This window comes from Ambystoma mexicanum, chromosome 1p, assembly GCF_040938575.1.
Source record: "Ambystoma mexicanum isolate Mex_15411 chromosome 1p, UKY_AmexF1_1, whole genome shotgun sequence".
Classification (NCBI taxonomy): domain Eukaryota; kingdom Metazoa; phylum Chordata; class Amphibia; order Caudata; family Ambystomatidae; genus Ambystoma; species Ambystoma mexicanum.
The window spans coordinates 98,228,324-98,300,412 of NC_090921.1; the positions used below are offsets into that span (position 1 = coordinate 98,228,324).

The following is a 72,089-nucleotide window of genomic DNA, read 5'->3' on the forward strand; positions in this document are numbered from 1 at the left end:
TGTTTTTGCTGTTTAATTGGTAACCAGTGTAGCATTCAGCACGGGGGTAATGTTTTCTTTGTGGTAGTTTGAGCAGGGGTCTGGCTGCAGCATTCTGGATGCGCTGATGTTTTTTAGTCGTTCTGGCATGGAGTGCAATAATGGTGAATGATTTGTGGGTGAAAGAAAGGAATGGTAGGATCCTTTTTACTGCCTGTAGGATGAAGAAATATTTCTTGATTATGATGTTTACTTGTGGCTCAAGTGGAAGTTCATTGTCCATCAAGACACCCAGGATTTGTACTATCATTGATGAAGTCTGTGCTGTTCCAAGTTCTGTTGGCCATGGAATGTAGAGTTTGTTTTCCCTGCTTTTGGATATGATCATTATTTCTGTTTCGCCCAGGTTGAGTTTGAGACTGTTAGTGTTCATCCAGCCGTAGAGTACTTGTAGACAGCCTCCCAATGTTGCTTACCTTCCTGTGTATCTTGTATTTTTGTAGACTGTCATCAGCGTAGTTGTAGCATGTGAGGTAGTGTTTTTTAATGAGCTTGATTAGTGCTGCCAGGTATGTTGAAAAGCAATGGGGATAAGGAGTATCCTTGTGGTAATCAGCAGGTGGATACTCTTGGGGTTGATTTGAAAGGTGTGATCCATGCTGTTTGTTAGGAAGGATTTTACCCATAGTAGGGCTCGGTCAGCAATTCCCATGTCTTCCAAGTATCCAGATTAGGATGTCATGGTTGACTGTCAAATGCTGCAGAGGGATCCAAATGTATTAGAGCTGTGCTAGTGTTTAGATTATCCTAGAGTGAGAGCAGTGCTGTGACCGTTCCTCATTGGTGTGAAGCCTACTTGTGCTTGATCCAGCAAGTGTTCTATGAATTGTGTTATTCTAAAGACGTATCGAGCAATCGCTGGGAAAGTGATGTTTGCGATGGGTCTGTAGTGGAGATCCTCGTTTCCTGCGGTGTCGTTGAGGAGCAGCTTGATGTATGCTGACTTCAATGATAATCTGTACTTTCCCTGTGGAAAGGGATTGGTTGAAAAGGTTTCTGTAGTATTCCATCGGTGTGCCTTATGTGAGGATGGACTTGTGTATATCTGGGGGGCAAGGATTCAGCGGGGAGCAGCTTTGTTGCTACTGTTTACCAGCTTGAGAAAGTCTCCGCCGATATTTGGGTGACGCTTCAGAGTTTGTTCTGGCAATCCTCAGATTGCTGGGTAGGTTGCATGCTGTAGTCTGTTCTGCTTTGTATGATGGTGCTGATTTTGATGTGGTCTGACAGGTTGTGGCATAATCTCATTGATGGTATTGGTGTGTTGCTGTAGCCAGAGGGTTTATCATTTTATGATTTTAAACAGTTTTTGGGTGTTGGCGGCTTTGGTAATTTTCTTTAGTCTTATGGATTTCCTTTTTGTATGAGTGGATGTCGTTGGAATGGTTAGTCAGTCACCAGGTCGTTTTTTCCTCCATTCTAGTTCAAGTTACCCGTTTTCCTTTTCATGGTGCAGAGTAGCAAGGTAAATCATGCGGTTTACCCCATTGCGCAAAACAGCATGCAGAGGTAAAGGGTTTTCCATGGAGATCTAGTCTATTGTTTTGGTGGTCCATTTGTGCAGTAATTTTTCCTGTCGATGTCAGCTTCATCCAGAGACGCTGCTGGTGGTTTGTTAGTTCCCAGCAGTTCTACTAGGTTATTTTTTTAAATGGGCCTCCACAGTTTGTTTTCATGATAGTCAGCAGTTTGTCGCCTTGTTTGTTGATGTGGCAAACACTATCATGAATGGGGCGATTAGTCGCTCCAGAGGATCTGAATTGGTGACGCCAAAGTAATGAGGTTTTTGTTGGCGAATATTGCTTCTAGTGTATGTCCCGCCACGTTAGTTACTCCTTGACTAGCTGATGTAGTTCGTGTTCGCAGTTGTTTGGCTAGTGATTTTTGGGTTTTAGCGGTTTCTTCATCAAACCAGATGTTGAAGTCTCCAAAGATTATCCGGTGTCCCTGCTCTATGGCTAGGTGATGGCTTCAGTGAAGGCATCCACAAAGGTTGCCTTGTATGCCGGTGGTCTGTATCTCACAGTGAATTTGAGGTTGGTCTTCTGGTTTGCGCTTAATCTAAGGATTAGGGAATCACAGTTTGATGGTTAGTGGTTCTACAGTTTCAATTTTTAGTTGCATGCCATTGCCAGTTCTCCTCTCTTGGTTTTTCTGTTTACTTAAGAGCAGTGGAAGTTGTCAGGAAGGCAGTTATGGAGTGTAAAGTCATCTAGAAGATGTGGATATGCCCCGTCACACAGGTCGTAAATCTCTGGCATGCTTGGACATTGATCTGGTGTCGATTAGGTTGCAATGGATCTGGTTGATGTTCGTAGGTGTGTTTTTTAATTCTTGCTTTGTTTTACGGTTGTTTAGTAGGGATGCTTCTGTGTTGTCCTAGATCAGTTGGCGATCCACAGAGTAAAAGCATGTTAAGGAGCGATTTTCAAGGAAACAACTTCTGGTATAGTTAAACAATGTTGTAGTAGGAGGGGTTTGTCATCCTTTGAAACAATTGGAGGGTGGTGTGATCGGTGGCGCAGGGAAGAAGTAGTGAACAAAAAAACAAACAAAATGTGATAGCAGAATACAAGTCTGGCCATTTGGCTGTGCAAGATTTAATGACGGAGCAAGCATGGTGTAGGATACTGCGAAAAACAAATGCGAGTATTAAATGGGAAAATAAAAGAGGCAATCAGGCTCATACAATATGGCAAAGGTCCCAACTAACACTAATGTAGCAGGTTTCCAAGAATTAAAAACTAACAGCATTGTTACTGCAAGAAAGTGCAAGTGATCCTTCAACAGATGGTTGTGTCAAATGTATTTATTTCAGTAAACCTAAGTAACAAAACAGGGAATTGGAAAGGTGGATGCAGATGGTCCTGCTGCGCCAGAAGAGCCATGAATAATAAGTAGAGGAGACCAGCTCTCAATCAACATTAAAGCGTGGCAGCTCATTGCCAAGGATGACCTTCCGCTCGACTCCTGCTTCCGTAATTGCAGCCAATCGGATCACACCACCACTGGAGCCATCACGTTCCATAGCCAAAGCAACAGCTGAAAGAAAGTTTAAATACTGGAAATTAAAGTCTTTATTTCTATTCCCATCTTTCGTCAATGTCCAAAGAAGCCATTACAATAGATATTTTTTTTGTTGACCAACCGATCGTCTAGAAGCCATTACAATTTATTTTTTTGATGACCAAAGAGAAGGTCTAAGATTATCTTAACATGACTAGGTTGAAAATTACCAGTGGGGCTGCTAGGAGGTCAATTGCTCAAGTTGGGCTTCCTAGGAACTCTATACACAAGTAAGCTCTTTGCATTTCTGCTCAGGAGTGACCAGTGTTAAACCACTAATGTCATACGTGCTTCCATCTGTGTACCCTCACTAATCCAGATGTAAAGGCCAAGGGGAAAGCTTGCTCTTAGTCTGTATTCTTCAGGTGCCCAACAGCACAAGCAGAACGGACGCAAGTGTAGGGTACCAGTTTTTGCTCCTGGCAGTCCTGCACAAGTCTTCCAAGGCTGTCTGTCTCCTATAGCAAGAAACCAATTCTTCCCCCCAATTAATGAACAGAACAGTACTGTGGTACTCTAGTCTTGCCTTACTAGTTCAACCTAAAAATGTTAAGGCCACTCACCCTGGTTTTACTGTACATGCTTTACAACTTGATCGGATATAACATGCAGTTTGGAAAGGTTAGGGAACATGCGGATGTCAAGAACATGGTCAGAATGGCACAGCTTTGAGGTGAAGCATGAACATCTACTCACCGTTCCCAGTAAATGTCAAACACTCTTCTTTGGTCATTCCCTTCTTGTAAAAGGAATCCACAAATCCATATATGTAGGAGCTTCCGGAACCCCCAATGGAGAAAGGCTGACGAACCATCATCCCGCCCATGGGAACACTGTACACCTGTGATCAGACAAGACAACAGCCATTAGCATTGCACACCAATGTATGGCCTAACTGCAGTGGCTCGTTAGGAGACAAGAGTTCAAAAGTAGGATTAGCTTATCACTTTTCTAAGCTGTGTAAACTACTTAAGAATTGCAGACTTTTACCAGCTAGGCTACAAACGGAAAGGTCAGGATTGTTTTTCTTCCCCCTACCATTATCCAATGTTTTCAGCAATCTTATTTTAGCACAGCTGCAAGCATTTCTTGGATAAGCTTCTGTCAATTGCTGACCAGGAAGTGCCCGCTGAGATGGGCGTAAAGTTTGAGATCCATTGTATTGGCATATATGTAAAGAATTCAATATGTAAAGAAACTGTTGCATTCTATAACTTTTTGGTGTAAACATAGCTAATATACCTGCACAGCTAATCACAGTAGTAATCGCATCTACAACGCCATCATTATTGTAAAGCACAGTGCCGTTTTAAAATGGTAGTACTATAAAACTAGGACGTATGATATTGCAATGGTATTTGTAATAGTGTTTGTAATCCACACAATCATAACTGTTAGTAATGTGCATGCTACTACCCAGCTGTAACAAAAAGTCACTTGCCACCTCTTTATATGCACTAGTTGGACTACCACGACTAAGTGGTGCTTTTACTACTAGTATTACTAATACTATTCTTGGGACAGGAAAACCAGAGGAGCAAACCTGGTGAAAAGTAAAAGAAACTGCAACCATCTACTTTGCTACTATATTTAATTTGCAAATGATCACTCAGCTGGTGTCAATTCCTCGTCAGGGATGGACACGCGATTCAGACATATGCTTACAAGCATGCAAAAGACTTCATTTTGAGGCTGAATTAACGCGGACTTAAGAAATCCGATATGTATCAATACCACCTTAACAAGCATGGCCAGCATAAATAAGTATGTTTCAACCATACAGTCCTTTTATTAATGGTTATGGTGTAAAGAAAGATGCAATGGGGAGCAAGAATAGGCAATAAGGATTACAACATAAATATCCACGCTTATAAAACCAGAAGTGGTGCTGAGATGTGTGCAAACCGCTATACTGCGGACTCAAACCTGGAGATTAGAGATCTAACCGGGCTCTCTCCCTCAACTACAAATCATTCCGTTGTTTTTGTAGCATTTGGCAACAATGAAACATACTACATAAAGATAAGTGTGGACACTAGGTAGAATCAGCGAAATGGACAATGTAGAACTGCCGAGCCAGTTTACAAAGGCATTTCAGTGCATTTCCCCAACCACAGGCACAAGGGTCTAGACCTCAAGTCACAGCTTGAGGCAAGGGAGAAACAGTCTGTGGTGCAATCTTCTGGCACATTTAGCAGGACTGCGGAAAGGGGGCAGGAAGGAGCTAAACACATTAAGGTAAAATACACAAACAATTGTGTAAAGACAAAGGTTACAGCTGAACTCCACAGACTACGAGGCTTAAAATACAGAAATTAATATCTTCCTTCAGGGGCCCCAGTGAACATGGTTCTTCCCATCGAGGATCCAAATCATAGTTGCCATTGTAATCTATAACCCTAAAAACAGATCGTACATGACATTCGTTCAGCATTGAGGAGTGCCTGCTGCTCTTACCTGGCCGCCTTTCCTGGAGTCCCAGCCTGCTACGATAATGCCGGCCATAAGATCTTCACGGTACTTGTAGCACATCTCCTTGAAAAGGTTGGCAGCCGTCTTCACCAGTGGAGGCTCGTCCAGCTCAATGCTAACCAGTAAAAGAACAGGACATAGATCACACCACTAAACATTAGAGAAACATCCTCTGCAGCTCATTAAAGCAACAGGTTATCTTCGCAATGACCAACACTCAGCGAAAGGACTGGATAATTTAGGGCATATAGGTGAACATGTTAGTGGCAAGTGCATAGAAGATCCATTTTTATTTGTAAGTGTGCTCGGTACCTGGCGTCTTAATGACATTAATATGATGTTGCATTTTGACTGCTCCCTTACACCGTAACAATAATGTAATCTTTCATTATGGGGGAGAAAAGAAAAAAACCCAGTGAATGCTCATGTTTCCTTTGCCTTCTTTACGTTACAATTTCAACATTTGTCCAAGAATCATTAATCACTTTCACCGGACTCCACAGTTGCACATGTACGTTAGGATAGTGTGGAGAAGCCAATTAAAAACATCATTTTACACATATCACACTGATGGTTAATATATTTTCTACCGAGGTCAAGAGGATTACCCGTGGTAAGTGTAGGATGGAGGGGGTTGCTGCAAATGGAGCACATTATAATCGGATTGTGGGGCTCTTCAGAAGGCATGAGCAATGTTGTTGGGGCCTTATACTGTATATTAAGATCTCAGAATTTATTTCATAGGCTTCAAGTGGCGAAGTGACTTCCTTAATTGCTATTCTCAAATTATTAAATCATGCGGGAATTGGGAGACTCAGATATTAGGTTTTTTGTACAATGGGTACCGTTTATTTTAGCAAAATGCTTTCATTTTATATTAGGGTATTTTGATGATGAAATGGAACCAAATGTTAAATAATTAGATGTATACCGTTTTTGTATGTGCATATCTTGTGTAAAGATGTCTTGTACATCCAAAATCACTATTGGAGAAAAATAAAACGAATACAAAAAATACACCACCAGATTGTCTGGAATCATGTTTCGTGCTCCAGATGAAGTTTAAACTCTCTGGAGAGATGGGCGAGGGAGAATCCCCATTTCAAAGGACATATCAAAGATAAATTGTCTCACTGTCCGAATTGAAGGTGACTCCTAGTATTCCTTGCTCAAGTGAGGCATTGCACACAGCACCAGAAATGTAGGTTTCCTCATTGTGGGCTGGGCTTCATCTAGGGTGAAAGCTGCGCCCAGTGTTCAATCTATAACCATTCTTCTTTTAGTTCCATTGGCCATTTCGTCTGGTCTAGGTCACTTTGCAAGGAGTTGCTTTTTACTGTAGTCCCTGTGACCAAAGCATGTGTATCATAACAGACACAAAGTTCGTAATGACTCCCTCAAGCAGCAGGGTTTAAACAAATTGTAAATCCCGATGATGCCAAGAAGTATGGACGGGCAGAAATATAACCTTTTAAGTCTGAATGAGATCTTACTCCATCTATTCACTCCAGCAATCCAAGCACCCATTGGAAGAGAACATTTAGGGTATTGCGGCGAAGAACAAACTTTATCTGCGATAAAAATATTACACGCACAACATGGAGGTATTCCTGTAGGTCCTCTATAGTGTCCACAATAAGCCTGCCACCAATTACCATTATTTTTCTTCCACACTTGCTTTATATACTACTGATCATATAAAATACAGGCATGTTTAGGTCACCTTTGTAGCAAAGATTATAGCCTTGAATAAAAAAGGGACAATGCATTCTAGAAATGCAAATGAGTTTCATGTACTATATACAGCAATTCATAACATTGCAACAAAACGTGGTGCCAAGTTTCAATCTAACCCCAAACCCCCTTCGTCTTACTTTGTTGATGTGGACCAAAGGCAGGCTACTTTCTCTCCCAACAATATGGTAATTGGTAAGAAAATAATTTCCAAACAAGATGTTGGGAAGGAGGGGGAGGCGGTTGTACTCTTTTATGCAACCCGAGGTCCCCTGCTTCCGTTTCAATACCCGACTGGTCTTGTGGTGCGAGGAACTCCTACTACCAACACAACCATGTTTTAGTACATGGTCCTATGGTAGCCCATATGGCTCCTAGGACAGGAGAGCCTTTTAGCAGGCACCCCAAATTTCTCAAGAGGGTGATTTTATAATCCTACATAGGTTTTTTTACTAGGATGGCGGCTACTGTAATTTAGATTATGTCACGCGCTATGTGCAGCCAATTGTACTGCATTAGTAGCCTAATGTGCCTTTTTGCAGTTATTTTGGCCCCAATGTATTTTTGAAGCCCTGCTCTGTCATTTTGCTTTTGTGCCAGTCATTCCCTGCCTGGGGAAAGCCACGGGACGCAGACTTTCCAGATAAATAGGTATGAGCTGCAGGGTGCTCTGCTGCAGTTCACCTGTGGAATCCAAGTTGGTAAGTAACTGCATCAGCAATGGCTTGAGTGTCTGCGGCAGATCCAGAGCGACAGCAGTAGATCCGATCATGAATTGGTGTCAGTTTGTCCGTTACTCGGTTTGCAATGTAGGCTCTGTTTAAAATAAAAAAATCATGACATTACAATAATGAAGAGGTTTACACAAATTGGTTAAAAAGACAGATTGCAACAAACATTCTTGTGCAGGAATACAGCAGGGAATGTTAAACTGGGATCCAACTAGCTCTGGATTTGTAGCCTAGGGGGCAAATTATTCGGACACCAAAAGCTACAAGGAGCTACTTTTGAGTCTGCCCAGGCAAACCAGTGCCATACAAACCTGGGTCATTAACGATGCATGTTTGGGAGCGTATACAGGGGACCTTTAGGAGACATCTAGAAGACACTTAAAGCATACTAGGTTGCACTTCACCGGGAGGCTGGATATGCAGAACACTATGTAGTACACCCTCACCACCCCCAAAGGCAGCTGGTGACAGACATTCCCAAGTGCAAATGGGCCAATTTTTCCTCCTCTAACCTCGCACTTCCTGTGGCGTCCCCCAGGTCTCTATCCTACCGCCTTGGCTCTTCAACATCTACATGGCCCCTCATTTCCAGTGTTACACAGCAGACGACTCGCTTTCAAGATGCCCTCCACCTCCTTCTCCCTCGTACCCGACTGCTATTCAATCGTGATGCTCTACCAATGATCTCCTCTCCTCTCCCCTCCCCTCCCCTCCCCTCCCCTCCTCCCCCTCATCCCCCAATCGCAGACCTTGCCAAGAAGTCCAATTTTCAGTTGCACCTCCGCAGGGGCATGCTCCCTTTTCTCACCTTGCCCCAGAAGACCAGTGTGACCAGGGCCCTGGTCCTCTCTAGGCTGGACTACTGCAACAGCCTCTTACTCAACCTGCCCCTTTCCACCGTTCTCGGCCTTCAATTAATCCAGAATAGCACTGCAAGATTTATCCTTGGCCTCAAGCCCAGGTACTGCATCTCCCCCAGCCCTAAAATCTCTCCACTATCTCCCGGTGAATGCAAGGATCAAATTCAAGACCCGTTGCATCATCCACAAGGCTGTCTGGGGCTGGGACATCTTTACATCCAGCTCTCCCTCCCCAAATGCCCCCGCCACAGTCCTTCAGGCTTCTGGAACTCTGAAAGTGAAATGCTTCTCCAAGCGGAGAATAGGAGGTAGAACCCTTTTTTCGGCTGCCTCCTCCCTCTGGAACAGCCCCTCCTCAACTCGAGCCTCCTCTTCCTATTAGACTGGGGCCTGGTCCCTTCACAGTCATACAAGGACTAGGCCACCCCCCTACAAGTCCCCCCCCCCAACCATCCTTTGCCAGCACTTGCCCTCAGGCACCCTTCCCCAGATTAGCCCAACTGGTCCCCCCACCCGCACCCCTCCACTCCACTCATCTAGCATTTTTCTCATTGCTACACCAAACATCATGGGTAAAAGTTAAAGCTCCCAACTAGCCCAGCACATCCATTTCTTACACCCCAGGAATGGATTCACACAAATTTTGTTGGGCAGCCCAAAATGTGCAATCAAGATAAAGTACAACTTAATTAAAACAATGTCCCCAATAATCACCAGAGACCAAAAACGCACAACTTCTCCTGCAAATGCATTTACAGTCCATTTAACAAGTGACCAACAGCTTCCTTCAATATTGCACTGCTGAACTCTGCACAATGCAGAACGACTGGACTATGGATGGACCAAAGAATTCACAATGCACTGCTGAACTCCTCACAATGCAGAATGCAACCTATACAAGTACCAGCTTTACAAGAATGTGGAATAGCAGTACACAGTCACAATGATACAGTCACAGACAATTCTGAGCTCCTTACCCGGTTGTGGTCCGAGAGTCTGCACCGATGACAACTCCTCCATCAAATTCTACAGCCATAATTGTGGTCTAAAAGGGAAGACAGAGTAATGTCATGTTTTCAAGGTGTATATATAAATACGCAAATACATTCCTTACAATAGTCCTTAAAGAAATGAAACGTAGGGGAAGGGGTAATATCTACCGAGATCTATGGCGCACCATGAAATTACAGGTCATTAAAACAGGGGTCACCATGTTTTAAGCTACTAGACAGCCATACGGAGAGAGATGTGTTTTTTTTTTTTTTTTTTTTAACCTATCACTTGCCACCTTAATTCTACACCTTGAGACAGCACACCATGTTGTACTCCAAGTCAATCATTAGCCAATGACTAGTGGTGAATTCCAATTTTGCGCCCCAATTAAATTCCAAATCAGAGTCTCCAATATCTAAGCTCATTCGTCAAGTACAACAAGAAATATAGAACTTTGCTATTGTAACACCTAGTCTACTTTCGCCCCTCTACAGATAAGATTTCCCTCTTCCTCCTCCCCGCTCTTCTCACTAGACAAACAGTTCTGCTGCAGGTTACTCCATCTTCTGAACTCCGCTTGTTGCAACAAACGTTCATCTCTTTAGATTCTTTTGGGCTCGTTGCAAGCTGTAACACTATACTTAAGAAAACAGTCCAAATAATCAGCTCTTTTTCTGACATACATAATAGTCTCCAATGGTTTAGGTTTTCACTTATACATTTTCCAGCTCCTTTCTTTCTGGTGTCATCTTCATGCTACCGACAGCCATTCCGCTCATAAACGTTGGATGCGTTCCCACACATTACTTAAGTCGTATTTTCCCCTCTGTGCTTCTACATATTCCTGTCCTCGCCTCTTCCCACAAGAGCCAAGTCCACTTAATCTTTCGTTACACCTCTACTCGCAATCTTGTTGTTACATTTTTGAGGCCTCAAAGGTCGCACTTGCGCGGCGACGACAACGATGATACTAGCTAGTAGTAGCTTGCAAACTATTTCTACCATTGTTAACATCCGTCCTTACTTTTCATACTCCTATGATGTTTATTCTAACTTTTATTCTAATCAGGACTACTGCTCCTCTTTGCTTCCTCCCCCTGCTACCATTTGCCTCTCCAGCCGATTTTTACTCTGCTATTAGTTCATTCGTATGTCTCACTAAGTTCCCACATATACACATTTCTATGCAGGCTCCTTCTTCTGCTTTGCTTTGCTCCTGCTTTCTTCCCCCCCACTCTGGCCATCTTCTATGGGCTCTCCCACTCCTTCATCTGAAGCCAGAAACCTTGGAGTCATATTGTACTCCTCTTTCCTTCCTCCCCCTACATCAAGGACTTCAACTCCACCTCCTCAAACTGAATTTTTCCCTTTCCTCAATTTCCCCCAGAAGCTCAATGTCTCTAGGCTAGACTACTCCAATAGCGGTTTCCTTATTCTACCCTCTTCTTCTCTACCAATCCTCCAGAATAGAGCTGCAAAATTCATCCTTGGCCTCAAGTCCAGGGACTGCATCTCTGCAGCCTTATAATCTCCCCACTGGCTCCCAGTTGCTGCAAGGATCAAATTCAAATCCCTCTGCATCAGCCATCAAGCTGTCTGGGGCCGGGGACCACGCTATCTAGAACTTTATCTCAATAAAAACTCTCCCTTCAGATCTTTACATTCCTCCGGTGCCAACTCTAGCGCTTCATTGAACAGCTCGGTTGTGGACAATCTCTTTCCTCAGCAGCCTCCCATCGATGAACAGCTTCCCCCTTCCTGTTGAGCCGGATCTCTTTAAATTCCAGAAGCTCCTCAAGATCTTCCTTTTTTACCTCCCCCTTCCTCTGCTAAACTCCACAGTTGCTGAGATTTGTGACCAGGCCCCTTATGTTTCCTCCCGGGTCCTGGCCTGCCACACCCAATCGCCGTCAGCCTCCGTCCACTCCCAGAACTTGCCTTGGCATCCACTGGTCTATGCCACCACAGGTCTGCACTTATTTATTGGCAGCTGACCACTCTCACCTAGTCGGCTGCTTACTACCTAGAACTTCCCCTTGGTACAGCTAGCACGTACCCACCCACACCCTCATCAGGCCTAGTAGGTTCAACTCCATCGTTCATTGTTATATTTGCTTCTCATTCCCATGTTCCCTCTCTGTAGCCCTGTGTGCGCTTTGAAACACAGTATGTATAAGCGCCTTACAAACGCACAATAAATAAAATAAATGTATTCAGTCTTGCACGTCGATGTGATAATGTATGAATCTGTCTTATGTCCTGTTCAGGACAAGAATTGACAAAGTGAACAGTTTTGGCTTGTAGATAGCCATTTGTCAGGCACTGCCATCATATGCCCAGATAATAGTACCATTTTCCAACTGTTGCCATTGTATTGACAGCGAAGAATGTGGTAAGCCATGTATTACTATCACACCTTAAGAAAACACAGCGGGGGTGTGAAACACATTTTATAATATTGTCACAAGCTTCTTACTAAAACAATAAAAGATGGCCATGCTTATGGCAAAGTTATCCATTTCAGATACATCCTTTTGCGCACAAAAAAGCCACGGTATAGCAGGAGGCCATGTGTGGCTTTACCTTAAGAGCGGAGGTTTATTTCAATTAGACCAGGTCTGGGAAGCTTCTCCCTCAGCATTGGGTGCACTCATCTCTACATTTGCTACAAGAGGGGGGATTTATGAGGACCATAGTTGGAGGTAGCATTAGTGTCAAGAGGAATTAAGTGATGCAAAGACTTGAGGAATGTTAAGGGTTCATGGTGGTTCTGTATAATTAAATACCCAGCAGGGCGCGGGGGAGGCATGGTTGGCAACCTCCCACCCAATGAGGAGGCTCAGAACGGGGTCTTTACCACACGTTCCTTTCAGCGTCTCCGCAGTGGGAGGCCGCCATGTTCCCTCGCCGGCAATCAGGTAAGTGTGCTCCCATGCATCTCCATCCGCCCAGCACCCCACTTACCTTATGTTTCCTTCTTATTCGCCAGCACCGGGAACAGCAGTGTTCCTGGCACATCTCCCTACTGCCGAATGACCGCAATGGACAGAGAAGGGACCACCTGTAGTTCCCTTCTCAACGATCCATGGCAGCCTTTTTTTGAAGTTTGAGTTGAGAAACCATTAACACGCCGTTTCTCAACTCAGAAAAAATACACCATTAGTAACCCAGACGCAATATAACAGCATACTAATAGCAATATAACCCCCTGAGGGGCGGCCTTACCAGTGAGTTAATGCCTTGGGAAACACATTAAAGCTCTTGCTTCGCTCGGACTTCTAACTGCTGTACTGGGGCATTACCTCAACGATAATGCCTCCCTTCTTTAGGCCATATTGCTTATTTATGCATCTGGTTCACTCCAAATCATTTCATTATGCACAGCTAGGAGAGCCAGAGTAAAGAACCTCGAATATATGAGCATAGCTGACCCAGGCCCACAATGAATGTAACAAAGGTTTGAGCATTTTATCAATGCAGATGCATTGCCAAATGATGATTGGTTAAAGAGTAGTGCAGCATATTATACTCTAATTGCAGTTCTGATGCCAAAGCGGTCTTGGCATTTGTTCGAGTGCAAATGAGAAATATTGTCATTCGGTCTGACCAGAAAGTTGAACTTTTGTTCATTTGTCTATTACGTATGTGTAAGTTCACTGTCCTAAGCATATGTTTGATGGCAATACTTTTGTGCATTTTTATGAGAGTCCTTGCTGTCCAATCGAATGTAAGAAACCTAGATTGTGGAGATGCAAACGAGAAGTAGAATTTATGAGACAGACAACATTTTCCCCAATCGAAACTCATTTAGATTTATTTGTAAGCCACCACAGCGAGGGGGGGAGGCATAATGATGCCAACAAAGACATACAATACAAAAGAGCCAATATCACAAATCAGAAGCAAACACCGAAATGCAGATAATCTAATTTAGCTCCGATAATTGCCCTTGCGATTGTTGCTCGATTGCCTTCAGTTGCACCAACAGTTTGGGGTAGTAGGAAGTTGACAACACCAGAAAGCTAACATGACCCTTTATGCTAAGTTCTTGGTCAATCACCATGCCTAAGGTCTTCACCTTCTGCAGGGTGGGAACACCACATCTGGCTATGCAGATGTCACGGAAATCCCTAGCTTCTTCAGGTGTGCCACTGTGCCCACCATCATAATCTTCGGTTTTCCCGTCATTCAAGGCCAACCCATTCTCCATCATCCATGTCTGGATTATGGAATACACTTGTTGATCGCCTCAACAGTCCCCAGAATGATTACCTGACAGGAGGGATTAGGCACCGAGTGTCATCAGCATAGTTCATAAAAAGAATCCCCCTGTAACTCACTAACTTAAAGAGTGGAGCTGTAAACAAAATTAAATAATGCAGGGCACAGGCATGATATTTTGTGGACGGTTTATGCAAATTATTCTTAACTCAATAGTTCATACATTTTCATGGGCACGTGACCACTGTTGCATAATCTTAGGCAGGCGCAAAAGCCTACATCGGCCAAACACTGAAAAATAAAGATGGGTTGCATGGCAAAGATCTTCGGCACAGTAGATTAAAGTCCATCTACCCGTCTGGACAGTCAATTGTGTCTAAGTTTCATTATTTCCCCATAATATGGCATGGATGTTTTGTTCCCATTTTTTGTTTTTAAATTGGGGGCTGGTGGCGTTTCAGCGATTAAAAGGTTTTACCTGGTTTCTAGACTAAAGCTTCCTTGATGACTTTTCCAAGTGTTAGAAATTAGGACAATAAGGGGAGACTTCTTATATTTAAGCCTGTTTTGGAGCGGTCTTCGATATCACAACAATTAGGTCCGTAGAGTCCAAATCAGTCTGATAGTTATAGACGTTAGATAGAATAATTCACTGTGTGCACATTAGTGAGTTACACTTTCCACAAAGTTAATATGATTTTTTTCTCAACTCATAGTAAGCTGCAAACATTTGTCTTTATTTTTATTTATAATATAAGGTGGCGGGAATTCTCGTGGGGAGCATAGCCAGTATGGCGTAATAAACAATCTTACGGCTCCTGTGCCACCTTCAGAGAAATATCAACTGTAAAGGGCTGGCAAGAATAGGAAAGTGGGCATTCTAGACGCACGCCTTGCTCATAGACCACCACTGGCTCAAGGTGACTTTGAAGACCTGTAGCACATTGCTGGGACAAGGGCCCATGGGCATAGCAGCCCGGACAGACGTACACCAACTAAAGATAAAAATCAGACTTGTTTTCAGGCAGAGCATCAGAAAAATGGAAAGGGCAAAATTCAAACAAGATTTTTTAGTCAAAGTTTAAACAACCTCAGGGAAGCTCAAGACCTTCCGGGGCAAACCGCTGCAATCGGGAAACACCCTTTCAGAACTAAGGAGAGCTTAGCTTTAGGGTTTAGCAAGAGACAGTCATTGGATCATCACCCACTTGGTTGGAAGCCACACCTAGTGATGAAGAATGATAAATCAGACTTTTTCCAAAGAGACGTTAATGCCCCACGCACACGGTGTGAAATATAATTATTTTCCCTATGGGCAGCTAGTGCATGGATTTTCTGGCAAAGGAGATGGTCAGTTTTATGCATGTGACAGACAATGTGAACTGCATTATTCTGGACCACCTGAAGCAGATTCCCTTGAAGGAGGCTGGAGCAATAGTCCAAGCGACAGCCAATAACGGAACGAGCCGCAAGAGCCAATAATGGAACAAGCCATAGTAGCACATCTGTTCTTGCTGAGGAAGGGACGAATCAAGGCTAGGCACCTCAGGTAGTAGGAGGAACAAAAAAAGTGTCCAACAGGAGCCTTCATACTCAATTCCGGATCCAAGATGACACCCAGGATCTTAACCTCGGTAGAGATTTCAGAGAACAGTCTGCTACCTTAAAAGACTGGAATGCAAGATCTAACCCAAGTTTTGATTAGTGCCTAGCACCATGATCTCCATTTTAGAGTTGTTCAAAGACATCCCGTTGTATAGCATCCATCTGTGAATGAGGTCATAGGCAGTATTGATGGTTAAAGTATCAGCTGCATGGTCACCAGCGAAGAAAGAAACACCAAGTGTCCCCTGTGGCATCCCACAGGGGAGCACAAAACCCTCTGCAGTCGCCTTCTCACTGTGCACCCTAGCCATCCGATCAGAAAGGGAAAAAACCCAGACAGGGGCTTCCTGACAAATTGGGTAGATCTTCCTGAGTTTCGGTGTTGCTTCCACTGGTCGAGGCGTCTGATGCAGAGAGTTCAGAAGTTCCTAACTTTTTTTTTTAAATATATTTTATTGAGTTCTTCAACAAACAGTTCACAAGCCAAGAGACAAGATCATAAAAATAAACAAAAGACAAAACTTGCGCATTTGAAAGTTAAATCAATAATTAAGTATGGTCAGAATCCGACGAGTCCCCTTTTTAGCCGGCTTCATGTGTTCCCAGTGCACGTTTCCGCCTACTGGTAGAAGCTACCTGGAGTCGCGCTCCTCCCACTTGCCCCAGATTTTGGAAGCTTTGGTGTGTCATCCCGTGCCTTGTAGAGTCTATGTTCCAACATTGCACAAGTGTCCATGTTGTCTGCCCACTGATCCAATGTCGGGAGTCTGGAGCTCCCCATTTCTGTGCGATGTTGCGTTTCATCAGTCCTGCAGCTGTTGCCGGGAGCAGTCCCTCCCATTTATTTGCAATATTTTCATCAGGCGTACCCAACAACAACATTTTGGGGTCTAGTGCGATGCTTCAACCTAGTGCTTTGGAAAGCTCCCCACAGAATTCACCCCAGAAAGTCTGGATTCGGGGGCATTCCCAAAGGATGTGTACGAATGTTCCAGATTCTGTCCCACATCGGAGGCGGTTTTGGGCCTGACCCATCTGTATATTATGGTTCTAGGGTAATATATTCTATGTAAGATTTTCATCTGCACCAGGTGGAGCCTGGTAGAGATTGCAATTTGCCTGGGGTGCATTAGGACTTGGATCCAGACCTCCGGGTCTATGCCTCCCACGTCTGCCTCCCATTTGGACTTAAGGTGAGGGAGTTCCGGGGTGGCAAATGAGGCCATGGCGTTATATAGTATAGAGGTGCATTTGGTGGGGATGTATGCCGGGAGTATGTTGCGTTCTATGGGTGTGCTTTCGGGAATGGCAGAGTTCGACTGAATATGTGTTCGTAGAGCGTGGGCCAACTGAGTATAGTGATATTGTTCAGTCGCTGGGATCTGGAACTTTAGTTGCAGAGTGTCGAATGAGGCAATTTCCCCCGCCCTCTAGGACGTCCCCGATCGTGGCGATACCGGCCTTCTCCCATTTGGACCATGGTTTAAGTTTACCCAGCTCTTTCAGGTTGCTGTTGTACCACAGAGTTTGTGCAGTAGTGATCTTGTCTTTCCAACCTACAAAAGCATGTGCCCGTCTCCAAACCATGGCAACATGCGCCGCCATGGTTTGTGGGGAGGGTCGTCCCAGGGGCTGATGGAGCAAGTGAAGTGGGTCTGTATCGTGCAGGGCTGCTATTTCGGCCTCTATATGTGGTAGCTTCCGGTCCCCGTGCAGTAGGTCATTGACCACAGCTAGCTGCGAGGCCCAGTAGTATACTCGGGGGCGGGGCACGCCGATTCCTCCCTCCCAAATTGATCTCTGCAGTGTGGCTAATGCAATGCGGGGTTGACCTCCTCCCCATATGAGTTCTCTAAGGAGATTGTCGAGGCGGTTGAATTCGGAGTCTTGGATTTCAAGCGGGGCATTCTGTTAACACAAAAAAATCTGGGCAGGGTAATCATGCTCTTCCCATAAGTGTCAACGGGAGGAGTTTCCAGTGGCGAACATAGTCTCTAAAAGGGTCCACGATTGGTTGGAGATTATGGGATGTGTAACGAGTCAAGTCCTCCGATACCCAAATCCCCGGATACCGGAATCCGGCTGATTCTACTTTGTACGGGCAGTCCTGGGGAATGGCTTGTGTACCGCCTTTCAACGGGAAGAGGACTGACTTGCTCCAGTTAATTTTCAACCCGCTAAATTCGCTGAAGCGAACAAGCATCTGCGTCACTATGGGGCAGGTTTGTATCGGGTCTCCCAGGTAGATCAAAAGGTCGTCAGCATAAAGAGACGCCTATCCTCATGTCCCTCCGGCCATCTAAATCCAGTCCACTCCTCGCTTTGGCGGAGCCATAAAGAAACTGTCTCTATTGACTGATTGTAGCCGGTTAGCTAGGGCAAGGATTTTGGTTTCAGTGTTAAGTAGTGAGATGGGCCTATAAGAGGCGCACTGCTCTGGTGGTTTGCCCGGCTTGGGAATGACGACGATCGTGGCTTTGCGCAGGTCTGGCGGGAGGGTACCTTCCTCCCGAGGAACATCCCGTGGAGGTATGGTGCTAGTTTCTCCCCGCCCAGTTTCTTCCAAGTTTCAACCGGGAATCCGTTGGGGCCCGGTGTTTTCCCAGACTGTAACTGGGCCATGAACTCAGCCATCTCTGTTTCGGTCAGAGCCGCGTCTAATTGCTCCTTTTGCTGTTCCGACAGCTGGGGCAGTGCAATGTCCTCAAGGAGAGAGGAATTCAATGGAGATACCGGGGAGCCGTACAGCGCGGCATAGAAGTCTAAACGCCTTCGCTATTTCGCGGTCTGCATGGCATCTCACCTTGCGGAGTTATAATTTCTCTGACCTTCAGCTCTCCTTTCAAGCCAAGCCAACATTTTCCCCGCCTTGTCACCATGTTCATAGACCCTCGCTCTGGACTCCCGATGGGCCGGTTTAGCGTTGTCTAGTTCGATGTTCCGAAGCCTTTCTCTAGCGCCCTTGAAGGATCCAAGGGTCTCAGAGCATGGGTCGAGAACATACTTGGTCTCCCAGTCACTCATTTCGCTTCTGCTAGTTCCGGAGCCGTTCCCTCTTCTTGTTTGCCGTCCAGGAGATTATCTCCCCCCTTAGCACGGTTTTGTATGCCTCCCAGATGATAACGGGATCATCCACTGTGGTGGTATTGTATTCATTCGTTGTTTCGGTGGCCCGGTCAACAAAGTCGGGGAAGCCCAGATAGTAACTGTTCAATCTCCATGACTTGGGAGGAGCACTGCCTAGCATCCCCAACACCATTGTCAGGGGTGAGTGATCTGAGATGCCACGGGGGGGAGCATGGCCGCGGCAGTCGCCCTGCATATGTCGGTGTGCAGGAGGAGAAAGTAATCCAATCTAGACATGGAGCCATGTGCACCCGAGTGGAACGAGTATGCCTTGGTGTCAGGGTGAAGGTGTCACCACAAATCTCGGAGGCCCAGAGCTGAGAGAAATTTGGCCAGATTAGTGGAGGCGGTCAGGTTGCGGTCTCTAATGTGAGTGCGGTCCCTACTATTGCATACAACATCATTAAAATCGTCAGGATGGTGTTTTGCCAAAGGGATAACGAGGTCTTTTAATAACTCCTCTCCGAGCCCTGGCGGAGAGTACACTGATGCTATGGCCAAGGTTTCTCCCCCTAATGTTCCAATTGCTACCACATAACGACCTCTCTAACTTCTTCTTGAAGAGGTAGGGTCTGTTTATTTATTTGATATAGCGCGCAAAATAACAGGGCGCAACAGAGAACAGAGGAGTAAGTATAAATAAAGACTTGGTTACAGGGTAGGAAACAGTTGAATGGTGAGCAGAGCATTACATTACTTACAGGGTCTGTTAAGGAGGCATATATACAAATATACATACAGTATTGTACATTTAGCAGGTCAGTTTATATACAGTGAGGTAGGCTAGGTGCAGGGGCATTGCAGTCATGGGATCGTTGGAGCGTAACCAGGTGAGTGTGTTTCGCCTAAAACTAATAGGATTGGTCAGTTCTGATGTTGAGAGGGAGGGCATTCCAGTGTTGGGCTGCCATGACAGGGAAGCTGCTACTACCTGTTTTTTTTCTGTCTGAATGTGGGTACCTGTAGGCAGTAAGCGTTGGTCATCCTTGTGGGTCTGGTGGAGGTTCTTTTTACTATTCTGGTTGCCAGGTTGGGGGGTGGGGGGGGGTAAACCGTTGTTTAAGCATTTGAAGGTGAGTGATGCTGTTTTGAGTGAGATGCGGTCGCAGATTTTGAGCCATTTGTGTGCTCTTCTTTTGTTGGATATGTGTTCCTTGTGTGGTAGGTTAAGGGCTGTCCTGAGTGCGTTATTTTGCAGAGTTTGGCGCTTGTCTGTTATGTATTTGTTGGCTCCTAGATACATGGCATTGCAGTAGTCGAGTCTGGATAGTATTAAGGCATTGGCGATGGTAATGCAGCTAGCTTGGGAGAGGAATGCTCTACTTGCACGTGTAAGCAGTAGAGGATGTTAAAGAGTTCACTTGTTTTTTTAGTGACATGGCTGAGTCAAGGTGAAAGTCTAGAGTTTATTGTTTTGGCGACTGATAGTGTTGCCGTCTATGTTGAAGCCCTTGTAGTCAGTCAGGACTGACTTTTTTTAGGTTGATGTTGGATCCGAGGAGCAGTATTTTGGTTTTCTCATCATTCAGGCATAGGCCGTGTGTGGCCATCCATGCCTGAATGATAAGGTATATTTTGTTTACCAAGGCCGTATCTGAGTCGAAGTTGCCCGAAGTTCACCACTGTCTGATGAACCACCACCAAGACAAGAAAGGCGTCTCCCCAGCGCAGCCCAGGTATGGGGAAAAAGCCAATGGCTGAAAACCCCAAGAGCATGAATGTTCACAAAACTGGTCAGATCGGAAGGTTTTCCTTGGAAGAGATGCCGAAGTCCTTTGATGGGATGACTTGAGGCGATGAAGGCTCAGTCCACTGAAGGTAGTTAAAAGGACTAAGTAAAGCCAGAATGAAAAGACCAGAGGGAGAACATTCGTGGGAGGGGAAAGTAAAGAAACCAATATCAGTAAAAACCCCAAAATGAAAAGCCAGAAAAGGAAGAGTCCAGCATCTATAAGGTAAGCAGCTCAGATGGTGGTTGCTGCGCCAGAAAAACTTGGAAGGATGCCAAAAGGGAGAAAATACAAGCACCTGGCTCCTGAACACACAAGAAGAGCACTAAGGGACGCAACTCTCAGAAGTGAAGGTGTGGGAAAGTAAACAGAAGGCGTGACTGCCAATGGAGAAAGTTGGCAGGCAAAGTAAAAGCAGGCAGTAGGATCTGCCAAGTCCAATGTAGAACACCGAAGCCGGCAGAAAAAAAATAAGTTGGGCAGAGGGAACAGATGCCAGAGAGGCAGAAAGGAGAAGGGAGCAAGGGGAAATAAAAAAGGCAAAAGCAGCGAAGAACGCTGAAAAATGAAATTAAAGTCAAACACTGAAAAGGACAAAACGTAAGGTAGAATACAAACTGAAACCATAAATAGAAGTGCAGAGGATCAATGGCTGAAGCTGGAAGGCTACAGTGGAAAAAGACCGCAAGGATGCAGCGCGAACTAGACAGGAGCGTTTAGTATAGGAATAATTATAGTTGCAATGCGCAGGGGGGGGGCGTAGCCAGGGGGAAGATAAGGAAGCAGGTCACAAAAGACTAGGCCGCACTGGAATAACGTGGTGGCACATGAAATGGTGGCTCTTCCACAATTTCCATGCTTGGCCTCTCATGACACTTCCTTAGAGAAGGAAGCAGATAACTGAAGCTTGGCGACCAGAGTGGCATGCCATAGACTAAATCACAAAAGTGATGTGTGGAAGGTTTTGAATGAATCAGCACCACTGGCATTGCTCTGGGTAACCTTCCAAACCACTGTTTATTAGCCCATCTGCGCCATTGCAAAAGTGGTCCAGCCATATGCAAATCAGTCAGGCACTGCCACCAATGGTAGCAGCCCAACAGGAACTGCTAGTCCAGGTCCTCTGTGCACAGAAACACAAGCAACCACAGACATGGTCAGCCTTGTTGGGCTTCCTCAGCGGGGTGCAGCTGGTTCCCTATGGCGCAGATAAGTTATACCTTATCCATAGACCTCATGAAGTCTATCACGGTAGACTTGGTGCTATGGTGGCTTCCAAAACCTGACAGTTGGGACCCAAGATGTTATACTGGCTCAAGTGATCCTGGATTTGTTAGTGTGCAACTGTATCTAGAATTTTAAGCAGAAAAGGCGCGTTTGTTATGGGGTGTTACAAGCCGCTGAGGGATCTAGGGACTTGTTAATAAGTAAATGACCACACTTCACTGCAATCCTGGTCTTTAGTGAGGATTTATTTAGTTAGTTCATCCAAGAGAAAGGCCCCCAGCTGTGGGCTGTCCTCCTGCTCTCAATCCTCTCTCTGCTGCTCGAATCTGGAACCCTTGCTTAATCAGAACAACAAAGATTCTTTGGTAACTAGGTTACATGGCAGCAGCTGTAATGATGCAAGTATAAACACAATGATGTAAGTCTAAACACCTCCTAACACCTCCCTTCCTTTTACCAAAATATAAAAGTGTTTGCCTAAAGTAGATAAACAATTTCATTGAAGATCAAACAGTTCATTATTTACATAGTATCTGATACAACGCTATGTGGAGGAATAAGTAAAATGCAGTAAATACCGTGCAGTGCAGTTACAAGGTGTTGTTTACCTTTTGCAAATTGCTATCCTCTCCTTGTTCCAGACCCCACCTCCTTTAACAAGAACCGAAGATCCCAAATCTTTAACAACTTGTTTGGGCTGGGAAAATATGGATGCGCCTTTGCGCACCTTGGTGGGAAGTTTGATCTTGATCCAATCACCTTCCTCAAGACTGAATTCTCTACAAGCATTTTTCCTGTCATATTGCTCCTTGGATCTTACCCCTGATTCAAATATCTTCTCTCTCACTCCCTCCAGATCTATTCCTACAAATTTTGACCTTCCCATCCAGCCTGGACACATGTGTGAGTTAGGTTTCCTCCCTCTTAATAATTCAAATGGAGATACACCCGTAACACTGTGCGGTGCTAGTCTATATTGGAATGTTCTCTCCATTATGGTCCTGACCCAGTCACCTCCTGTGACTACCGCAATTCTAATGGCATCCATGAGTGTACGGTTGAAGCGTTCTACGCACCCATTGGTCTGGGGATGATATAATGAGGTAGTTACTTGTTCTATGCCATGGTTACTCAAAAACTCTAAATTCCTTGGAAACCAATTGGGTGCCATTATCTGATAAACACTTCCTGGGGAATCCCTCTCTCCAAAATAATTGCTCCAAACATTTAATGATGCTACTGCTGGATATATCTCTTAGTGTAAATATTTCAGGCCACTTGGATAATAAATCTATGACGACCAATACATAGGTGTCTCTCCCACCACTGATATTGAAAGGACCTAGTAAGTCTAAAGCAACCTCATCCCAGGGAACCGTGGATGGCTTCCTAACAGTCATGGGTACTTTCTGAATTCTGAGACCCTTATTACATTCAATGCAATCGCAGCAATTGTTGACCACTTCTTCAGTGTCTTTGTCAAGATTGGGCCACCAAAATTCTGCTCTAACTAAGCCTTTGGTTCTGGGCAGTCCCAAATGCCCAACATGAGCTAGCTCAATTATTAATTTTCTCATTTTGATAGGTACAACCATCTGATGTCCCCTATGTAAATATCCTTTATCAATCCAGAGTTCTTCCTTAACTTTGGCAAACCCACCTAAATCACCAAGATAATTTCTTATTCTGTTCTGCGTCACCAATGTTAAAACTCTCTGGTACAATTCATCCTCAGAACATGCATTGTCCCACTCCTCTTTCTTTACTGACTCATGAACTTGAAATATTTCAACACCTTTCTCACGAGTCAGAGAAGACTCCTCGGACACAATTTCTCTCACTACTGATCTAGATAGGGCATCAGCAACTACGTTGGTTTCACCACTAACGTGAAGCATGTCATATTGCAGGCCTTGTAGGGACGTCACCCACTTCATGATGCGTCTGGAGACTCCCTCCAGACCACCTTTGGTAAATATTCCTATAAGGGGTTTATGGTCAGTACATACTGTGAATTCTCTGCCCCACAGATATCTCTTGAATTTTTCCACTCCCCAGACACAAGCCAATGCTTCCTTTTCTACCACTGAGTATCTGTTCTCAGGTCCTTTGAGAGATCTAGATGCAAATGCTATGGTGTGTAATCCCTCCTGATCTTCCTGCATTAGGACTGCCCCAATACCATAGTCACTAGCATCCACAAATAGTAATGAATGTCTACTTTCTTCAAACGTTTTCAAAATGGGTGCATTAACTATGGCATCTTTAATCTTACCAAACTCTTCCTCACATGATTCATTCCACTTGAACGTAACACCTTTACGAGTCAACATCCTCATATTCCTTGACAAATTTGACAACCCTCTAACGAACTTGCCATAAAATTCAACCAAACCTAGAAAAGACAGTATGTCTGCTTTGGATTTTGGTGCTTCCATCTTGCGAATGGCTTCTATGGCCTTTTCTTTGGGTTTGATCCCTTCACCTGTAATTTCATGACCTAGATATTCAACTTTGTCAGTTTTAAATATGCATTTCTCTAACGATACTGTAAGGCCAGCCTCTTTGAATATGTTCAACACTCTAACCTTTTATCATGTTCTGCTTCATTTTTCCCACATACTAGCACATCATCCTGGTAGCACATGACACCTCTCTCTCCTCCCAGTAATCTGTACATGACGTTCTGAAATACACTAGCTGCTGAAATCAATCCAAATGGCATTCTTATACATCTGAAAAGGCCAATAGGGGTAATGAACGCTGTGAGATCTCTAGAATCAGGGTGTAATTCTACTTGGTGATATGCAGATTTGAGGTCAATAAGAGAAAATACTTTGGAACCAGACACCTGCCAATAAATCATCTATTCTGGGTAAAGGAAATTTGTCAGCCACTACATTTTTATTCAGGTGTCTAAGGTCTATGCATATCCGCAGAGATCCATTGCCCTTTCTCACTATTACAATAGGACTAACCCACTCTGAGGAATCAATTCTCTCTATCACTCCTTCACTTTCCATTTTTTTCAATTCACTCTACATCTTTTCTCAGGGCCAAGGGAATGGTCCGCAATTTGGCAACTTTGGGAATAGCATCTCTTTTCAAACGAATTTTGTGCACAAATCCCTTCAAGCACCCCAACTTAGTGACACTCATTTGCCCTCTGGCCCCTTCCATAACAGTGCTCGAGACCGATTTTCCACCAGATTTTTCACCTTCCACAGCCAACACCTGTTCTGGGTGGCTTGCTTCAAGTCTTATATTGAGCTCTGCCTGATCACTCCAGGACAACAGCTCTCCACCTCTGTTGGCCACATGGACAGTCCCTATCGCCTTCCTGTCTTTGAATTGGAGCTCGGCTTTAAAGCACCCTAAAATTTCTATGGGCACATCTCCATAAGCATTTGCTCTGACTACATTCTCCCACAATGTACAACATCCAAATTTCTCCTTCCACACTTATCAAAGTATAATCTGCTCCACTGTCCATGAGCATTGATACTGGCACCCCTCCAACTAACACAGTTGCATATGGTTTCTTTTTCCTGACCTTCCCATCGATGGCATTGACAGAAAAAATAACTTCCCTACCAGCATCATCAATTGATATAAATTCTTGATCTGCATTAACTTCATGTATTTGACCTGAGGCAGTATAAAAATTCCTACAGCATCTAGCCATGTGTCCCCTGACCCCACATTCATTACATACAATGTGTGTTGCATAACATTCTTTGTCAGATGCTTTGTGAGATAGACTCCCACATCTGAAACACCTCCTAGTTGATGCACCTCTAGGATAACCAGAGTCCCTGCCACCCCTGAATGTAACATTCTCACTGGGCGACCCTCTGGTAGATGATCCTTGTCCCCATGCTCTGGTAGAGGGACCTTGGAGACCCTCAGGTCTCCTACCCATTTGCCAAGGGCGGCGCGATGTTGCCGCACCTCTCTGCATCACTCTCGAAACCTTGTGTATGGCAGCTTCATTGTCATCTGTTTTGGGCTTATCTTGAGATGTATTATCCAACTGAAGCATTTGTATACATTTTTCTGTGTGTTCTATCATTTTCGCTATCTCAATTGCTCTATCAAGAGAAGGATTTCTTTCCTTCCATAACTCCTTCCTGATGTTATCGTTAGAACACTTAATCATGAGTTGATCCCTGACATGCTCATCTCGACAATGGTCAAATCTACATTTGATGGCTAAACCTCTGAGAGCAGTTACAAATTCCTCAATACTCTCTCCAGTTTTCTGAGCTCTCGTAGCAAATTTGTACCTTTCAAGAATTATATTCTCTTCAACACAGTAGTGTTTGTCTAATTTTGCTAATGTTTTCTCATATGGCCCCCCATCAGGAATGTCTGGAGGTTCTGGTAGTTTTTTGACCACTTCCTGCACTGCGGCGCCTAAACAGTGAAATAGGAGCGCCTCTTTGCGCTCATTGGAGAAGTTGGGTCCAAATGCTGCCAGTGCATATTTTTGAAATCCCTCCTTCCAGTCTATCCAACGCACTCTAGGCTCACCTGGTGTAGGAAGGAAGAAAACTGGGGCTGGGACATTAGCCATGCTGTGAATTAAAGAATGTCACCCCCAGACAACAAACCCTGCACAACCACAATGTCACTCAACTGTACAATTTTACAAGGTGTGCACCCACCAGGTAGATTCCTGTGTGATCCACCGTTCCAGGTCTGGCGTCGAACTGCACAACCAGTTGCTGTGTGTCAAAGTGAGTAATCAAGGCAATGGCAATCCAAATTGTGAGTGACCTCAGGTGGGACCTCTGCTGGTGTTGTCAGCGCAGTCTCTCGTAGTTGCAAATCACAAACCACAAATCAACCTCCTCAGTATTCGTGCTCTGCTCCAGGATTCCTTCGTGGTTCACTTCACTCCCAGGCACTGACTTCTTCCTCAGAATTCGTACTCCGCCCCAGGATACACCTTACTGGTTTACTCCGCTCCAGGAGAATGGCCGTGTTTCTCGCCTGCTATTACACATGTAGTGTGCCGCTCTGTCCGGTTGCATCCAAACTGTAATCAATATTGCTGCTGCTGGGGGCCTTTTCTCCTTGGCCCAGTCCTCGTCGCCAATGTTAATAAGTAAATGACCACACTTCACTGCAATCCTTGTCTTTAGTGAGGATTTATTTAGTTAGTTCATCCAAGAGAAAGGCCCCCAGCTGTGGGCTGTCCTCCTGCTCTCAATCCTCTCTCTGCTGCTCGAATCTGGAACCCTTGCTTAATCATAACAAAGATTCTTTGGTAACTAGGTTACATGGCAGCAGCTGAAATGATGTAAGTATAAACACAATGATGTAAGTCTAAACACCTCCTAACAGGACTTTTGTCAACAGAGGGGCAATCCAGGCTTGTTTAATGGATGCAGGAACTATGCTTTCTTTAAAGAGCAGTTTAGTGATCAATGAAGCAAGTGTACAGGCTGGCGCATGATTTGACAATTTTATTTTTGCATTTGTAAAGCGCACTGCAGTCCTTCGGCATTGAAGCGCTATGAGAAGGCTTGATTCAGGGTTACATGAATGCGGCCCCAGCAGAAAACTTGATAGAAACTAGTTACGGTTAACAATGCACATTTTCATGAGTTTCAAAACAGTTGGGCAAAAAAGCAGTACATTGTCAAAATCATGTTACGGTATACATAACATGGGTTGTTAGACAAAGAGTATAGTTTTGATGGCCTTCCTGAAGGGAGTTCCACAGTGTGGCCGCCATGTTAGGGACACTTGTACCGCCCGCTTTCACTCTGTGGGTAGAAGGTACAAGGATTCTGTTGGAATAGGCTGCTCTGGTGGGCCCAATGGGAGTGTGTAGGCTGATCCTTTGAGATAGGTAAGGTGGAGCAAGACCGTGCAGGCACTTGTGCGAGTGTTTTGAAGGTAATTCTCTCCTTGACGGGGAGCCAGTGGACCTTCCTCCTGACCTCGGACATGTGGTCACGTAAAGAGATGCCTGGTGCGGCCCCAAGGGCATTATTCTGATCTAGTTATAATTTGGCCAGGTTTTTTTGGGAGGTGCCTACCAAGAGGGCATTGAAGTAGTCCAGCCTCGACCCAATATTTGCCCTAGCTATGGTGAGGCAGTTTAGTTGGGAAAGAAGGTCTGGCTGCATTGAGGAGTTTAGAGTGGTACGCTGCAGAGGAGGCAATTGCGTTGACCCGCCTATTCATGGATAGGTCAGGTTCAATGTATACGCCCAGCGTCTTGATGACTTTGGAAACAGCGATAGGCATGTTATCTACAATGGCAGCAGGGCAGGGATCGCCCTTGCAGCTGGTTGATTTCAGTGTGCCTTGTGTGTTCAGTATCACGGTTTCAGTTACTTTAGCAAAGCCAAAAAGGTGGATTACACACGAGGCGCATTTTTAGGTTGCCACTAGGCTGAGTTTTGACATAAGGGACAGCCCTCAGTCTTGACGTCTTAGATTTTACAGCTTATGGCATTCTGAATGTGCAGACACCATTGTTCATTTTTTTAATGAGCGAGGATGGTGGACACGGATCCTCCAATACCCTTAAGATTTTAAAATAACTATGGAACTAGAAGCTTCATTCATAATTTTCTTGTGGGACTGTTTTTTAGCCTCAGAAATGGCCTTTGTGAGTCCTTAGACCTCCCAATAGCAAATCTAGTTATCCACTGTGGGAGAATTTTGCCATTGCTTAAAAGCTTTGTCTTTTATATAACTGTAGATCTGCAGAATACCATGGTTTCGTGGGCTTGATTTTTAACCATTCTTTGTTTGAGAGTTGCCATGGAATTCACTGCCAAAAGCATCACGTTATCATAGGCTGTTGCTAATTTGGCTGCCGAGATTACTTACTCCCGGTGTAAAACAAGGATGTAGAGCCTGCAGAGTTGGTTTATGCAAATTACGACATAGGGTCTTTTCTGGTATACTTTTCTTTAATACATGCACTATATTAGTTAGCTGAAAGAAGACAAGCGAATGGTCAGACCATGGACAGATCAACACAAATGTTGTCCACTCATAACCCAAAGGAGGCCACTCAATCCAGAGTCCTGCCTGCACTTTCTGTAGGATGCATGGGATGTTTTAGATTTTGGTTTGGGAATATCCGCAACAGATGCATCTGTTACTGAACCTTATATCTGCCCTAATTTGCCAAAAGACACAGAATTGGGGAACTACACCTTGAAGATGGAACAGGATTCCTGGCTCCCTTTCTTTACTGCTTTTCAGGAATTTAAGAGCCTTGGTGATCTTGGATTGTATAATTGGGAAGCCCAATAAATTACGATCCACTTCAGTAACATTTTATAGAGCTTTTATACTGTGCCAATTCACCACTGCTGTGCTTTCATGGCAACTAGGCTTTTCCGATTATTGATGTATTGTGTCCCCACCAGGGATTCCACCTTCAAGTCGATTAAAAGTAGAGGGACGAGAAGGCTTAACGATTTGCAAGGATAGTGGTATGTCATCCGGTGAGGATCTAGAAAGTCGTGTTGGTACAGTTAAATACAGGCTATAGACATTGTAGGAGTAATGGGTTTTAAGTGTTATTAATGAGCATGGGCAGATTATAGTAATTACTAGCTGTTCCCAGCATAAAACGCACCATTCTAGCATATCCTAAAGGTCAATAATTCATAGGGTCACTACTGTCCACCTTCTTAAATATCAGAATTGTCACCGATCGCTTACAGTAAGGGGGCATAGGTGCATGCGACTTATTAATGGTCACTGAAAAAGCTAAACATATAGCCAACTGTCTTCTTTATTTGTATCTGAGGGAGAGTTATGCATGGTATAATAATATCTAAGTTCCATCGATTACACAGGCCTCTATGTGTCGTCTTTGTAGACGCATAATTGTCAACCTTGTTCCATTAGAGTCCCTTTAATGGCATAAGATTGAGTAGTAGCACAATTACAGCACCTACCATTTCAGTTTTAGCTTGGGAGGATTCATCCAGCAGCGTTTCACTCTTCAGACACACATATATATATATATATATATATATATATATATATATATATATATATATATATATATATATATATATATATATATATATATATATATATATATATATATATATATATATAAAATAATGGTGCATTTGTTGTGTGCACAATTCTAGATATGCATTCAAGGAGACCATGCACAAAGGATCAATTCCCTCATGTCTCTTGAAAGTGAATTTTATTTTTGGAACTGGCCAAGCCTGAGGAATAAAGACACTGAACCAGTTACGTGTAGAGCTAGGATGCCAGGTGAAGGGTAGAGGGTACAACATTTTTTTCATAACTGCCAACATAGGGAGTCCAGTGAAAGACCAAAATAAGCTTCTGTAAGCCTCAAAGTACTAGGATCTAGTCTCACTTCTTTAGGGAGTCCCTATAAAAGAACAGAAGGTCAGTTCCACTCTTTGGACTAACTAATCATTTGGGCATGCATTGGTATTCACCCGGACAGGAAATCAACTCAGAATTCAATCTAGCCTAGATAAGATGAAAATGAAGTGTCCCCATCCAGTAGTTATTGCCAAATAGTCAAGGTGATCCTGCTTCTAGAGGCTTGTGGGTTTAGTGCATCCTCTATGAGAGCTTGTTTCTGAGACTTCTAATCTATATGCCCTACCCAAATTGTAGCATTGCAGAGTGGTCAGAACGTGTACGCTATACACTTCTCAGATCTAGAACAGTCCACGTGGCAAATGTTCATTTATCCATACAGTGTACGTAGGGATTTCTTTGAAAATACCCACTGGGTCATATCGTTGTAAAGATGGAGCTTTTCTTTCATTACAAGCCAACACATAACCATCCAAAGTGGTGTACAAGATATTGTATTGTAGTTATTTATATAGCGTCTTTAACCATTATTATAGTCTCAATGCGCTGGAGGTGGGAACACCCTCAGAGACTAAATTCCTGAGTTTTGGAGGTCACATAGTAGGATTAAAGTGCATGTGTACATTTGGCCAAATAAGGCTTAGCGGGGCTGGCCAGGTGTGGAATCGACTTCCGGTGCAGTAGTGGTCCAGGGATGAGATGAATATCGGTTTCTAAAACATCAACGCCACACCTCTAGTACACAGAAGGGATCTATACAGGTTGGAATACAAGTTATCCAATTAACGTGGATGGCATGGCAGGCTTATCTACGCAACACCAAAGGGGCAAAGGGTCTTCACTCTTTCTCGGACCAGGGTGGGGGGGGGGGCGGGAGGAGGTTAGAACCACAATGCACCTGGTGCTGAAGACCTTCTTGGTGCTCGACAGCAGCAAGAAGGTTCCAGGGCACTTGCAGTCCGAGAGACAGTTTGTGGCAGGAGACAGCTGCAGGTACCAGGCGGCAGGCAGTTTGGCACACAAGGCTGGACGGACGTCTGCAGGCCAGAACGGCGGCTCGGGACAAGAATCGCTGCCTCTGTGCTAAATGGCAGATCTGGAATGCTGGCCAAGGTGTCCAACGGCTCTGGTGACTGCAGTGTGACAACAGTCTGTGGTGCCGCAGAATGCAGTTAGAGGACTCGACTGTCTCAAAATTGGCCATAAAAAGATTGACGCTAGACAATGCTTGTGTGGCACTACTCCTAGCTTCTTCACAGGGATTGGGTCCATTCAAGGCGGATGGCCCAAAGGTCAGGAGGGTGTTAGCAGGCAATGGCCTTGTCCTTTGTCCAGAGAGACTCTCCTGCACTTCCCACCTAGGAAGCTTGCTGTCAAAAACTAGCAGGACACACTGTGCTGGCTGGGTACTGGTTCTGTAGCTGCTGGACATGTCCTCTTAGTCCAGCATCTCCTTCTGTTCCCTGGGAGATGTGTAAGGGAGGGATCTTGTTTCGCTCCTGGAACTCCTGGCCTTCCTTCACTGCAGAAGATGCAAGGTAACTGTACCTTCAGCTCAGGTCCAAATGAGTCCTCCTTAATCCTTGAAGTCTTCAGATGATCTGATCAGTGAGGGGGTGGGAGGTTGAGCCCAAATGGGCCCCAGCAATTGGGGTAGGCTAAGCTCACCTTAATGGTCCAATCCTGGGTCCCCACCAATCTTCAGTGATGCTTCACCAGGGCACTTTGCAACCGACAGGGGAAAGGATGAACATATACTTCAAAGTCCCACCCATCTGCTGTACACCCTAATTAACTGAGCCCTATGCAGTGCTTGGTCACAACATGGGTCTCCTTTGAAGTAGGGGGTTGCAGGCGGACATTTGTCGCCTGCAATTCACATACTTCCCTGCTCTGAAAGGAGTGGTTCTAGACAGGACATTCACTGCCCTTTCATACCAAGGAGGGGAGGGTTAGTATCAAGTTGACAGATTGCATTACAAAGAGGCATTGGTCTCTGGTCTCCATTGTCACATCCTGCACCTAGGCCTTCCCTGAGGTGCTAATTAACATTCTTCAGTATTTGCCACCACCAGCAAGATGTAACAATGGAGATGCAAATCCATGGGGCCTTGAAATGCTAATCAGGTGCCAATGGCCAGAGGCTTTTGATATACCCACAGCTGTGGTGTCAGCTACACATGACAGGGGAGGTAGGCGCTAGTAAGCGGTGTCCTCCCAGAATACTGGACTATTTTTCTGCTGTGCGGTAAGCACGTAAAATATATGCAGGAATGGCCCCACATATTTTCCGGAGGTTGATCGCCCATCATTCATTCTTTTAAATAAACCAAAAAAAATATTACATATACATATACACACACACACTCTCCCTGTGCGGATGCTCAAATTCCTGACACCGGGCTCATGTAGAAAACAACCCATGAAGTCAGGCGTGTGGATGGGTGCTGAGGAGTCAGGAGATCGCCATGTCCAGCTAGCCAGAATTTTGTTGCAGGTCATAGCAGCAATGTACTGCGAGTGGATGGATAGCCGTGCATGCAATGCGGCAGATGCCCACCAAAGTGGTGCCTTTATATGCACCAAGAGCTCCGATTGAGCTGATCTTTAATGTTGCTGTGTCGTCAAAAAGTCTGTGAAAAGTGGCCAGCTACCCACAGATTCTTCTAGGCATTATCCGGGGCTGAGGGAGTAGTTACCCTCAAGTCTAAGCGCAATAGACCATCTGCCTTACCATATCTACTGGGCGGTTATAGGAGAAGGACAATAAGAGAATGGTAGAGCAAGACTTTAAAAAGAAAATAAGTGAGAATTCTTAAAATTCCAGGTGTTAATGTAGAGCTCACTTAAACCCTTGTGAGTTAAATGAAAAATGCACAGGGACAGGCAAGTATCCCCCATAGTAATTTTAGGATATTTCTGGGAAAATTAGAACGTTCTACAGAAATCAATGGAACAAGTCAACGTGCTAGCCACTTGTATGGAGGAGTGCTTTACCCCACAATCCTATGACAAACAATCCATGGGAGGACCAGAGGGGACACCAACTGAGGGATGCAGAAGTTGGTTGCAGAAACAGAAGCCCCCAGAGAAGATGCAGCAAAGCAGGACCAACTGGTTAGTAAGTTAATGGGACATGCAGAAGACTCTAAAGAACCTCGACCATGGACCAGTGGGGCCCCTTAAGATCAGTATCAGAATTAATCACCCACGTCAAGTCTGAAAGGTAAGTGCTTCCATTGGAAGTTAAGAGAATCCTGCTCCAGCATAGCAAAATAACCTGGGTTTACAGACTATTCCCCAAGTGCATTTTACAGGATCTGGTGACCAATGGCTTGAACGCCAAGTCAACGACAAACCCTGCAACCAAGGAAAAGACCAAATGCGTTTTCACAACAGCAGCCTTCAAGCCAAGAGCAAAGAATCCAGCGAGGAAGATCTATATGGGGTGTATGGTGAGCCCGGAAAACTGATCCAGTATGAAAGGCTCAATACAGTGCACAAGGGGATGCAGAAGAATAACTCTGGAAGCCTGCAATGAAAATCCAGAAGTTCCGGACAAGGAAATGCTCGATCACTCCACCCAGTATGGCTAGGTAAGAAGAAAACTAAAGCAGGAAAACTCCTTCAGCCGGTCATATCCCGGCTTCTTTCAAGGAATCTTGTTAGGACCATCTCGTGGGGTGGGGTCGGGTGGAGGGTGGGGCAGGGGTAGGGGTAGGGTAGAGAGACCAAAAAATCCACACCTCTAATAATATTCTCCAGACAGATCCACCAGGTGATGTCCAGCCATAGATCTTAAAGATGCAAGCGGACATTTGACTGGTTCCAGGGCTCGGCTAGATAGAACAGTCATTTTCAATCTGGCTCCAAGCGCTGCAAGAACTCACAAAGCAATCAGTCGCAGAATATGCTGTTCCCACCAAGCTGCGTTAGGACCTGGTCAGGAACAGGTGAAATATCCCTGAAGTCATTCACTCTACTCTGTAGGAAACACTGTGGCCTTGCCGCAGCCTATCTGGCACCGGCATTGGCCGATCTCAATTTTAGTGCCTATACCTTACTGACAAAGGTGTCCACGAATCCTGTCATCCCTCCACCACTGAAAGCCAATAAGAAGGAAGTTGGGAGTAGGGACCATCTTGGATTTCTTCTGATTGTTAACCCCAGGTCAAACATTTGAAGAGCCACTGAGGCTTTGCCCGCAGAGAATTCAAAGAAGCACGCCGTCCAGGCAGGTTTCTCCTCCTCGGGAGAATTCATAGGAACACTCAAGTAAGGGCCCTTGAAGTCCACAGCACATAAGTCTCACTGCCTTAAATACAAGATAAGAGCCTGCATAGTCATCTTAACATTTCTCTAGGCAAAGGGCATAATTGAGGGGAGCCAGTCTAGCACGTTTAGGTGTGCCTGTGGGAGAAATGGTTCCAGGGCCTTCGTGGCCAGGAGCTTCTGTACTATGTTTAACATAGCAAACACCTGCCAAAGGAGGGAAGGACAGCATGCTTGTAGCCCCACTTAAGTCTACCGATCGGACACCAGAAATATCTGAAACTAGGAACCACCCTACTACAAACTCCACTATCACCCAACAGGGAGATGTGTGATCTAGGACAACACCCTAATTTCGGTTCTTCCACCTGGCAAGTCGCTACGATGGACTTTCTCGAAGCCCATCATATTAGAACTCTGACCATCTGACCACTCCTTCAGCATCTGCAAGAGGAATCATTCTCCTCCCAAGGAACGCTTTGAAATCTACTGTGATCCTTGATAGAGTCCCATCATGAGGCTGGTGATGGATTCAGAGTGTTAGTGTGAACAGCCAAAGATTTAGCTGCAAGTTGGAGTTTTGTTTCTTTTTTTCATTAGCTCCTCAGTTGGATGGTCTAAAAATTGTGCGAGCCCTGTACCAAACTAGCCAGTCAAAACCACACTGCATGTCAGCATCAATGTACATTCCCAATACCACCGAGCAGATCACTCAAAAATAGCCCGAGCAATAAATGATTATCTTGAGTAAGGTCCCCCTGCTGAAAATCTGCAAGCTCTTCAGAAAGTTGGCTGCAGCCTATATGCCACTGGTATTGGCACGTCTCAACTTATACAACCCCCCCACCCCCCGTTCCTCCTCAAAGCCTCAGAAGAGGCGGTCTAAACATGTAAAAGGTGACACAGCAGCTACCAGAGGATGAACGCAAGGGCTGCGCCCCAGATTCACCATATCACAAGGAGGCTGCATATTTGCTTCCAAGCACCATCGTATGAGGCCTACTTCAGGTTTTGCAGGCCGCTGCAAGTATATCTAACTGGTTTTGGCCAGGGCTCGAAAACCTAGAATGCTCCCACCAACAACACAGCCTAGGTGGGAGCTGTGAGAACAGAATTCCACCATCCCCAAAAGCAGGGCCCACCAGCATACACCCACAGCCCCCCCCCCAATTCCAACTGGGTCAGGAGCACCCGAGCAAAAATAATTCAGACGAGGAGCAGTTGAATGGGGGCTCCAAATGGTTTGGCCACCAGCCTTGTTGAAAATGGTTCAGTACCACTGCAAGAGAAAGTAGGGTAGTGGAGTAACCTGCTGCAAGGGTGGAGGCCTTGGATGCGGCCCTTAAGCAGTAATTGCCAGAGTCTTCACAAGTGTTTGAAATCACTCCAAATAATGGTCCTTGCATGCAGCATGTGATGTACTGGAAGACCACAGGGTACAAAGAGCTTAAGGAGGTCCAAGCCGCTGGCCAAAATGAGCACCAATATGGCTTCATGGGTTGCACCAATCAGGTCTAAATAGCTCACAATCCGGGCGCTTGTAGGTATTGAGTGGACAAGGTTGGGGGTGATAAATCCACATTGGGCGTAAAGGAACCCCTTGACAGTCAGGAGCAGCTGCAATGGCCTTATCTAAGCACCCACTTCCAGAGACTTGTTCTCGAATTGCGAGACGGACACTAACCCTGTAGTAGTCAAAATACCTGAGAAGCCACCATTTTGTGCATGAAGCAGAAAACGGTTGAGAGATTTCTTCGATTTGGTGCCTCTCACCAAAGGTCCTGCCCCCTAGAACCCGTCCCCCAAGAAGAAGTTCCCAGGTTACAGTCTTGGAGAGAGAAAAAAATAAAACATTTTAATAAGTCGACAGGGGCTAACGCACCCGACAAGAATAGGAATACAAACCACTCAACGTGGGTAGCACGGGCAGAGCAACAAAGCTTAACTCTGGTTGAGTGTCAACAGTTACAATTGGTCCACGCAAATCTAGAAAATACACCACATTGATTGTCTGAAAAATATAGTGACAAATATGAAGCTGTTAAAGTACGTATTTAGATATTAATACATTATAAAAACAGTAATGCCTATCCTAACCCATATCGGGAGTTATATTGTGGGTGCTTCGACACATCAAATGGATAAGTAAAATGCATTACCTGTAAGCGACTTCAATTCAACACTACAGCTAAGTCAATGCCTAGTCTGGGATGCTGATGTCCAGTTTGTTTACTCTGGATGACAACCCTTATATAACACCCCTCTCTCAGAATCCCCCTGAGCCAAGAAGTAGGTTTGTTTTGCAAATTTAAAAGGTTTATTTGAAAATTAAACAATATATATCTATCACACGTTTATAGTAAATTAATATTTGATAGCACACTTGTGAGGATGATAGTGATCAACAATGGATAATGCTACAGTGGTACACTCTTTTTGATGGCTTAGAAGTGATAGAGAGGATAAAGTAGCTGAGAATGCTTTTATGGCTTCAATGACAATGCAATGATGAATGAAAATGCAGTACAGAAAATAAACTTGATATGACTTCAACAAAAGACAATGTAATCACTTTTCTTTGACAATTCACCCGCCCCCCCTTTATGCAAGGTAAAGAGATGAAAGGAAAGCACACAGTTCTCAGGAATGCAATCAAATATAATTCAGTTCCCCCCTAGCAAGCTTAGAGGAAAACAGGTAGGAGTTTTAAACACAGGCAATATACTTTGATGTGGTATGCAAAGAAGTGAAAAATATGCCAAAATGATTTTTATTCCCTATAGGAGGTTCAGGGTAGGTGATAGATACTTTGAATCAGTTCAGGCCAGCCCTATCAATGATTCAGGGATGGTTATTAGGTTGAAAACAGATTTCAGGGATGGAAGCTAAGACAAATATTTTTACACGTGGCTGAAATTAAGCAAAATGTCAAATCGCGGCAATTACGGAGGCACTATGAGCTTGTTGGAAAGCTTAGAATCTCAGCTTCAAAATAAAAGTAAAATCTCGCTTCTATCACAAACGGTTCCGGAGATACGGCCGATTTAGTAAAGGTAGTTTTTAGGATTTTAAATTTTAAAGCTCAGAATGACAGATGACAGTTTTCAGGGTTAAAGATGACAGAATGACATGATTCTAGGAGGCAGTTCTAATATGGATTAGTTTATTTTAAACTAAGATATTGGTTTTGGCACAGTGAGTACTCACACTATATTTTTGAAATAAGCCATCAAGGTCTGGTCAGGTTGGACGGGATTTCCGGCGGGTGGTTCTGAAGTCCCGACTATCTGGGTCAGCTCTGCTCTCTGGGTCTGTCAGGTACCGGTTCTGCTCACAACGCGAGCGAGGCGAGTGGCGCAGCTGCGCTTATTTTAAACTTAATTTCTTGCAGGCATTTATTGTATTTTGTGTCCAGGGTTCCCCCCCCCCCGTGCCCCTAGTATTCCCTATTCCTCTTCCGGCTACACCAACCTTCCCGCCCTCCCTCCCTCCCTCCACCCCGCCCACCCCGATCGGTCGAGACGAAAGATTCTCCTCCATTACCAGCTCTCCCAGGGCAGCCCTCTGCCCCGGCAGCCCATCGGCTAAGGACCTGAGGCAAAGGACGACTCCCTCAGTGACGACTCCAGATCGTATCTGCAGGCATCCGCAGGAGAAGCAAGAAGCCAACAATAAGTATGTGTGGACTGGGCAATCACCGCCCCACTCAACTAAGAAAGCCTGAGTGGAGCGTTGCATTTAGAAGGGTGCCCAATTGCATTTAGAAGTTGTGCTCAATAGCCTCTCTGAGAAAAGTTGCATTTAGAAGTTGTGACCAGTTGTGAGCAGACGAGTATGTGGACTGGATGAGTGTGTAGAGCGGATGAGCGTACAGAACGGATGAGCATACAGTGCAGAACGGATGAGCATACAGTGCAGAACGGACGAGCATACAGAGCGGACGAGTATACAGAGCGGACGAGTATACAGAGCGGACGAGTATACAGAGCGGACGAGTGCGTAGGCAGACAGGAGTGCATGCGCGGGGTAGACTGGAGTGCATGCGTATGGAATACATGAGAGCATGCGTGGGGCACACTGGAGAAAGAGATAGACTAAAGCACGCAAGGCGGACTAGAGTGCGTGACGTACATAATATGCTTTGGAATGCATGGAACATTTGAAAGGGCATATATCATACCACACCCCACGCTTACTCTCTTCTTTACACCAACACTCAACTAGAACACAGAGATACTATGACACCATTCGGTACAACTGTTCTCATATCAACATCTACCGCTCACTCCCCACCACTCTAAGTAAACACTGCTGGTTTCACGCCCCCCAGCCAGGCGTTCCTCAGGCCTAACGCAGCCCCACTCGGTCTGGATAAATCCTGCCAGAGCGAACACATACTCCTGATCTCACAACCACCACACCTACCGCTAAGAAGCAGCTACCACACGAATTCCGCACCAGCTGCACACATACCTGGTGCGCACACGCACCTTTGAACTCGCTCTACTCTCTCTACTGACCCGAACTTCGGTTCCCAAGGGCGTTCAACCTACTAGCGCCTTCAGACCATACCAATGGAATATAAGGCGCTATAGAAATGCAAAATAACATAACGGTCTGGTCTGTGGTTCTCTCTGGTTCCGGATACAGCACTGCTTTCTGGATACTGCTACAGGTTCTTGCAAATGTTCTTGGCAAAGAATTCAAACAGCTTGCCCGGCTGTTGAATAGTTTGGTTGGTTTTGAGGCCTGCTGAAGAGAACTCAGCTTGTGGTTTAGGCCTTTGCTTTAAATTGTGGAGTCAGAGTTCTAAGTTCTGGTTTCTGTCTAGCCGGAGTTAGTCTAGGTCTCTGGAGTTCTAGATGTGAATTTGTTCGTCAGCGTGCTCCGCAGAAAATGGGAATTGAGGGTCTCTACCTGTCCTAGCAGTCTCTTTTTATATGTGTTCTACAAGTGGGTGTGTGCATGGACATAACCGAGCCAGCCCCTCGCAATCTATCATTGGCCACGTCCTCCTCTCTCCCTTGATTGGGGAGCTGGGTTGTGTGTCATCTTTATGGCTTACAGAAAGACACTCCCCTTGTCAATGTGCACACAAATCTATTTCTGATCCAAATACATATTTCCCAAATACACAATTTGTTGAAATTACATGTACATATTATAGATTCCTTATGGTCCATGCTTGTCCGACTCTGATCTTCCTGGGGGCTTGCATTAAAAAATGACAACTTTTGTTTTTAATTGGTTTACCAATGTTAAATCTGTATCAAAAATTACACCAATTTACACCCTCCTTCTACACACATTCCAATAATTTACTAGGTTTCTAGCATAAACCCGGAGTCTGTAATATCAATAAATAGCGGGGTTTTGCCTCAGAACATGGTACAAAGTTGAATCAAATCTTGAATTGTGGGTACATTTCTTAGATTGAGGTTCTCCAAATTGCACATTTTTGTAAGCTTAATACAATATCTTAGAAGCATTTAACTTAAACATATATTTGCTGCAATATGATTCCACAAAAGTGTCTGGGTCTCTTCCCCCAGAAACCTGGGAGTACCACATGTCTCTCCTCTCCCAGGCAGGGCTCTGTTTAGAGTCCACACTGAAAATCAACATACCCCACTCAGGTGCAAGGGTCTATTGTGTCGGCTGAGGTCAGCAGGCCAGGGGGCCACTCTGCATTTAGTTAGCATGTCCATGTGATCTCCTGGGCTGTTGTGTGGGTCTCTGAGGTGAGAAGGTTTCCCAGCCTCTTGGCCTGTTAATGCAATCAGATTGTCTCTGGGAACAGAAGGTGGTTAAGAGTTTTAATTAACCAGCGGGCCCCTTTGAAGGTTTCCAGCTGTCTCAGGAGGCTGATTAGCTTCTGAAGTAGCAGTTCTCCTGTCAGAGTTTAGACCGTTAGCGCCGGTTTGTGGACAAAGCTGGTACTGCACCCATTTTTGGAATCTGTCTTGAATTAATGCATTTCAATAGAGTGGTCTTTTGCTTGATAGTATAGGATCCTTGCTTAACGTTGTTTTGATGGCATCCTTAAAGTAGAGTGGTGATGTGAAACCCCTCACAAGAAGGTTGTATCTTTAGAGTGGTCTTGTGCCCATGATTTTAGCAACTTTTTGACATCAATAATAATGGATTTTGAACAGAACCATCTTTCTTTGCACTGGTGGGTGGCAGATTAGGTGACCATTTTGGTGTGCGCAAACTGTGCGGTTCTACTGGATTCTGGCGTGAATGTGGGCAGCGACAGCTCATCCCCACATCTACCCAGTCTATTAATTCAACATGGGTCAAAACCCTTGACATACCCAACTCATGGCAGGGTATGAGATTCAAAAGAAACAATGGATTAGGAATCCATATGGCTTAAAACAGAGTTCATCAATGTAGACCTCAGGAAGCCTTTTAACAGTATTAACGCCCAGTCACACAGAATACTACAATAAAGCCAGTGTGGGTCAATAGTAAGTCTTATTGGAAGTTTCCAACAGTTAACGCAAATTAGTAATCAAATTTCCTTTGTGATGTCTTTATTAACATGTTTTATTGGACATTTGTACAGCGCCTATACAGTGTTACGAGGTGCCAAAAGACAAAAGGGTGGGGGGTGGCAGAGGAGAAAAATAAAAAGGTCCTACTCGGCCTTGTGACATTTGGACCATGCAAGTGCAGTTAACAATAAGTGCAGTGGGAAAGGGCAAGTCAGGGAGGAAGGGCGAAGAGCAGGGAGGGGGGGGGGGACAGGGCAAGTGCTGAGGGTAGCCCAGAAGTGCTAGTGCCAGGGGTAAGGGTCAGCAAGTGCGAGGACAGGGTGGACCAGATTAGGCTAGTCAGAAAAAGGTGCTGGAGGACAAGTGCTGGATAAGGGGTACGATATATGGCATTTATAACGCGCAATTACACAAGTGTTTCTAGGTGTGCGACAAGACAAGGAAGGGGAAACAAAGGGAGGACAAAAATAACGATCTTACTAGGCCATGTGTTATTCAGATCAAGCAAGTGCGGGGAATAAGGAAGGGAAAAGTGCAGTTAACTCATGTGCAGCCACAGGTGGCTCATAGGTGCAGAGAGAAGGGACTGTAGAGTTGCAGATGCAGACCCTCAACTGCTGGGGCAACTGGACATGCAGGAGCCTGGGCCCGAGTTCAGAGGGGGACCAGTGCACGGGTGCTGAGGTAGACTGGATGAGGAGGGCCTGGCCCCTGTAATGCATGTAAGGGTCCAGGAAATGGTCGCAGTGGCAGGGGGATATTAGCGGGGGAGAGGGAAGGAGGAGAAAAGGAAGGTCTTGAGAGCTGTTATGGAGTAATTTAGAATGCATTTGTTGGAACCTGTGTATGTAATTGGATTCTAGAGTGTGGAGTTCTACAGGGTCTGCAGCGGTTTCCCCTTAAGTGCTGTTGTTCTCCGGGGGCTCTACATTAAAACTTTGCATAACATATTTATCGCCTCTGCTATTCATTACAATTGGCGACAAGGATACATTACCTTGGTAGAGGCCCCCAGAGCTCCCTCGACGGCTGCACCAGTGAAGACTGCACCGCTTTGGGCCACAGAGCGGTGCCATGAGTGTGAGGAAATATTGGGCTGTCTGCTAATGCTTTTACTGGCAGCGACGACTAGGAAGAGTTGGTCGCGGCCGCCATGAGCTGCTGCAAGGTATGGGGACATTAGTAGGAGCTCACGTCTGATTTATAAAGTGAGAGCATTATAATCGCTAGCCAACGGCGGTCGCGAGCGATTTGAGGAAGAGACCGTAGGACGTAAGGCTACGTGCAGCCTTTTATCAAGTTTGCATCTAAGCTACCATGGCAACCACAATACGGCGATTTTACGAAGTGCAATACAGGTACTGTGGCGCTGTAAAACGGTCTGGGGACACAATACGCCGATTTTACGAAGTGCAATACAGGTACTGTGGCGCTGTAAAACGTTCTGGGAATATTAAATCAGTAACGGACTGTGTATGAACAGATAAACACTGCCCATTATAGTGAAAGTGCCAAGACCTCACGTGTGCGATTTGAAGGATTCAATACATTTCAACCAAATCAATCTCAAAGGACAAACAAGCCTACAAATAATACTGATGCCACCCAAAATCCAAAAAAAACAAAAAACCTAGCAAAGTGAAGTCTGAACAAAGACCACAGGGTTTATGTGTGAATGCACCATCAACATAAAAATAAACAGGGAAAACAAGCAAAGGACAGCATTATTGAAAGTAGATTCACGCCATTTGACATCAATCCGTCAACTATTGTCACACAAAAAATGGTGAACACAACTACAATGTGGACATAATTCATCTACATCATGCAACATATCTCAGCACCTATGCAGTTTCTTCCATGCGCTGGTAATCCTACGTGTCCGTGGGAGCAATGGATTGATGGTTTTCAGGTGTATTTAAGGGCTATTGGTGGCAATAAATACAACGATGACCTTAAGGAGGCTACATTATTGAATTGTGTCTGAGCTGAAACATTAAGGTTTTTAGAAACCTTCCCGAGTTGGATGATACAGAGGGAGGTTCTGGTGACACTAATCGCAAGTTTGAAAGTGCACTAGAAAAGCTCGCCAAACACTTGGCAACAAGACCAATTTTGTATTAGGAGGTAAAAATTCTTTTCTAGGCGACAATTGAAGGGTGAGTCAATAGATGCGTATATGGCATCCCTCAGGGGGCTTATGTCCAAGTGCAATTTCACTGGTGTAGGTGAAGAGTAATTGAGAGACCAGCTGGTGTTGAATGTTGCCGACTCACGCATACAACAGTGATTGTGGCAAACCAACAACCCATCATTGGAGCAGGCTACGGAGATAGCAAGGAGCTTGGTGATCGCTGCATGAAAGAAAGGTTTGTAAAGAGAGGACAAAGAAATCAAACTCATCCAAGAGAAACCCAGGGATGAATTAGAGGAGTCTTTAGTAGCAATGGTAAGGAACAATTCAAGGGCTGGTTCCAGAAGGGGCAGATACACAGGTGATGGCAACCAGTATCAGAACCGTTGTCAGAAATGTGGGTGGTACAGACAATGATAGCGACAAAGTGCCACAGCAGCAGTTGAGTGCTACAAATGTTGTCATGTTGGGCATTTTGCTAAAGTGTGCAAAAATATATGAGGTAGGATGGGCAGAGGCAAAAGGTACCCCTCCAGCAGTAGGACAAGAGGATCTGTAAGTCAAAGAAAATAATGGTCAAGACAGCATGCCGACTGTCAATCGAGGAAATGCACATGTGCAGATACTCACCGTCTCATCCATACAACCATCTAGAGGGCCTTGGGTGAGCATGCAGATGAATGGTATATCCATACCCATTATGGCGGACACCGGATCCCTGTACACCATGGTGGATGTTAAGACATTTGTGGAGATATTATCCGTCAAGATGCAAGAAATACAGTGTACTGGGGTGAGAGCAACTGGATATGGAAAGACCCCCATAGATATAATAGGTTGCACGTGGGTCAAGTTAAAGTTCCAAGATAGAGAAACATACTGCAGGCTATATATAGCTAAAGATGGTTCATCTGTAGTAGGCTGGTAGGAACAAGCTGCTCTGCGAGTTAGAATCCACCCGGGAGAAGAGATTCCTGTCTTGAAAGACCATAGTAATAGCAAAGCTGCACTAGCAAAACAATTTCCCAAAGTGTTTAAGCGAAAATATTGGACTCTTAGGTTTCCAGCACAGAATCGTTCTCAAGAAAGGTGCTATGCACACAAAGTTCGAGGTGTCCCAATTGGCACAAAAGAAGAGCTGAAAAAAACTTGCAGGGCTTTGTGAGCAGAACATAATAGAGCCCATTGAAAGCTCAGAGTGGCTCGCCCCAATATTTTAGTGAAAAAACCAAATGGCACCATAAGGATGTGCGTGGACTTGAGAGACCTTAATAGAAACATGTGGATAGACAGGCATCCCCTTCCCAACATAAGTGAATTACTTACAACAATGAAACCAGCCACGTTTTTCAATACTTTAGACTTGTCTTCGGCTTACCATCAGATTGCATTGGAAGAGGGGTCCAAGAGTCTCACGTCATTCGTCACTCCTTTAAAGAAAGCCTTTTAGCCTTGCTTCAGCTGCGGCAGTGTTTCAAAGGCTGATGTTGCATCTTTTTGGAGGCTTGGACGGGGTACACTGCTTCCAAGACGACATTCTGATTTCTGCCAGCACCGAAGAGGAACATGATGCCAAACTCATGGGAGTCTGTCAAACCACTTTTCTGAATTACTTGTAAGACTGGATAAATGTTAAATAAAATGCGACAAAAGTGTCGTACCTGGGACATTCAATTGATGCACGGGGTATTAGTCCCAAGGAAGAACTAATGAATAACATTTTGGGGATAGCTGAACCAGAAAATAAAGATCAGCTAAGAAGTTACGACAGAATATTATTCTAAATTTGTAGAGAAATACACAAACAAACCCATGAACATGAGAGATCTCATGAAAAAGTCAGCAAAATATATTTGGTCAAAAGAATGCAAGAATGAAATTTGAACAGATAACGATCGCCATCAATCGAGCACCATCATTAGGGATGTTACACAGCAAAGCCAAACAATAATTTTGGTAGATGCTAGTAAAGTCGGTTTTGGAGGAGTAAATTCAGAACAAAAATAGGTTAACCATTGCTATTGCAGCAAGAGTTTTGAGAGGGGCTGAATTGAATTACTCCACTATCGAGAGGGAAGCTCTAGCAGTGAAGTGGATTTTGGAACATTTTAGAAACCTAATATGGGGTTTGCCCGTTATTCTAAAGACTGATCACAAACCACTGGTCCATGTTCTACAGTCTAAATCATCCCATTTAATATCACTGAGAATTAGGAGATGGTTCCTAGATATAATGCAATATAATCTTCATATATGTCATACGCCAGGCACCCAAAACTAGGTGGCTGATTGCTTTTTCCAGGTTGCCAATTGACCAGGGGTCGAGTCAATTGATGACGATATCATAGCCACTGTGAACCCAGGAAATGCTAAAGAAGAATGGAAAAACATGACAGACATGGATCCAGAACAAGTAGAAATAAGGAAAGCTATAGCATGTGATTGGAAAGAATATGAACAATCTCTGGGAGATTTTGTGCAGATTAAAGGGGAGTTATCCATGAACCAAGAACACATTTATAGAGGAGATCGTATAATTCCTCCTGTGAAAGTAAGAGGGAAATTACTTGCTTTGGCACATGAAGGACATCTGAGAAGGAGTCGGACTAAAAAAAGGAGTGAGGAGTAATTATTGGTGGCCGGACATGTGGAGAGAAGCAGAAGAAATGGTTAAGAATTGTACTGCATATGCCACAAGTGATAAGTGTAAGATTTTAAGGAAAATGGCATTACATCCAGTGGAGATTCCTGGCAGTGTATGGTCTAAATAGGCAATCGATGTAATGGGGCCACCACGGATGTCGAACCTTTCACCACGATGTGTGGCAGGGTAGCATCTAATCGATTGAGACCTGCCAGGATGTTCATGGACACAGGTGAGGCAAGATTGGACATGGACCAAATATTAAGGAGTGTAAAAGAGAAAATACAAAAAGTATTATGATCGCAGGAATGGTGTGAGGGAAAAGGTCATCAAAGAAGGAGATTGGGTGAGCATCAGAGAACCCAGGAAAGTACACAAAGGCGAATCCAGGATTAGATCACCACAAAGGGTTTCAATTTGCCTCGACAACTCGGTTGTGCGGAAAGATGGGAAAAGATGGTCTGCTGATGATGTGGGGAGAGCTGAAAATGACTTAAATGGACCAAGCACAAGTAAAGATATCAACATAGGGCCATCCAGCCAATGAGACTTTCAAGAGATGTAACACCGACGAAGATCGCAATGTAGGAACATTAGATCATATGGATAAAAGTGCTTCAAAAAGTCACCATTATGGTAGAAGTGAAGTTATAGCCCGGGCATTATCAAAAAGGAACCGTAAAATCATTCAAAACTTTGACAATGACTAGGTCTACTACTGAAATGACCAACCTTTTGGTCCCATCTATCCCTTTACATGTTTAAAGGGAATCTTGAACCGTTTCCATATTTTCTTTTATTCATCCATTCTTTTCTAACTTTTCTTCACCTCTTCCCTTCCCACATATTTCTCTTTTCATATGGGGGGGTGTGGTGGGGGAGGAGATGTTATGGAGTAATGTGTTGGAACCTGTGTATGTAATTGGATTCTAGAGTGTGGAGTTCTACAGGATCTGCAGCGGAAGCATGGAGGCGTCGAAGGTGACCAAGGTTTGTAGCCTCACAAGAGGGCGAGGGAAGGGGGCCCAAGGAGCGTAGCCCGAGAGTGGCAGGGAAACAGGGTGCAGACGTCCCAATGAGAAGGATCTCAGTCTTACAAGCAGTAAAACAGATTAGCAAAGCACCATGCCTGAATAGCAGGTATGAGAGATTAGGGATGCTCAAAAGAGAACAGTGTCATAAGCATAACACTGGAAGTGAGGAGAGAAGGTGGAGATCAAGTGGGCCAGAGGGGCTAGGTAGATATTGAAAAGTCACGGCGATAGGATAGAGCCCCGATAGACGGCACAGGTAGAGAGTGAGCAACAGATAAGAAAGGGCCCAACTGCTCGGTTAGAAAAGAAGGAGGTCAGCCAGACCGGGGCCCGCTCTGTGATTCCAAGGGTATCACAGAGACAATTTATGAGGATGGCATGAATGACCATGTCAAGGTAGAGGAAAGATTGAGAAAGATCAGAAGGGAGGGAGAGTTGGAATCAAGATTAGAGAGTAGGTCTTGGCGGGTTTTAAGGAGCATATTATGTGCCCCTGGATGCTCTGAAGCCAGATTGGTGGTCGTGGAGGCAGCCAGCACATTCAGTGTGTGGGTCCTCTCCCCACCCCACCCAACATCTCCAGTTTACCCAGGAAAGGGGCAATGGAGGTAGGCCGATAGTTAGCCGAGTGTGCACAAGGGAGTGCTTGCAGAAAAGAGCCAGGGGCAAAGGAGTGGTTACACAAGTCTGCCAAGGCAGTGGCGAGAGGAGAGCAGTGGAGCTTCTGTTGGAGAAGAATGTCTTAGAGGGGACTACTCTAGAGACATCCGGTGCAATGAGAGAAAGAAACACGGTAGTATGGGGGGGGGGGGGGGGCCAAGGAAGCTAAGTGAGGGAGCATGTTTAACTAAATAGGAGGAAGCTATTAAGATATGCAGTATTAATCATGCAGTTGATGGATTGAGGAACACATTCATTCAATTCATCTTCTTGTGCACATTACTTTACGAGTTAGTTAGAACCTAGCTTTCGATAATGCAGTAACACTTGAAATGTTAAACCTGAAGTACATTGATCCGAAAGGAGAGGGTTGGTACTAAAAATGTGATTGTATTGCGTGTTAATACAATGCAAAATCTATTTCGTTAATCAGATAGACCACAAAGGTGGCATGTCCAGTTGAACCAACAATTTGAAAAGGTGGGTAGAGGAAGAGCTTGCTATTTGATGCTGGATGATTACATTGCTCCCATTTATACAAAATGTGTGACTGGCAATGTAGGAAATATAGCTTAGCATAGTGTGCAGAATTATAGAGGTGAGGTCATTTATCACAGAAAGAGGTTTTGATGGCTTTTTTGAAGCTGCAAAAGTCAGGATATGTTTTACTGCAAGGGTAGCATGCTCAAATGTTGGGACACGCGACTTGAAAGAGCAGATCAGTCTTTATGCTTTTTTCAAAAATGAAGGTACCACTAATGCCATTATGCATCTTTTCTGAAGCTAGAACTCCGGTCCTGTACCATGGATACCCATGAAGAGGCAGAAGTACCATGAAAGCAATTCTTTGTCTGACTAAGGCAATGGTTTACTTTTGAAGACTTGACGCCATCTTGAATTCATGTTCAACACTGGACCTAACCAGAGGGTCTCCCGAGCACGTTACAAGGTTAAATTTGTTTAAGTGAAATCACAAAATATTTTCAGATAGGAAAAGTTAGGACAGACAATAGGTAGCAAGTGACTACTACATCATGTCCCTAAAATCTCAATGCGTTTGGTAACCACTTCATCAATTCCTTTATGTATATAAGCGAGCAAGCACTTTATGTCAAGTAGCTAGCCAATCGGTTTTAGTTGGACGCTTTGCATTGCAGCTATTGTTGAGCATGTCAATATTGGGGCAGAAAATCCCAATTCTCATTGTCAGTACTTTTCTGACGAATTGGGACTGAAATAACATACAAGTAAATAGCAAAACAATATAGTGTCCTCTGCCAATAGCGTATAGGTACTTACATGAATATTCTGGACATCGTCAATCTTACATGCCCAATGCCTCTACCATACTTCGCTCCGGATCACTGCTCCCTCATAATCTACTAGTTCGCCGAGTTATGTCCTACGAGTCGTAAAGGTGAGGCCCTTATTTCTGTAATGGAGTTATGATATCTTGCTAGTTTTACTGTTGTATAAATACTGACTCAGGCTTACAGGTGATGTGGGGATAATAAAATTTGGATCCAACAATGTCATCAGTATTTAGGCACATTCATCTTAGCCATCTCACAGGGAATTCAGGATTTTTGGTCCCTTGACCTTATGCACTTCTCTATCACAGTAAGGAAGGTAGGTTGAGAATTTCAGTATGCTGCATGAGGGGTGGCTTAAAAATTAGGTTGTGTGATCACCCAGACTTTACAGATTCTGGTGCTGTAATAAGTCACAACATTAATTTGTATCCTAGTAATTGTCGTTTTGGAAGCCACCTAATATTTAAGTTTGTATTGTGCCATCTGTACTTTGTAAGACAGTATTCTTGAAATCCACACTGAACACATTTCTAAACCTGTGAAAATACACAATCAAGTAAGTAAATTGCAGACTGGTCTCGAATCCGAGCTTCATCATTTAATTTAAGCGAGCGATCCTGGGCAAATCAGCTTATCCTTCTGTACTATATCAGCAGATGTTATGTGAACCCTGTCACTGTAACGGATGAAAGAAGGAAAGAAATTAAATATGCTGATGCTAAATTGCGGTTCTGAAATGTTTGGCAATCACGAGTCTATAGTGTGTAGAGGTGGGAATGCAAAATAGTTCATGGATAGAGCTGAGCCAAGGCATGAGCCAACCACAAGCTTAGCTGGCAAAGGATACATACCTTGCGGTCTGCCTTCCCCCCCCTCAACACACAAATCCCATAGCAGTGATACTGCCTTCTTAACTCCTACAAAAAAACACTTCAATTTCCCTTGCTCCCACAACAAACCCATACTTGATGACCTGCCTCCCTTCCCCCTATAGCAGAAAACCTATTACTTGACATCCGAAATTTGGAAGATGCACAGTAAAATTAAATGATTTGTCCAGGATCGCATTTTCCGTAAACTGGGATTTGATTCCAAGCGGCACTTTAGACTTGATCACACATCTTCCCATCTCTAGCAGATATACATGTGTTGTTAAACAGTTTTAAAGGCACTGAAATAATTCTCTATTTCATAAAGAGGACTTACATTTACACAAATTGCAATATAACCCAATCGTACAAATATATCAAACCTCACGTTAAACAAAAAGGATTACAGCTATATTTTAACCATCTCAAAAGAAACTACACAATCCAGAATGCACAATGTCACCCTAAACAATCCATTTTTGCAACTCTACTTCCAAGACACTAAATACAGAACTGCATAAAGAAAAAGGGTCAACTACTTGTATTCTTTGTTCAGACTTGAGCAGGTTATCGTGCACAGCCTCAAGCAGGATTAATCCCTAGGGGAGCCATCTTAAGTCTTTCAGCAGACACAGGTGGGAGAAACGGGCAGCACACCAGTGTCCTGGATGGTGGTGTGAAGGGTCAGAAACGTGAAGCGGACAACTGACTTGTCAAAATATGCCATTTTATTATATCATAAATGTTAACCAACGCCTCACTATACCTACTCTGAGAGGATTTCCCCACCTATCAAAACTAAAGCAAGACACTAACATGGGATATCGGGCTCTCACATTTAAATAAATACATTAAACAACAAGAACAAAATATATATATATATATCAATTCATAGTAACGTCAACAATGATATTCATAGTTCTTGGTAACCTGGGCAAACCCCTTCCCCAGGTTTCAAGGTAATTCTGTTCAATGTTCAACAAAAAGGTAACAAGGTCTCAGTTCAATTCTTGGCTCCTTCAATGTTAAAGTAATGTTCCGTTAACCAAAGTTCAAACAGGACAGCTTCTCTTCTTGGAGAAATAAAGACTTTCCACTTACTCAAATTAGCATCAATGTTATTCCCAGCGACAATGCTTTGCCACAACTTCCAGTTGTCCAAGACAAAATACCATTTAAAAGTGAAAATAACTTCTGCAAATGTTAATGAAGCACAGTTCTTGGTTAACACTCAGTGTCTCTTTACAAGATTAGGAGTCACAGTAGGTATCTTTGTCAGGATAGCTTCACAGCACTTCAACTACTACAAGAGTACACCATGAGGGTCTACTGCTGCCTCATGGTATTCCACCTTCAATTGTGCTACTGAAGTTTCAAATCTACAATCAAATACATCACCACAGCTTCAATATTTTTGTGACTCGAATTCACCTTCAGGCACACTAACAGCTTCAAGTAGGCAAGGCACTCTTAGGGGCAGACTGTCGGCAACCAACAACCTAAAATGTCTTTTAGGACACACTTCTCCATTGGCTTTGGCAATGTAGGTTGCATCAACTTTGAACATTTAAAGCTAGCAAGTTTCCCTTCCAAAACCTTGCTTTTATCCCTGTCTGCTGTTAGCCAGAAGCTTTCTTGTCACTCATGGCTTCAGGCAATGCTTGGTCTTAGGCAATGCTGATCACTGGGAAAGGCTGGTTTATGTCTTATTTGGCAAAATACCTTGTTTGTTCTTGGCTTGGGCAATTCTCACTTTCTCCCACTTGTAATAATATTTAACACTTACCTTCTCTTGTTATAAATTGTAAACTGCAGTAATACAGATTCAGAGGGCACTCTTCCTCTCAACACAGAACCACTTATTTGTGTTATGTTCAAGGTTTTCGGTTCAACAATGCAATTTCAAAGCATTTTCGCTTCACACAAGCCAAAGGGAGAATGCTTAGTTACACGCGAGTGCTGCAATTCAAGTGTTCCATTGTCAAATACCAACGATCAACTTCACATCACTTCTGCTCATAGACATATTTAACTGGATACTGTTACTGGCAGCATTCGCGCCAGGAATCAGAATGCCTGGTCCAACTCACCAGCTTATGTGTTCCCTTCTCCGCACAATGTACAACTTCACTCAGGACCCACACCCTTACTAGCTGAAGGTGCCACCTGTCCGGCCGCTCAATTACAGAGCCCCTCCCTCTGGAGTCACAGCTTCCCGACACGCTTAATGCTGCGCAATCACTGCAATTAGGCTCACATGGGGAAAGGCAGCCTTCTTGCACGCCTTCTGCCGGCATGCGCAGCATCAGAGTCCCGCCATTGCTTTGGTTCTCCCACTTCTGCCTGGATTGCCACTGCTGCATACACTCCAGCCACAGTGCCATCTCCTTTCAATTGCCTGCACCTGGGGGGGGGCTTTTAAAACCTCTGAGCTTCCCTCATGTGGGCTAGTTGCCCGATAATGCAACATGACTTCAGCCCTCTTCCTAATACCAGTACTTCTAGGATTGCGTACTTGGTAACTTCCTGCTTTTAACAGTAGATTTTATTTCCTTTAAAGTTATTTGGGATGAACCTTGAGATTTCATTGTTAAAGAGGAAGACAAATGTTCCTTCTAAGGGTTTGTTCACGTTTTATGTATTTTAAGCCCAAACCACAGATCTTATGTGGTTCAGATGCATCATAATGACAATAGGATTACCAGTTTTGTCAACTTAAAAAAGGTTCTCCCTTTTAAAGGACAACTACTGCATCTCGCGCCACAGGATTTCCTCACCACCCCGTTTCCTCACAGGTGATCCTGCCGTAGTACACCACCCCCAATGGCAGAACCAGGAAGCATCTGCCTTTGCCTGGCCACCTGGGAGCAGACTTTAGTGAAGGAACCATAGTATTCATCAGTGTTAAAACAAACACTTAAGGATTTCCAACTAACATGCATCCCTGTGTCTAGGCAAGCATCCCCTTTCCCAAGACCAGCGTGATGACGACTGCTTCACTCACAAACTGGGTAGTAAAAGGAGACACATTGACGGCTACCAATAGCCCGGGTGGGGCTGAGGAGGGAGTAAAAAAAAAAAAAAAAAAAAAAAAACAGTAAAGGAAAAGGCCCCAGGCAAATCCTCTGGTCAACCAAACATTGTATTACATCATGCATTTCACTTTTTTGTTAGGAAATACAGGTGGCTCAAAAGTGACAGAGCAATGGAGCAAGTTAGGGATACCCATGTGTGGTGTGCACACTATACATGATCAATATTTTTACCTTTGAAGCAAAAACTATACATCTTTAATGTGGTGCACATTTATCAAACTCACTTATAAGAGATGCTAGGTGTGGCAGCCAAAGGTATGATGACATATTTTAGTAGAGTAATTTGCCTAAGATTGCATAGATGTTTCAAGTGTGGAAACCAGGGGTCTAGCTGCACAGATTTCAAACGAGACCTGATTTGCACCAACACATAATTCAAGGCAGGCAAGAGAAAAACAAAGCACTCTTTACAAGTAGATGATTGCATGCAATTATCTTATCTTGCAATGGGTGGCAGTGCCACTTTAATTCTGTAAATGGAACAGACAGGTGACGCCTGGCTCCGGTTGGGCTCTTCTGTCACAAAGGCAATCGAGGCGAATCAAGAGGCAGGGACTTGGCTAGAATCAGACCCCAACGCCACTAATAAATTGAAACACTTTTAAAGCCCATGTGAGGCTATTGCTGAATTTGTAACTTTTCTGCTCAGAAATATGCCCATTTGCTGGCAGCCAACTTCCTATCCCCATCTCTTCCCCTCCCCTCCCCCCCTGTTGTCCCAATGCAAAAAAAACGATGTTTCGCCTCAGTCACAGATGGGGACACGCCAGTGTTAACTCCTCGCCTCCAGACCACGTGTCCCTCTTCTCGCCCGAATGTGGCTTTTCCCTTGGCCTCTTACCTCATTCCCCCCAACATACGGTACCCCTCACTACTAACCCCAGTCACAGAGCTGCCGCCTTCAAGACACTGCTTATCTTCCGCAGTGCTGATCCGGTTTAGTTGGGGGTTGGGGGGGAGAAGGGGGTGCCTTACTCACCCCTGTGCTAACTTCCCGGCCCATCCAGTCGGGACAGAGATCGGCACAGCTCCCGGGCCGGGCGGTGCTCTGCGCCCGCTGATGTTGCATCGTTAGTGCTGCCATCTTCAAGTTCTGCTGCATCACAAGTGTCGCAAAACCAAGCGGCGCCCTACGGCTCTCATCCGGGACCAATGCGCATGCGTCCGTCAAGAGAAGCGGGTAGGAGCCCCACGTGACATGCCTCTAATACGTTCGTAGCGCAGATGCGTCACATGTCAAATTGGGCTCCTACTTCTGCTGGGCACCTTGTTGCTCAGGCGCCCCTGACTTTTGAACTGTGCAATCGTTTTAAGAAACACGACGGGAGCTATAAAGTCAACAACAATTTGCCAAAATTAGCTTGTTTGAAATGCAAAAGTGCGTAATCTTCGTTAAACCGCATACATAGTGATTACATATTTCTTAAGTTATAACACGTATTCATTCGATCGTTCGTGAATTATTCACCATTCTTAACACAGAACCGAATGGCAATATGTCAAAGTAAAATATTTAGCACTGCTAGTTTCCGGCCTGTCATTTTCAAGAATAGCATTGTTCTTAGATGACCTTCCTTTTTACAGGCTGAAGTCATGCAGTCCACCATAGCCTTCCGCCCTATACTTAAATTGAAACCAGCTAGCCACACATTTTCAATAAAGAACTAGAAGGCTAACTTCCTCCTAAGAACACCACCACTGGGCCTCATGCTAGCGTGTAAAGCAACTGAAAAACTCATCACTTCCCTAGCGAACTCTTACATTTATAATGCAACTTTTTTTTTCTATAAACCTCTTTGCATCTTCCCGACTCCCTTTCTCAGACCATTTCAGCAGTATGCAGTCTGCAATGCTTCAAGGGGTGGTCTGAGAACCAAAAGTGGCCATTGTTGCTCTGATTACTTACCGGTAATCTTCATTACTCCTAGTCCTACTCTTCCTCGTCACAGTACTTACTTCATGAGGCCCCTGCCTCCGACACAGGACCTTCTTCTATTTCTTTAAATTCCTATAACTCCTCCCCCACATCCACGTCACTCAGTTTCATATTACCAAGCCAGAGCATGGGACCTTCCCCGCAGGGAGGGTGAGGAGGGTCGTCAGTACTGTGACGAGGAAGAGTAGGACTAGGAGTAATGACGATTACTGGTAAGTAATCAGAGCATTACCTCCACGTCCACTCTTCCTCGTCCCAGTACTTACTTCATGAGGTATACCAAAGCAGCAACGGGGAAAAGGTCCCAATGAGAAACAGAGCTAAAAACAGTGCAGCAAACACACCCACAATAACTCTTAATTCACATCCCCACAGATAAAACTCCAACCACGAAGGAACCAACCCCCCCCCCGAGTGGGAGAAACTCAACCCATAGCGGTTGATGGAAATCCCTAGACCAGCCAAGGCGGCAGCCATACAAATCTCTTGCAGAGAAAAACCCTCCTTGCATCGGCCCAGGAAGCCGCCAAACCCCTGGCGGACCGCCCCTGATCGTGCGCAGGCACAGGCAGGCCAAAAGCCATATAGGCACTGGGATCACAACCCGGAACCATCGGAAAATGGAAAACCACAGATGCGTTTTGCCCAGCCCCAGCCGGACCACAAGCAATCAGAAGACTATCAGATTGGTGGGAAAAAGCAAACCTAGCCAAATACTCCAACACGTCCCGCCGGACATAATGTTAAGCCAAGCCACCTCCTCATGCATTCTCGGATCATGAAAGAAGTCAGGGAGAACCAGATCCTGAGAGGTATGAAAACCGAGATACAATTTAAGGGAGGAACTTCGGGCCACACCTCAGCAGCACCGAGTCTGGCAGCACCCTCAGGAAAGGAGGGTGACATAAGAGAGCCCCAATCTCCCCAAGCCTACGGGCAGAAGTGAAGGCAATAAGAAAAGCAGATTTCAGTGTAAGATGTTTGATATCAATCTCGGAAAAGGGCTCAAAAGGAGGCCCTTGAATGAACCGTAATACAAGAGGGAGATCCCAAGGGGGAAGCCCTTTATCAGAACACCTTCAGAGTGGAGGGTCTAAGAGCATCCATTATGTACTCAACTACAGGATCTGAGAACCCCCGAGATATCAACCTAGACTGAGCAATAGCCACACTGCCCATTGCATCCAGTGGAATTCCAACCGCAGATCCCCTTGAAGGGGACACGGCCACCTCAGAATCAGCCAAGGTTCCTAGGACCGAAGCTCCAACAGAGAGGGGAGCCAACTCTGGCGGGACCAGAACTGAGCTAACGACAACACAGTCACCCTGGACACTCTGATGCGCCAAACCATGCGGGGCAGAAGGGGAATAGGTGGAAAGGCATAAAGGAAAAACCCAAGGCCACTGTACAGAGAGGGCGTCCATTCCCCAATCCCCCCGGCCTGAAACCGAGAGCAGAAGAGGCGAACTTCTGCTGAGGCCGGGGATGCAAACAGGTCTAGAACCGGGGACCCTAATCTGACACAAGTCACTGCAAAGACCTGGGCCAACAGGACCAGTTCCGCTGAGGAGTGAAAACCAGCATCTGAGAAGATCCGCTTGAACATTGTCCACCCTTCTGATACGTGAGGCCACCAGAGACACCAGATGAGATTTCTCCCAGGTGCCTATCAGCGCTGCCAGAGCATGCAAGGAACAGCTGGAACCCCTTTTGCAGTTGACATATGCCAAGGCCGTCGTATTGTCCGATCAGATCAAAACCGCCGACCGTCCAGCAACTCCTTGTAGTACACCAGAGCTTGGACAATGGCACAACTCTTGCCAATTGGATGATCGCCGGCTCTCCGCAGATCACACAACCCTTGAGCTGAGAGGACCCCCAATGTAGACCCTTTCTGCTGGCGTTGGTAGTAAGAGAGGCCACAGGAGGATGGACCATGCACACCTCAGCCTGTAGACCTGAAACCCCCCGCTACCACAGCGGGTAGACTCGCAGCGCTGGGGACATCGAAAACACAACTACAAAAGCCGAGACGTCAGAAACCAGTGGGAGAGAGTATAAGACACCAGGGGACATAACCGAAGACAGGCTCAAGGAACCGAAAAACGCAAGACGCCACGTGCCCCGTAACTTCAGCAACAGGCGAGCCGAGACACACTGCCTTCTGAGAACCCAGCGCAGACCAGCCAGCAAGTGCCCCCCCTGCACAACATCCAGAGTACACTCTCCCCAGACGTCCGGACAAGCAGTGCATGGTCTTGAGACCCATAAGCAGTTGACACATCCTAGAAGGCATAGGGACCAGGAACACCCGCAAGTAGAAAACTTGACCCTGAACAGGGAGAGGAACGGGCAAGACGGTAACTACTTGGACTGTGAGCTGGGTACCAAAGTCCTAACCATGCAAACCTGGACAGGAGGAGACAAGAACTGCAACCGATACCCCCCTCCGGAAGGAGCCCATTACCCAGGAAGCCGAACCCCACCGGTCCCATACACCTCAGAGAAGATAGAGACGAGGAGCCAGGGAAAACCGCCAGTCACTGCACTTGCACCAGAGGAAAATCACAGGACGTTGAAGCATGCCTGCGCCACAATATAACAGCATGCTTGTCAGCCCACAAAATGATCCGACTTATCAAAAGGAAGATACAGGACAGCCCAGAAGTCCAGCAGACCAGGGCCCCCCCAGCCGACAGAGGAGCCACCAGGCTGGTGTCAAAAGGGCAGAGTACTGTCACAAAGCAGGGCAAAGCAATCCATCCCGGATAGCAGACATCAAAGGCAACCCCCCACCTGTGGTATTCCTACACTGGAAAAACCCACTGAAGTGACATCCCCCTCCACCGGCACCAGGGGCTCTGAGAACCCCTCTAAGCACAGACATGTGCCACCATGTGCCATATCACTTCCCACAAGTCTGAGAGGAGGCGTGAAAGCAACACGTCAGCACCGGAGGACCTAGGCCCTAAAAGAAGAGACACTGGGAACCGTCTGAATGGCCATTACTTCCATGATGCATTTTCTATAATTCCATGCCGGACAAGGGAAAAGAAAATCATCTCCTTTGACCTTCCCTCGTGCAGTTCAGAGGAAGAGGACAGGACAAGGAGTCTGTGTCCATAGCTAGCACAGACCCAAACACACCACTAACTCGCCACATTACTGAGAGGTGGCTTGAGCCCTGTATCCAGTAGCTGGTAGCTCCAAGCTCTAAATCGTTCCAATGCATCCGTCTAGGAAGGATGAAATGCTGAGTCAGCACCGCAGAGACTCGAACCCAAAGTGTAGACTATGCCAGGCCGGTACCCTTCAGGCCAGTTGCAGACACGTCCAAATCTGCGCCGTTTCACAGGCTGCACGCAAAGAATGCAGCCAACATCCGGTGCATCCTGGGCTGCGTGTGTCTGAGGAGCGGGTAGTATGTGACATGCCTTTGACAGAACAGAGCCCCAGCACTTTCAAAAACTCTCTGCCACTGTCACCCCACGACAAGAAGCAGAGAGGCCTCACAACAAAAAGGGAAGGCTAGGCCATACTGCCAAGTGCTTGCCATTATTTCCAATAAAGATGTGTATACAGAGCACGAGGAAACGGCATGTTGAAGGAGTCAAGATGGCCATACCAGCAGGAGAGGGGAAAAATATCAAGCACAGTCCTCCCCTCTCCTTACCTTCCCCCAGAGAATGCAGCTAACATCCGGTGCATCCTGTGCTGTGTGTGTCTGAGGAGCGGGTGGTATGTGACATGCCTGCGACAGAACAGAGCCCCCGCACTTTCAAAGACTCTCTGCCACTGTCACCCCACGACAAGAAGCAGAGAGGCCACACAACAAAAGGGAAGGCTAGCCGATACTGCCAAGTGCTTGCCATCATTTCCAACAAAGATGTGTACACAAAGCACGAGGAAACGGCATGTTGAAGGAGTCAAGATGGCCATACCAGCAGGAGAGGGGAAAAATATCAAGCACAGTCCTCCCCTCTCCTTACCTTCCCCCAGAGAATGCAGCTAACATCCGGTGCATCCTGTGCTGTGTGTGTCTGAGGAGCGGGTGGTATGTGACATGCCTGCGACAGAACAGAGCCCCCGCACTTTCAAAGACTCTCTGCCACTGTCACCCCACGACAAGAAGCAGAGAGGCCACACAACAAAAGGGAAGGCTAGCCCATACTGCCAAGTGCTTGCCATCATTTCCAATAAAGATGTGTACACAGAGCACGAGGAAAAGGCCTGTCGAATCAAGATGGCCAAAACAGGAGGAGAGGGGAAAAACATCAAGCCCAGTCCTCCCCTCTCCTTACCTTCCCCCGGGCCATGCAGGACCCGGGACACAATGCTCACGCTGCGGTCCGGAGCCCAGCAAAGAACCGAGCGAGGCAATCCCGCTCAACTGTGACCCCAAGCCCCGCAGGTGGCCCTGGAGCAGCGCCGCACCTGAGGGAGCCGAGGGCCCCGCCACACAGCCCCCCCCAGGGGGCCAGCAATCGGTGCTCCCCAGTGCCCCGCACCGGGAAGAAAAAGTCCAACCTGCCAGAGGCAGGAAAAATTAAACTGAGTGACGTGGATGTGGGGGAGGAGTTATAGGAATTTAAAGAAATAGAAGAAGGTCCTGTGTCGGAGGCAGGGGCCTCATGAAGTAAGTACTGTGACGAGGAAGAGTGGACGTGGAGGTAATGCATACTGTTAGGTTGTTCATGAGCCCCTGGATCCTCCGCCCTGTGAGCAGGCCCTGCCCTCCCGTACCTGAGGAAAGACGCAGACACAGGTCTGCTACTTACAGGTTCCCAGCGCGCTCTGACACGCTTCGGGCTGCCCCTTTATTTCTGTACATGCGCAACGGCGACCGTTGCCGTCGCACTCACGTAACTGTCACATCCCTCCTTTTTCATAACAAAACCTTTGCATTTTTTCATTAACTTGGTGTCAACATGACATATAGAACAGGTGCATAATACAGTAAACAGTGCATACATGCCAACCCTCCCGATTTAGGCGGGAGACTCCCGATTTTTGTGTGAAAAATACTGCAATTTTTCACATTCTCCCGCCTAAAATAATGATTTCCCCAATGCATTCCTATGGGGAAATTGTTGTCTCCCGATTTCTCTGTAGAAATCTCCCTCCCAGGCGTGTCAGAATGTTGGCATGTATGACAGTGTCACAGCCTAACGTAGGCAAATACCGTCAACTTTTGGTCCTCATTAACTCAGGTCTACAATGTAGTCCTTGAACCTGACCGGGCATCTCCAGCCGTCTCGGCGTGGGTATCTCTCTTCACCTCATTCCCTGCCAGGGCTATGTCCTCCTCGTTCGGGTCCCCCGAGTCCTCCTCGAGAGTCAGCCCACTCGACTCTGCTCGAGCCGGGGACACGCAGACAGCCGGCTCTTGCCGTTGTTCTCTTGTGGAAATCTTCTTGAAGAAACATGAGTTTCTTGTGACAGTTCCCCGTTGATTCACTGCCGTCACCATGGACCTGTTGTCATGCGCCCCTTTTTCACGAAGCATTGGTATCGATGGAGGCTCGGCCGCCATTGAGTTGTTCTACTACATTTGAGCCGTAACGCTAGGCTGCGCGCTAGTCTTTCCCAAGATGGCCGCCGCCAGGGTTATCAGGGCTCTGACTCCGCAGGCAACTCGCGTTGCAACTTTGCTCTACTCTGCTGGTTAATATGCTGTGTTTCTCTCTTGGTTCTGGTGAGCCCCCCTGTCCTGCCTTGGGCCTCTGCCCGTCTCTCTCGTTCCTTCTGTTTCCTCCGTCCAGTTTCTTGCTGCGGACGGCCCCCTGTTTTCGCCTGGCTCTCGTCTCTTGTTCTCTCTTGCTCCACTGAGTCCGTTCTGTTTTCACGGATCCCGGCGCTCTGCCTCCCTCTCACTCGGCACTTACCTTTGGATTCTCTCTGGGTTCCCGGACCCTGTATCCACTCTGTTCCTGGTCCGCCTCATACGCAGGTTTCTTCCATTCCACGGCGGAGGAAGTCCGTACCAACTCTACCTGGTTCTCGTGGATGCTTGAGGACCAATCTCTTCAGCTGAAAGTCATCAGGACTCCTTTCTCTGGTATCGAGGAAGTTCTGGGTTTTTGGCCTACCTGGATTTTTCCCCTCCGGTTATCGCGGATCCGGGGCCACTGGTTTCCAGAATTTTCTGACAACCATTGTGGCGTCATTTCGCGGTAGACCATATCTACTAAAAAAGAAATCGTACAGTAAAGAAAGAAAGAAGAAGGTTAAGAAGGTCATTTCTTCAGGTGCGGAGGAGGGGGAGGTGACCGAATTGGAAAGTGACCTAGACATTGCAGACAGACCAGAGATTTGTGACACCCGTTGATATGGTTTACCCACATGGGAGTAGGCTCGTAGTTGTTGGATAGCTTCCCGTCTGGGTGCCGGTTCATCACTACGACGGTATCCCCTACTTCGATGTTAGAGGGTTTCAAGCTCCGCCTGGCGTTCTCTCTCATTGTGCCCCCGTCGGTCTTCAAGTGTCTTTTGATCATCAATGATGCCTGGTGGTCGGCCATCAGTCTCTGGTATCAGCCCCCTCGGGCATCGGTTGAACAAGGCCTCCGCTGGGGCCACCCCTGTAGACTGATGTGGCATTGATCGATACTCTCGAAGGAATTGATAGAGGTTTCTCTTCAGTTCCCCTCCTTGACTCTGTGAGATTCAAAATATCTTATTGAGGGTACGCATAAAGCGCTCCACCTCCCCATTGGCTCTTGGCCAGGCCGGAGTCACTTTCCGGTGCATGATGCCACAGTCACGCATGAATTTCGCAAACTGCCTGTCTTCAAACGGTGGCCCGTTGTCTGAGTATATGACCCGAGGAAGTCCATGGGTGGTGAAGATCTTTTCCATGGCTTGTATGGTTTGATCACTTGACATTGATTCGACAATCTCCAACTCTGGATAGCGTGACCACTGGTCGATTAGTACTAAAAAGTACATACCCCTCCCAGTGGATCCAAAGTCAGTGTGCACCGTACCCCATGGGCTTCCACTCCATTCCATCGACTCGATGCGCAGTTCCTTATTCACAGGTGCAGCTGCTTGGCACCAGACGCATTGGCGTATTTAGTCATCGACTCTTCCTTCTTGCTTCTGGAACCATACCTTTGTTCTCAGTCTAGCCCTGGTCTTTGCGGTGCCCTGGTGGCCACTGTGGGCTAGTTCTAGTACCCTCCTAATCAGCTTCCGAGGTACTACAATTTGTCTCGCCCGAAGTAGCAGGCCTTCGTTTGACCTTGACAGCTTGTGTTGGGCTCGCCACAATGACTGTAGGTCATGCTGAGTGTCCTTATCCCTGCGGGACAAGCCTGAAAGAGCTGATTTTCAATCACCGCTGTCAACGTCATTCTGGATGGGTTGGAAGCATTTATCCGCATGCAGGACCTCGGCCGGTTCCCATAGTGTCAAGACTATTGGTATGGCCGTGTCTATCACTTGACGAACGTAATCCTCACTGACTTCACATCATGGGAGCTGCTACATCTGGGGTGGCGGGATAAGTAGTCCGCCGGGTTGTGGGTTCCACGGTCTGTATTGTAACTTCACTCTATACTCCATGAGGGCAAGCATCAGCCTCTCTAACCTCTGTGACGGTTTGGAGGACGACCCCGTTGGAATGGGGATCAGTGGTTTGTGGTCTGTGATGACAGAAACTGGTTTGCCCAAAATATAGATGCAAAAATGTCTACAGCCCCACAGTATGGCCAGCGCTTCTCTTTCGATTTGGGAGTATCTTTGTTCGGTGTCTGTCAACACCTTGCTGGCGTATGCAATGGGTTTCATTTGTCCGTGTACATCAGGATGGAGCAACATGGATCCTAGCCTCACCGGGTTGGCATCTACGACCAACTCCGACTCGAAGAATGCTATAGTCTCATCTCCCGTTAATGGTGTCGAAGGCTGTCTGTTCGACGGTAGACCAGGTCCAGGCTGTGTCCTTCTTTGTGAAGGCCCGGAGAGGTTCCGAGAGTGAGGCCAGATTTTGGATGAACGTCCCACAATATGTTAACATCCATAGGAAACTCCTAGGGTTTTCCGGTGGCCTAGTGTCCTGAATATCTTTCACCTTCTAAGGGTCTGGAGAGATCCCGTCAGAGTGGAAAATGAACCCAAAAAACTCAATCCTTCCTTTCAAAAATTTACATTTCTCGTGGTGTCGAGTCAAACCCAGGTCTCAGATTCTTTCCAAAGCCTTCCAGCCTGGCCATGTGTTCTGTTTCTGATGTCGCGCACACCAATATGTCGTCACTTAGGTTAATTATGCCCTCTAGGCTAGCAAGGGCGACCCTGATGATGTTGTGGAACACCTCGTCAGCAGAGGTGATCCCAAAGCTCAAACGTTTATACTGGTAAAGGCAGTTGTGTGTTGTAAATGTAGTTATATACCGGGAGTCCGGGTGCAGTTCAATTTGGCGATACCCAGAAAGCAAATCGAGCTTTGAGAAAACCATGGCACCCTGTAGCTCACCCACTACATCGTCCAGCGTTGGCGTGAGGTGATGTTCCCTTTTTATAGCGAGGTCGGGTAGCATCATGTCCACGTAGATGTGTATGCCTCCCGGCTGCTTTGGCTTGGCCGCCACAACTATAGGGGACACCCACAGGGTTGGGCCATCAACTTTCTCAATTATAGCCAAGTCTAATAAATTATGTAGCTTTTGCTCCAGTTGCGCTCGTGTGGAAGGGAATGCGCCTGTGCTTCAGTGCTGTTGGATGCACCGACAAGTCAATATGCAATTTGACTGGTTCTCCTTTCAGCTTCCTGACTCCCTGAAAAATGTCTGAAAATCTGTTGATCATGTCTTTGATGTCCGCTTCATGCACCGAGAGCGCAAAAAGCACAATGTCTAATGCCTCGGATGCTGTAGAACTCAGGAGCGAGTGTTGGCTGATGTCTGTCATGAAGAATTTCGCTTTGATGGTGTTGTTGGCATGAGTGACTTGATCCACGAACACTCCTCAGAGTGGAAGTAGGTGTTCTCCTCCAAATGAGTAGATTGTTGCTTTGGTTTTCCCCCAGCGGTGGTGGTCCCGGTAGTGACTCACAATGTCTTGTCGCCAGCACACATACTGCCGTGCCTGTGTCTATTAATTTTCACCACGCACGTGGGCTACCTCCTTTTCTTGGTTTTTGAGTCAATGTTTGATATGAAGAACACTTCATCTTCTTTTTCTTCCTCCGCATTTTCCAGCTCCTGGAACTCCTGTTCCACCACGGCTATATTTCTTGTCTTGCGCTGCCCCACGTTGCTAGCTCTACTCGGACCTCTAGGGATGGTGGCTGGGTTTGCAGCCCAGCAAATTCTGGCGAAATGGCCAGTCGTCCCATATCGCCCGCACACCCTCCATTTTGCTGGGCATTTACTGGAGTGTGGGAGGTCGTACCCACACTTCAGACAAGGCTGTGGCATGTCAGTGTTCTTTTGAGACTGCCTTGGGCGTGACAGGCCGGTGTTGGCTGTTCATCCAATGGCACATGCCTCTTCACCCTTCACCGACTTGACTGCGGCGTCCATCCTGGTGGCACGGCTGTCAGCCAATTTATAGGACCTACCTATGTCGAGGATCTGTGTTAGCGTGAGTCCCGGTTCCCAGAGTATCTGTCGTAGCTTCCCCGAGCTACAGCCCTGTATGATATGGTTTCGGACAATCCCCTTCTCATTTTCCCATTGGCACATATTGGCCAGGTGACGTAGTCTTCCACAGAATTGGTCTAGCGACTCGTCCTCATGCTGCGTCTCGCTACACATTACGAAGAGTTCAAAGTCCTGGTTGGCAAGGGGTAGGAAATGCTCCTTAAGTGCGTTTTTCACGGCCTGGTATGAGTCAGCAGTTGGGTTCAGCGACTCAAAGATGCAATGCACTTCAGAACCTGCAGCATACAGCAGCGTCACCACCTTGGCTTCATCTTCCGTCTCCCCTGTGGCCTTGAAATACATCTCCAGCTTCTTGACCCACAGCAGCCACTTCGGGCCCATTTTCGAATATCAAATTCTGGCATGGGGGCTAGCGTGCCTTGTTGTCTGGGCGCTCTCCTGACCTGAGGCGGCATAACCACCCCTTGGGCATCAGCTGCAGGGTTACTCATGACTGCAGACCACACAGGCACCTCCCACACTGGTGGAGGACGCAAGTCTGCAGAGGCGATGGCTTCTTGAGATCACAGAGGGTCCTGGTGTAGTTGTTCCCTCCAGGGTCTGCGTTGGAGGTCACTCTCCCTTGGCAGATGTGGCAAAGAGGAGAGGAATAGTAAATTTCCCTGTACTAGGTGTTAAGGATTTCAATCAGGCGACACACACCTTGGTCTCAGCCTAGTGTGTAGTGCACAACTGAGATGCCTTTCTCTTTATTTTATGCAAATTCATTTTGAGATGGTAGACAACTCATATCACACACCCTTATTTAAATAACCCAGGTCACAACGGGCCATGAACCAGGACGGTTGGTGAAATGCAATGTTTATTTATTTATTTTAAAATTCAAAAGAAATCAGACAATTTTTCATATGGGGCAGAAATCACCAATGGGGTGATAATTACAATAGAAATGTAAGCAATGCACTTAATTAACCTTCTCCCAGAACATATACACTGCACAATTGAATAGGAGCAGTGTTTGATTTTAGGAAAGATAACACCCAAGTTAAGGTTTCCCCCTGCAATGTTCCCTCAACCCACCAATAATCGAATTCTGAGTGGATAGAAAGAAGCAGCAGGTAGTCAGGGATAAGGGGGAGAAAACAGAATCACAATCCGAGCTTCCCTCACAGAATAAGAGACAAAAACAGGCTGTTTAAAACTAATCAGGGTACAGAGACCCGAAACCCCTCTACCAAAAACGCGGAACACATATCTGAAAAGCAACAAACCAAAACTCGGATGAGTCAATAAAAAACTATAAATTCGTTTATCGCACATCTATTGAAGGGAGCTCTGAGCCAATAAATACAGGAACTGACATAAACAACGAGAATATATTGGAAAGCTCCAGATCGGTGGAGTCCTCCTTATTTCCTTTTTTCTGATGTGACATCAATCATTAACCAGGAAGCAGAAACTCCTTCCACCTATAGCGAACCTGCAAATGAATCCCTGAAGTCTACTGAGAGAGGTAACGTCAAACTGGAATCTGTGGGTGCCCCTCTCACTAGTTGACTTATGGCACTTGAGGTTCCCATCAACGAGGAAATAACCATGAAGATGATTGTGCTAGCCCCCCGCCCCTCAGCTCTGGTGGCTCAAGGGAAATGACTCGGATTTCTACAGCAAATCCTGCAACCCATTTGTCAGGGCCAACCAGAGTGGGGAGTAAAGGCCAGACGACCCCAGCTAGGACAATCAACTGCGACACGGCTGGTTCCCTCAAGTAAAACAACAAGGAAAGCAACAAAAGAGCAAAGACTTGACCAAGTTGGAGCAAACAGATCAAAGGGTTCTAGAGGTAGAACAGAGAGTGGGGGAAATTGAAGACCTGGCCCAGGAACATGCAACCACCCTTCTGGCAATGCAACAACAAATCCAGTCCCTGACAGACAGGAACAAGATCCTGGAGTATAAGCAGGCGGACCTGGAAAATAGGGCCCGGCAGAACAATCTTTGCATCCGAGGAGTTCCCTCCATGGTACTGGATCGGAACCTAGCAGAGTATGTGGGTGACCTGTTCCAATCTCTACTGTCGCAGTTCGAGAAATCCCAGCTCATCCTAGACCGAACTCATAGGTTGCGTCCGCGCCGAGGAATCAAATTGGACACCCTCCCAGATGTGATCACCAGGGTTCAGTTTTACAGAACTAAAGAAGCAATCCTGATGATAGGTCATACACAAGACGAGCTATCCTTCCAGGGTGCCCCCCTGCAGATCTTCCAGGACATGGCCATGGCGAGAAGCCGCTGACAACGTTCCTCCGTGCTCAAAACATCAGGTATCACTGGCTCTTCCCAACGGCATTGCAATTCTCTTACAAAGGGTTCCCCCGCAGGACCTGGGGCATTCACTAGTCGACCAAACTTGGGTGGTACTTCTCTTCTTCATGCCTTCATCGACTTAACGACTCGCTCAGTCCTCTATGCTGACACAACTGCGGACAGCCTGGATCTTACATACAAATGTGGTGGTCCTGCCCCACAGTTCAAATCTTCTGGTCCAAATGCATTACCAACATAAAGGATATCACCCAGGTGACGATCCCCAACAACCCGGAGGTGCTCTTGCTGGGCGGTCCGGTCCCGGGGTCCTATCCTAGGTCCGGGTAGACAGCCAAACTCCTGACCCAACTACTCTTGGCAGCAAGGATCACAATAGCCCACACATAGAAAACATTCAAGGGCCCAACATTGAACCTGTGGTGGATCAAGCTCTGGGACATCCTGGTTGTGGAGAAACGGTTTATGAACATCTGGGCTCCACTCATAGACTACGACCAGCAATTCCCGGCCCTAACCTACAATCCCAAGATGGCCCGACGGATCTTGCTGGCTTCCCGCAACCTTATTCTGCAGGCCCTGGACAGAGGGATCGAAGGGAAACCCTAATGGAGGGGCGTGAAATGCAAAATGGGACTGGAGGACACAGGGGAAATTAAGAGGTTATTGTAGCATTACCCTTTCGTCTTGTTCAAGGTACATCATGTGCTGTCATGATGCAATGTATGCTCTGTCTATTCACCTTTTCTGCATGTGCAATCGTTTCAAAAATAAACATTTATTTAAAAAGAAAAAGAGCAAGGACATCACCAGAATGTAATGTGGAATTTAATCTTGGGACAGGTGTGACCTAAGACCCCATTGCCAGCACTCTTGTACAATCAGGCAAGTGGATGCATTACTACCTCAGGGTTCCAAGCCAGCCGGAATTGACACCAGCCCGGTCGCAACTTTGGCTATACCATTAGCCACCTTTACCAAGTTATATGACCGTCTAAATGACCAACTTAAAGACCACACAACGTAGCTTGCAATTGTAGAGGACCAGACGTACACATCTGCAAGAGATCCTACCCCATACCTCCCTTGTATTGGACATGTGAGACCGTGCCCTGTCTAGCACCAGCTATTGTACCAATACCGCAGCAAATATTTAGAAGATGGTATCCATTAAGACAACCATATTGAATCTACCCTTGAGTTGATGACAGCCTGCAGGAGGAACTCCCTGAATGAATATGAGAAAGAGCTTAGAAAATGAACTGATGACATCATAAGAAAGTGTGCACACAGTCCTGAAATAATGAAGAAGACAATGTATGCATCCTACAGAAGAAATGATCAAGAAAAGAATCAAGTGCACTTTAAAAGTGTAAAAGAAGAAGATTACACGTTAGAAGATGCTGCAGAAATCAGAAGTATAAAGAATGTACATACGCTGAAACGCAAGATAGATAAACTCATTGTATAGGCTAGCTACAAGTAGTGAATACAATGCAGGCGGAGTCGCCATTGTACCGAAACTGGACATTGGTATCATGAAATAAGTAGGCCAAAGAATCATGAAGAGAAAATGAAAGGCTGTGCCGCAGTAGAATACCAGGTTGTTGGAGCTGCGTTGGGAGGCTGTCTGGCATGAAGTCAAGAACTGAGAAGTCAAGGTCAGCTATCTACGCTGAAGAGGAACATGCATGCGGAGGATGAATCCTCTCACGTTAAGGTGCAAGAAATAAATTAGAGGTTGTCAAGTCTTAAATTCATTGAAACATTTAAAATCTTGCAAAATGAATAGAATCGTGGTCTCTTATCACGTGAGTCGAGGCTGAACTTGGTGTTCCAGACACGATAGCGAGTGCCCGCACTCCCGTTGCATTCGTAAGACAAGGATACTCTGCAAGGCCAAGTACAAAGAGAATTTCGTGGCAGAAGGCACGGGTGATGAGAGATGTTCGGCTCACTGCGTGATAAGGCAGCTTCATGTACTATCTACTTGTACCTGGATCTTGGCTTATGTGGTGCTAATTTAACCGAATGTTCCAGACATGGCACAAGCGTACTAAACCAATTGTATTAGTCCATATAACGAAGGACCTTATAGCTTGCGAAACCAATGAAACACTGTGTAACTGATTTTTCTTTAATGACACACATGAAGCAGTAGGCATACGTTGTCCGCCTGATATCTGACAGCCAATAACAAACCTAGCCCCTATATGATTGTATATCTAGATGTGTCTCTTAACCAATCCCAACCCTTGATAGGTTTTTCACTATTGCCACGTAGCATGACGTCATTCTGATACACAAAGAAAGTAAATAATAATATTTTATGTGGAAATCATTGAGAATGAGCGTACATCTGTTGATGTTCATTGTAAACTCCCTGTTTTAGATGATTGTTAATAAAACAGCAACTTGCCATCTTCTTGAGTGTGTCCGGTCATTTAGATTCAGAATTATTCTGGAGTAATCCCATCCAGTAACATATGCACATTCCAAGGGCCATAAGCAGATGTGGTAGCGATGCGGATGGTTTTGATCTAAACTAGTTTGACTTCAGCGTTTCGGACGATCGGGCATACTCCGCCATTAGCTGGAAGATCGTGGAGTGTACCTGTGGAGAGCGGCCAGTAGAAATAAACTTGCAAGAAGAACCGAGATGGTGGGCAGGTCCCTCTTTGAAGAAATCCCTGCTCGGCTTCCATTGGCACTCCACGGAGGAAAGGCGAAGTGGTTGGATTGGATAAGGAGTCCATACCGAAGTCCTTGAGTTGATTAAACAGATATATGTAGACTAAGGGAAATGGCAACATAAAAGGGCGGGATTGTGGTATTTTATGAAAATAAGTCAGAAACAGGAATTTTATGTGGATAAAGCAACACGTATGTAATCCTATTCCAAGGGAGAAGAAGAAGACTTCTCAAATTGGAATATTAAGAGAGAGGATACACACGGTCAGGACCGTGAAAGGTGACTTCTTAAACTCTGTACGCTGTAATATAATTGGAGGCGTAAAAAAAATATCTCTTACTATAAATGAATATAGGGAAAAGAGAAGGTGATCACAGGGGTTGTTAATGTGTATTGTGTTATTATTTCGATTATTATTTATGTATGAAGTTGCAAGAAAGTGATAAATTGGGAAATTTGGACGTGAAGTTGTTTTGAGTTAAGTGTAGTAAACGATTGGTGCCAATCAGAAGTCAGCTAGGTTGTTGAGATAAAAGAGGATTGAGTGGTGATTGATGTTGACTGCTCATATTTATTGTTTTTGAGATTCAAATTGTTGAGCAATAAGCCTTGAGATAAGTAGAGATTTATTAAATATAATAAGGTAATGATATGGTAAGTATCAACAGTTAATTGTGACTTGTAATTATGGAGTCGCCTGTCTGATTTCATTTCCTTCCCACCTCCTCCCTTCATTATCTGTGTCTTAGCTCTTGCACTATCTGTAATTTTGCCAGGCTGAGTACGGTAGTTATTTCACATTCTTATTGTTCATGGCCTTGTAAGAATGTCATTGCATTTTCCGTTATTCCCTCCCTTCTCTTGAAGCACTTTGAAACACATTGTGTATAGGCGCTATGTAAATAAACTATCACATCATATCATATCATGGAGGACACTCGACTTATGCACCTTTGTAAAACATTACCACAACATGCTCCCAAGCTCAAACATTACATTGCAGAATGGGTAAAGGGCACAGCTGATAAAATGTTCATGCCATGGTCACAAGGGGCATCATTGTCAAGGGCAGTATTACAACACATGACCACATATGTGCACGCTGCATACACAGGAAAGAAATTTGAAAAAAGACTGGCAGTTTTAGAACTTTGGAAAATGTATCAAGAGAAGATAGAGGACCCGCTACAGGAAGAGTGGATGCCTAATCACCATAAAGGGGAGAGCATCAAGCCCTCATCTCCTCTTACTCCTCCTGAAACTAAGAATGTAGATGCAGAGGAGACAGGATTTTACCCTTTAAAAGAATTAAAAGCAGCAGCGGGGTATAGTAACCCGGTATATGCACCCCCTGCTTATAGTAGTGATGATTCTAGAAGAGAGTAAAAAGAGGGAATCCGCGTGTAAGTTCATAAAACATAAAGAGGAACGAGGTGCAAGATCGAAAATATCAACAGATATAGACAAGGAAATTAAGAGATTGAAAGGAGAGAAGGATAGGGCCGCTGAGGAAACGCTGGTACAGAACGAACGGATGGGAGGACAGATATTACTCAAGTTAGATGGGAAAAGAATTGAGGAGGTTAGGTGAACCTATAATATGTGCAAAAGTAAATTCAAATATGCTGGTAAAACAAACGGATACAAGCGTGCAACTGGGGACTCTGGTGTTGCTGTGGCAGTTCCGGCCGTGCCTGCAGGAGTCCGTGCCCAGGAGTTACATGGGCTGCCCCAGGTTGCTGCTGAATCTAACAGTAACAATGTTCCCGGAGCCCCTAAGGGGGAAGCTGCCCAGGATAAGAACCTGAATAAGTCTATGGGGGCGTTGTCGCTCGGGGCCACTTTAAATGCCACATATGGCGACATTGATAATAACTCTTTGTTACAACTTTGTTATACGTTGTGCAACAGTGGTTGTTTCTCTGACCCCTTGGGCACTCCACTCTCCTGCAAAGTTAATATGTCCGGGCCTGTGTCTGGTGGTGAATTTGGGGGTGGGGGGTCACTCCGGTTGATACCTTGCCCTCTCAGCGGTTATCAGCATTGCTGAATCTGTTTCCCCCGTTGTCTGCGGAGGGGGTTATGGTGGAGGCGCCAGAGGCAGCCTGTGATCAAGGCGGGGGGCTGCCATCATGCCTGGGAACTCAAATCTTCCCTCAAGTGATCACTCTGGAGATTTGGAGGAGGGCACTTCCCTGGAAGTGTTAAACTTTGCTATAAAAATGTTATTGAAATTATGTGGGCGCATCCATGTGCAAGTAGTAAAACAAAATGAACAGATACCGCAGTTATTGTGTTGCACGCTGTGTTGTATGGATTTGGGTCAATCTGAGGGCACAGTAATTGATCTAGGGGATCAGAATATACAAAATCTGCCCGATAGTGCTCCGGCCACTTCGCCCATCTTGATCCCCTCTCAAGCTTCAGAAATCAGTGGTGCAAAATTGGATACCTCTGCACATTCCCCATTTTCATATTGAACTCATAAACAAATTTGTTGGAGGGAGAAACAAACAGGGATTGCCAACAAGCGTGTTGCTTTGGATGTAATTTCCAGCAAAGAGCCTAACCAACTCCCCAACTCAACTATCGTGACAATGTCAAGTCAACCTAAATTGACTAAGCTAGCCCGGAAAAGCATCTTCAATTGAGCACAGGCACACTGATGAACTGGCTTTTAAAAGATAATGAGGGGGTGGGCCCTCCGGCCCTCCCTTACCAACATCCACATGCAGAGCGGCAAGCTCGCTTGCAATCATGTCCCCCCCTCAGGGTGTGGTGGTTCAGCAGAGGGCAGATGGTCCAAGTGCGGTTAGTCCTGTGGTGCCAGTGTTGATTGCTCAGTCCCCTCAG

At 45.6% G+C, this 72,089-nt stretch overlaps 1 protein-coding gene across 1 annotated transcript; it reads right to left on the reverse strand.

Moving 5' to 3' along the window:
• Positions 1–2,833: 2,833 nt before the first annotated feature.
• On the reverse strand, positions 2,834–53,853 carry LOC138566626 (proteasome subunit beta type-6-like). The gene is made up of 6 exons (XM_069644168.1): positions 53,657–53,853; positions 9,880–9,947; positions 7,996–8,127; positions 5,563–5,692; positions 3,802–3,946; positions 2,834–3,081 (listed from the first exon to the last, which is right to left on the reverse strand). Exons 1-6 carry the CDS (start codon positions 53,777–53,779, stop codon positions 2,954–2,956), a joined length of 726 nt encoding a protein of 241 aa, XP_069500269.1. The 5' UTR covers positions 53,780–53,853; the 3' UTR covers positions 2,834–2,953.
• Between the last annotated feature and the right edge of the window lie 18,236 nt (positions 53,854–72,089).

Coding starts and splice junctions, on each gene's coding strand:
- LOC138566626 (XM_069644168.1), bottom strand. CDS start 53,779: ATGCAGCAGAACTTGAAGATGGCAGCACTAACGATGCAACATCAGCGG. Junction 9,948..53,656: donor GCCGGGAAGTTAGCACAGGG/GTGAGTAAGGCA, acceptor CTTCCCTTTTAG/ACCACAATTATGGCTGTAGA. Junction 5,693..7,995: donor TACCAACTTGGATTCCACAG/GTGAACTGCAGC, acceptor TTTACTGGTTAG/CATTGAGCTGGACGAGCCTC.